General features: G+C 45.5%; 1 long non-coding RNA gene across 1 annotated transcript; it reads left to right on the top strand.

Moving 5' to 3' along the window:
- Positions 1–11961: 11961 nt before the first annotated feature.
- LOC135057850 (uncharacterized) lies at positions 11962–65621 on the top strand. Its single transcript, XR_010244413.1, has 4 exons — positions 11962–12082; positions 21521–21569; positions 21685–21857; positions 65098–65621. It is a non-coding gene; the product is annotated as an uncharacterized LOC135057850 (long non-coding RNA).
- The last annotated feature ends 6468 nt before the right edge of the window (positions 65622–72089 follow it).

Raw genomic sequence — 72089 nt, 5'->3', positions numbered from 1 at the left:
CAATTACAATAAGTGTGCTCATTTATAAAGATTGATTAGCAATCCCACGTTGTTCTTACTAATCGTGTTAATTATTTGAGTAGAAGATTTTGAAAGTGCCGTCATTTTTAATGTGTGCGAAAAACAGTTCAATTGTAAAGGCATCGTAGGAGTGATATTATAACGACCAGATGTGAAGCTAATCATTGCATTTATCTACAGTATCTATCTTCCCATCCCAAATTGAAAACGTTTTTCTAGTATAGCCCTGCTGACATGAATACATGTCAGTAAAGTTGCATATGTTATGTGTCAGATCTCTACAGGGGTGTACTGAAGCAGTTAAGCTGATATAGCCTGCATCACTGTGTGATACAGACCATCAACCCACTGACATATTGCCACAGGGGGTAATTTAGATCTGATCGCTGGGCTGCTAATTTTGCTGTCCAGCGATCAGATAGTCGCCGCCTTGAGGCAGAGTGTAAAGTTGCCGTGCAAGCGTGCGATCGCATGTGTAGCTGAGCTGCGAAAATTCACTTTGTGCAGTCTGTGCGCAGCCCTGGACTTACTCCTCCAGTGCAATGAGAACAGGCTGATCTGGGCCAGAGCTGACGTCAGACACCCTCCATGGAAACGCCTATGAACGCCTGCGTTTTTCCAGACACTCCCTGTAAACACTCAGTTGCCACCCACAAACGGCCTCTTCTTGTCAATCACCTTGCGAACACCCATGCAAACGGATTTTTCACAACCATCCAGTCACTGACCGGCAATGCCGTTATTGTCATCCACTTGCAAAATTATTTGCAGCAAGCCAAAACAGTAGTATCCATTAAACATAAATGATAACTATGCATTCCATAGGTGACTCGAAATAATTTAAAGGAATGCTCCACCACAGAATCATACTTTCCCAATAATTATTCCTCTAGGTCAGTGGTCAGGGAACAGGGGAAAATTACCCCAAATGGGGTAAAAATGAAATTTCTGGGGGTAATGGAAGGTCGCGCTGCCGAGACACAGCAACGTCCAGCACCAGCGGGCTCGCAATGTGACGTGCTGACGTCACACTGCGCTCCCTCCTGCCCGCCCTGCGCTGTGCTCCTGGCCGCCCTGTGCTGTGTTCCTGGCAGCGGTGTGACGTGCTGATGTCACACCGCACTCCCTCATGCCCGCCCTGCACGGTCCTGTCCTCCCGCTCGCGGCCCGCCAACCCACACACAAAACTTGAAGTATTCTGTGGCTGACCGCTGACGGAGTTCCCCAGGATCAGACAGTGGCCCACATAACAGTAGGGCAGTACAGATGGTGTAGTGGTTAGCATTACTGCCTCACAGCACTGAGGTTATGGGTTCGATTCCCACCATGGCCCTAACTGTGTGGAATTTGTGTATTCTGCCCGTACTTGCGTGGGTTTCCTCCGGGTACTCTGGTTTCCTCCCAAAATCCAAAAATATACTGGTAGGTTAATTGGCTTCCAACAAAAATTAACCCTAGTGTGAATGTGTGTGTGTGTACATGTGATAGGGAATATAGATTGTAAGCTCCACTGGGGTACGGACTGATGTGAATGGCCAAATATTCTCTGTAAAGCGCTGCGGAATATGTGTGCGCTATATAATTTACTGGTAATAATAATAACAGTGGGAAATTCCCACTGATATTACTGAGGTGAGGATGTGACCATCTGTCTCCTAAAAGTCATACCCCCCTTCCCCTCTCATCCATCTTTCTTACATTTATTCTGGTGTTTTGAGGAGAAAGTGTTAATTAACCCATTCATTGCCAAACAATAATTGGCGGGATTTCATATATAATATATATATATATATATATATACACACAGTATATCAGAAATGCCATATAAACAGTGATAACCAGTATATATGCACAATGATATATGATTTCCTTCCTTTTAAATCAAGGGGGTAATGTCAGCGTATCTAAATATATTTTGAGGTAAAAGCCTAAAGGTGAAAAAGTTCACTGACCCCTGCTCTAGGTAGTAGAATTACAAAAGCTGCATGTAGGGTATTTGTTGATGAAATGGATTGGACACAGGGCCGGTGCTAGGGTGTTTGGTGCCCCCCTACAAACAATAAATTTGTGCCTTCCCTCTGCTGTGCATAAGAGGTGTGGTATCACAAGGAAGGGGTGTGGCCACACAAAAGTACCCCCAATTCAAATGACACCACAGTAGCACAATCTTATTCACATTACACCACACGTAGTGCCCGATTCACATTACACCACATAGTAGTGACCCATTTTCATGTTACAACACACATAATACCCACAGTAGTAGTGCCCCTTACACATAATTCCCATAGTAGTAGCAACCCTTACAAATACAATGCCCACGGTAGTGCCGCTTACAATAGTAGTGCCCCTTATGCACATAATGTCCACAGACAAAAGTAGTCCCCCTTACACACATAATGCCCACAGACAATAGTAGTGCCCCTTACACACATAATGCCCATAGATATTAGTAGTGCCCCTTACACACATAATGCCCATATGCCACAGACAGGGTGCCAACAGTTCTGGCAGGCCTGTTACAAGGAGGGGGCATTGCCAAATGGAGGAGGCCAGGCCAGACCCCCTCCATTAAAAAAATAGTAATTATATGCTCTGTCATCCGTGAAGCAGGCACCGGCACTCCACACAGGGGCACTGGTGTCCAGGGCGGCAGGTGCCGATGTCCAGGGTGGCAGGATATGATCGATCGCTCCCCACCCACAAAGGGAGATAGAGGAGAGGCTGCTGCTGCGGCTGCTTCTCTCCCCAGCTCAGCACACAGTACTGAGCAGCGTGTGCTGGGCTGGGGAGAGAGGCTGCACCAGTGGCAGTCAGTTCTCTCTCTCCTGTCTGACTTTCTTTGATTAGAAAAGCAAAGGGGGGCAGCGGGACCTGGGCCCCCTCCGTGCCCCTCCAACAGTTTCAGGCCAGGGTAATGAGTACCCGCTTCTCCCCCCTCTCGGCACCACTGGCCACAGATAATAGTAGTGCACCTTACACACATAATGCCCACAGATAATAGTAGTGCCCCTTACACACATAATGCCCACTTGCCACAGATAATATTGGTGGAGATAATATTGGTGGTCATTACACACATAATGCCCACAGATATTAGTAGTGCCCCTTACACACATAATGGCCACATGCCACAGATAATATTGGTGGAGATATTATTGGTGGTCATTACACACATAATGCCCACAGATATTAGTAGTGCCCCTTACACACATAATGCCCACATGCCACAGATAATATTGGTGGAGATAATATTGGTGGTCATTACACACATAATGCCCACAGATATTAGTAGTGCCCCTTACAAACATAATGGCCACATGCCACAGATAATAGTAGAGGCCCTTACTCAAATAATGCCCATAGTATGAGAAATAAGGAGACAGGTACAGTGTGGGGGTGTGGTTCGTTTTATCGACAGTGTCTAGGTCGACAATGTTTAGGTCGACCACTATAGGTCGACAGTCACTAGGTCGACATGGATGGAAGGTCGACAGGGTTTATAGGTCGACATGTGCTAGGTCGACATGAGGATTTTTATTTGTGTCGTTTTCTTCGTAGAGTGACCGGGATCCCAAATTAGTGCACCGCGTCCCCTCGCATGGTGCCTTCGCTCCGCTACCGCTTCGCTCGGCACACTTTACCGTTCCAATCGTAGTCCACGTGGATCGTTAAGTATGAAAAAATCCAAAAAAAAAAAAATGTGAAAAACTCATGTCGACCTTTAGACCTGTCGACCTAGCACATGTCGACCTAGAAACCCTGTCGACCTTCCATCCATGTCGACCTAGTGACTGTCGACCTATAGTGGTCGACCTAAACATTGTCGACCTAGACACTGTCGATCTTCAGACCGGATCCCACAGTGTGGAGCTGACAGTGGAGGAAGGAGTGGAAGAAACAGTGAATAGAGGGATCGAGTGGGAGGCAGTGAGATGGAACAGAGGATCATGAAGGGGTTAAGGGAAGAGCTGTTAAGGACAGAACGGTGCAGAGATCAGAGAAGGGTAGATACAGTAAAGAGAAGAAGCTTCCTTAATTTATCCTATCCTGGGGAGCGGGGGGGCCTGTCAGTTTGACAGGCTCAGCAGCAGCATATACTGTAACAGCAGAGCAGGGAGAGTGCCTCTGTAGTTTGGTGCCTCCCTACATGGCAGACCTCGCTGAGTGCGTTGCAGCGGCTCTGATTGGACATGCTGTCACCCTACTGTGGAGTAGATATAGGAACAGGTTTGACATTAATAGACTTTATAGAGATCCCATGTACAGATGATAATTGATTATACAGTTACAGGGTGGACATGGACCCCAGTGGCTTCAAGCCAGACTGGACAGAAAATACATGTTATGAAGCTATTCAGGTAACAGGACTTAAGTAAATTGGATTTCATGGCAGTGCTTGTAACTAATGCTTGGTGCACACTAGGATGACGGATCGGCCATCCATTTAATTGCCAACCTATCTGACAGTTACACACTAACCAATCATCGGCCCCATGTGTTTTTGCCTGATGTTACAACTGGGCAGGCATTTACATAGGCCCTTGTAGTTGTATGGTCAGTCACCAGCGGCCTCTGCAGCAAGTGTACGGGTGGTTGGCCTGTACACACAGCACGATGTGCTGATATACAGATGTGGCAGCCATCATCCTGCAGCTTGTTCACAGCAAATGTGGCTCATTTGCTGCAAATAGTGTGTGCAGGCATGTGTGTACGCACCTCCTTCCGTAGGAATGCATGGTGCGTATGCACGCTACAACTAGCCATAGCGGGATGCGAACAGTCGCTGCAGCGATGCATACACTTGAGACAGGCAGAAAACTGTAGATCAGCATGGACACATCTTTATCTGCAGATATAATGGCCATCGGCTGTGCTGCAGGGCTGATGCGATATGTCTGTGAACGACGTCATTCATAGACAAATCACTGGTACACACCCGCCGAAGCGCCCACGATATATCGGCCATTCAGTTGTGTGCCCAGCATAAGTTGTGCATATAGAAAGATGCAATGAACTGGATAAGGACTTTAGTAGTTGGCTTACAAATTAATAACAGGGTTCAAAACCAGTGCTGTTTCTTGCGGCGGGCGAGCCGCTGCGGCACTTCTTGAGCTTTTTGAATCCCCCCTCCTCCCTCCTCCCGAGTGCCCAGCTCGGGGGGCAGAGTTTAGCGGAATGACGCGGATGTGTCGTGACATCATGATGCAATCGCGTCATTCCGCGAAACTCCGCCCCCCGAGCTGGGCACTCGGGAGGAGGGAGAAGGGGGAGCCAAGCCAGCCGGCTGGCGCCGCAAAGACGAGGGAGAGGTGGCTGAAGAGCGGGAAGAACCGCTTCAAACGTAAGTCAGCCACTCCCTCTCTCCCCCCCCCCCCCCCCGCCACCTGCCGGAATGTGTACAATGGGGACTCTTGCCTGCCATCATGTGTAAAATGGGGACACTTGCCTGCCATCATGTGTAAAATGGGGACACTTGCCTGCCGTATTGTGTAAAATGGGGACTCTCTCCTGCCGTAATGTGTAAAATGGGGACACTGCCTGCCGTATTGTGAAAAATGGGGACTCTTGCCTGCCGTAATGTGTAAAACGGGGACACTTGCCTGCGTAATGTGTAAAATGGGGACACTTGCCTGCCGTATTGTGTAAAATGGGGACTCTTTCCTGCCGTATTGTGGAAAATGGGGACTCTTTCCTGCCGTATTGTGGAAAATGGGGACTCTTGCCTGCCGCAATGTGGAAAATGGGGACTCTTGCCTGCCGTAATGTGGAAAATGGGGCCACGTACCTGCCGTATTGTGTAAAATGGGGACACTTGCCTGCCATCATGTGTAAAATGGGGACACTTGCCTGCCGTATTGTGTAAAATGGGGACTCTCTCCTGCCGTAATGTGTAAAATGGGGACACTGCCTGCCGTATTGTGAAAAATGGGGACTCTTGCCTGCCGTAATGTGTAAAACGGGGACACTTGCCTGCGTAATGTGTAAAATGGGGACACTTGCCTGCCGTATTGTGTAAAATGGGGACTCTTTCCTGCCGTATTGTGGAAAATGGGGACTCTTTCCTGCCGTATTGTGGAAAATGGGGACTCTTGCCTGCCGCAATGTGGAAAATGGGGACTCTTGCCTGCCGTAATGTGGAAAATGGGGCCACGTACCTGCCGTATTGTGTAAAATGGGGACACTTGCCTGCCGTATTGTGGAAAATGGGTACTCTTTTCTGCCGTATTGTGGAAAATGGGGACTCTTGCCTGCCGTATTGTGGAAAATGGGGACTCTTGCCTGACGTAATGTGGAAAATGGGGACACTTGACTGATGTATTGTGGAAAATGGGAACACTTGCCTGCCGTATTGTGTAAAATGGGGACTCTTTCCTGCCGTAATGTGGAAAATGGGGACACTGCTTGCCGTATTGTGTAAAATGGGGACACTTGCCTGCCGTAATGTGTAAAATGGGGACTCTTGCCTGCCGTAATGTGTAAAACGGGGACACTTGCCTGCGTAATGTGTAAAATGGGGACACTTGCCTGCCATATTGTGTAAAATGGGGACACTTGCCTGCCGTATTGTGTAAAATGGGGACTCTTTCCTGCCGTAATGTGTAAAATGGGGACACTGCCTGCCGTATTGTGGAAAATGGGGACTCTTGCCTGCCGCAATGTGGAAAATGGGGACACTTGCCTGCCGCAATGTGGAAAATGGGGACTCTTGCCTGCCGTAATGTGGAAAATGGGGACTCTTGCCTGCCGTAATGTGTAAAATGGGGACACGTACCTGCCGTATTGTGGAAAATGGGGACTCTTGTCTGCCGTATTGTGGAAAATGGGGACTCTTGCCTGCCTTAATGTGGAAAATGGGGACTCTTGCCTGACGTAATGTGTAAAATGGGGACACTTGACTGACGTAATGTGGAAAAAGGGGACTCTTACCTGACGTAATGTGTAAAATGGGGACACTTGCCTGACATAATGTGTAAAATGGGGACACTTGACTGATGTAATATGGAAAATGGGGACTCTTGCCTGCCGTAATGTGGAAAATTGGGACTCTTGCCTGCCGTAATGTGGAAAATGGGGACTCTTGCCTGCCGTAATGTGTCAAATGGGGATTTAATGTATCAAGGGCATTGCGGTGTATGGCATAATATATATTTTTTATTTTTTTCCTGTGCTCGCCGTGATCTGTCGGTACAAGGTCAAAAACTGGGGTGTAAGGTAGTCTTTTTTTTAGATGAGTTCATGCCCATTTTACAGAGACCACGCCCATTTTATCGAGACCATGACCCATTTGCCGGGCGCGCACATACCTTTTCCTTTTTAGATCTATGGGGAGGGGGCGCATTTTTTTGTTATGTCAATGGGGGGGGGGGGGGGGGCACATTTTTAAATCTCGCACTGTGAGCCAAATTGGCTAGAAACAGCCCTGTTCAAAACAATATGAGGGATACAGTACCAGAAAAATCAGGCAAGAATACAGCAGCTGAAACACCCAGCAATGCAAAACACCAATTTTAGGTGGATGGCAATCAGGAATGATCAGAGACAACTGCAGAGGGGTGTGGTGTGACTGATCAACACTTATTATGATGACAGTCATGGTCGAACTGTCCACATACAGCATGTTGACAGTGACCATGTTGACATTCATGATCATCATGTCTACCTGGACGCTATGTGTTGACATGATGAGCTGTTGACAAACTGTCACTAGTGGTCAGTGGTCTTTTACCCTCTCCCAGCAGCAGCTGCAGCTCCAGCATCTTCTGCGTCCCTGTGGTGCTGTGACAGTGACTTCCAGCAAGGGCCTATAATGCTCCTGTGTTCTGTTGAGTATTTCTCCCTCTATTCCTAACCCTAATCCGTAAACCCCCACCCACCGCAGCCAAACAACAACCTACCCCCAAAGGCTAAAAACCACCCCCATGGCGCCCAACTCTAACATGGGTACAATTCAGATGTTGACATTATGACTATGTCAACATTCTGTGGATTTTGACATGGCGCATGTGGACAATTTAAGCCATGTTGACATTCTGAATGTTGACATGGTTACCGCTGACCGTGTGACCGGATACCCTGCAGAGTGGTGAGCCCAGACTGAGCATGCCCAGACACTTAGAAGAAAAAAGCTAGCAGATAAAGAAATACACACTGACCATGCCGTATTGTGGAAAATGGGGACTCTTGCCTGCCGCAATGTGGAAAATGGGGACACTTGCCTGCCGCAATGTGGAAAATGGGGACTCTTGCCTGCCGTAATGTGGAAAATGGGGACTCTTGCCTGCCGTAATGTGGAAAATGGGGACACGTACCTGCCGTATTGTGGAAAATGGGGACTCTTGTCTGCCGTATTGTGGAAAATGGGGACTCTTGCCTGCCGTAATGTGGAAAATGGGGACACTTGACTGACGTATTGTGTAAAATGGGGACACTTGCCTGCCGTATTGTGTAAAATGGGGACTCTTTCCTGCCGTAATGTGTAAAATGGGGACACTGCCTGCCGTATTGTGTAAAATGGGGACACTTGCCTGCCGTAATGTGTAAAATGGGGACTCTTGCCTGCCGTAATGTGTAAAACGGGGACACTTGCCTGCGTAATGTGTAAAATGGGGACACTTGCCTGCCGTAATGTGTAAAATGGGGACACTTGCCTGCCGTATTGTGTAAAATGGGGACTCTTTCCTGCCGTATTGTGGAAAATGGGGACTCTTTCCTGCCGTATTGTGGAAAATGGGGACTCTTGCCTGCCGCAATGTGGAAAATGGGGACACTTGCCTGCAGCAATGTGGAAAATGGGGACTCTTGCCTGCCGTAATGTGGAAAATGGGGACTCTTGTCTGCCGTATTGTGGAAAATGGGGACTCTTGCCTGCCGTAATGTGGAAAATGGGGACTCTTGCCTGATGTAATGTGTAAAATGGGGACACTTGACTGACGTAATGTGGAAAAAGGGGACTCTTGCCTGACGTAATGTGTAAAATGGGGACACTTGCCTGACGTAATGTGTAAAATGGGGACACTTGACTGACGTAATATGGAAAATGGGGACTCTTGTCTGCCGTATTGTGGAAAATGGGGACTCTTGCCTGCCGTAATGTGGAAAATGGGGACTCTTGCCTGACGTAATGTGTAAAATGGGGACACTTGACTGACGTAATGTGGAAAAAGGGGACTCTTGCCTGACGTAATGTGTAAAATGGGGACACTTGCCTGACATAATGTGTAAAATGGGGACACTTGACTGACGTAATATGGAAAATGGGGACTCTTGCCTGCCGTAATGTGGAAAATTGGGACTCTTGCCTGCCGTAATGTGGAAAATGGGGACTCTTGCCTGCCGTAATGTGTCAAATGGGGATTTAATGTATCAAGGGCATTGCGGTGTATGGCATAATATATATTTTTTATTTTTTTCCTGTGCTCGCCGTGATCTGTCGGTACAAGGTCAAAAACTGGGGTGTAAGGTAGTCTTTTCAGATGAGTTCATGCCCATTTTACAGAGACCATGCCCATTTTATCGAGACCACGCCCCCTTTGCCGGGCGCGCACATACCTTTTCCTTTTTAGATCTATGGGGAGGGGGCGCATTTTTTTGTTATGTCGATGGGGGGGGGGGGGGGGGCGCATTTTTAAATCTTGCACTGGGAGCCAAATTGGCTAGAAACAGCCCTGTTCAAAACAATATGAGGGATACAGTACCAGAAAAAATCAGGCAAGAATACAGCAGCTGAAACACCCAGCAATGCAAAACACCAATTTTAGGTGGATGGCAATCAGGAATGATCAGAGACAACTGCAGAGGGGTGTGGTGTGACTGATCAACACTTATTATGTTGACAGTCATGGTCGAACTGTCCACATACAGCATGTTGACAGCGACCATGTTGACATTCAGGATCATCATGTCTACCTGGACGCTATGTTGACATGATGAGCTGTTGACAAACTGTCACTAGTGGTCAGTGGTCTTTTACCCTCTCCCAGCAGCAGCTGCAGCTCCAGCATCTTCTGCGTCCCTGTGGTGCTGTGACAGTGACTTCCAGCAAGGGCCTATAATGCTCCTGTGTTCTGTTGAGTATTTCTCCCTCTATTCCTAACCCTAATCCGTAAACCCCCACCCACCGCAGCCAAACAACAACCTACCCCCAAAGGCTAAAAACCACCCCCATGGCGCCCAACTCTAACATGGGTACAATTCAGATGTTGACATTATGACTATGTCAACATTCTGTGGATGTTGACATGGCGCATGTGGACAATTTAAGCCATGTTGACATTCTGAATGTTGACATGGTTACCGCTGACCGTGTGACCGGATACCCTGCAGAGTGGTGAGCCCAGACTGAGCATGCCCAGACACTTAGAAGAAAAAAGCTAGCAGATAAAGAAATACACACTGACCATGCCGTATTGTGGAAAATGGGGACTCTTGCCTGCCGCAATGTGGAAAATGGGGACACTTGCCTGCCGCAATGTGGAAAATGGGGACTCTTGCCTGCCGTAATGTGGAAAATGGGGACTCTTGCGTGCCGTAATGTGGAAAATGGGGACACATACCTGCCGTATTGTGGAAAATGGGGACTCTTGTCTGCCGTATTGTGGAAAATGGGGACTCTTGCCTGCCGTAATGTGGAAAATGGGGACACTTGACTGACGTATTGTGTAAAATGGGGACACTTGCCTGCCGTATTGTGTAAAATGGGGACTCTTTCCTGTCGTAATGTGTAAAATGGGGACACTGCCTGCCGTATTGTGTAAAATGGGGACACTTGCCTGCCGTAATGTGTAAAATGGGGACTCTTGCCTGCCGTAATGTGTAAAACGGGGACACTTGCCTGCGTAATGTGTAAAATGGGGACACTTGCCTGCCGTATTGTGTAAAATGGGGACTCTTTCCTGCCGTATTGTGGAAAATGGGGACTCTTTCCTGCCGCATTGTGGAAAATGGGGACTCTTGCCTGCCGCAATGTGGAAAATGGGGACACTTGCCTGCCGCAATGTGGAAAATGGGGACTCTTGCCTGCCGTAATGTGGAAAATGGGGACTCTTGTCTGCCGTATTGTGGAAAATGGGGACTCTTGCCTGCCGTAATGTGGAAAATGGGGACTCTTGCCTCACGTAATGTGTAAAATGGGGACACTTGACTGACGTAATGTGGAAAAAGGGGACTCTTGCCTGACGTAATGTGTAAAATGGGGACACTTGCCTGACATAATGTGTAAAATGGGGACACTTGACTGACGTAATATGGAAAATGGGGACTCTTGCCTGCCGTAATGTGGAAAATTGGGACTCTTGCCTGCCGTAATGTGGAAAATGGGGACTCTTGCCTGCCGTAATGTGTCAAATGGGGATTTAATGTATCAAGGGCATTGCGGTGTATGGCATAATATATATTTTTTATTTTTTTCCTGTGCTCGCCGTGATCTGTCGATACAAGGTCAAAAACTGGGGTGTAAGGTAGTCTTTTCAGATGAGTTCATGCCCATTTTACAGAGACCATGCCCATTTTATCGAGACCACGCCCCCTTTGCCGGGCGCGCACATACCTTTTCCTTTTTAGATCTATGGGGAGGGGGCGCATTTTTTTGTTATGTCGATGGGGGGGGGGGCGCGCATTTTTAAATCTTGCAGTGGGAGCCAAATTGGCTAGAAACAGCCCTGTTCAAAACAATATGAGGGATACAGTACCAGAAAAAATCAGGCAAGAATACAGCAGCTGAAACACCCAGCAATGCAAAACACCAATTTTAGGTGGATGGCAATCAGGAATGATCAGAGACAACTGCAGAGGGGTGTGGTGTGACTGATCAACACTTATTATGTTGACAGTCATGGTCGAACTGTCCACATACAGCATGTTGACAGCGACCATGTTGACATTCAGGATCATCATGTCTACCTGGACGCTATGTTGACATGATGAGCTGTTGACAAACTGTCACTAGTGGTCAGTGGTCTTTTACCCTCTCCCAGCAGCAGCTGCAGCTCCAGCATCTTCTGCGTCCCTGTGGTGCTGTGACAGTGACTTCCAGCAAGGGCCTATAATGCTCCTGTGTTCTGTTGAGTATTTCTCCCTCTATTCCTAACCCTAATCCGTAAACCCCCACCCACCGCAGCCAAACAACAACCTACCCCCAAAGGCTAAAAACCACCCCCATGGCGCCCAACTCTAACATGGGTACAATTCAGATGTTGACATTATGACTATGTCAACATTCTGTGGATGTTGACATGGCGCATGTGGACAATTTAAGCCATGTTGACATTCTGAATGTTGACATGGTTACCGCTGACCGTGTGACCGGATACCCTGCAGAGTGGTGAGCCCAGACTGAGCATGCCCAGACACTTAGAAGAAAAAAGCTAGCAGATAAAGAAATACACACTGACCATGCATATGGGAAACAGAAAACTGAAAGTTCATTTTTGTGAATTGTAGGATCACAAACTAATTAAATATCTCCATAAAGTGAAATCTAGATTCACATATTCAAATTAGAATGACCTCTGGAGAAGGAAGAGCTGATCTGATTTGCTATCTCCTCTAGAAATGTTGTGATCTGGGTCTAAGATGAAGGTCAGCCAACTGTGTTACACGTTATGATGGGGTCATAAATGTAAAATATCCCTTAGGCCAGGTACACAATTGGTCGATATCAGCGATTTGCTGTATTGGCTAGAGATGAGCGGGTTCGGTTTCTTTGAATCCGAACCCGCACGAACTTCACTTTTTTTTCCACGGGTCCGAGCGACTCGGATCTTCCCGCCTTGCTCGGTTAACCCGAGCGCGCCCGAACGTCATCATGACGCTGTCGGATTCTCGCGAGGCTCGGATTCTATCGCGAGACTCGGATTCTATATAAGGAGCCGCGCGTCGCCGCCATTTTCACTCGTGCATTGAGATTGATAGGGAGAGGACGTGTCTGGCGTCCTCTCCATTAGAATAGAGATAGATAGATTAGATAGAGAGAGATTGTGCAGAGTCGCAGACAGAGTTAGTTTACCACAGTCAGTGACCAGTGCAGTTGCTAGTTAACTTTTATTTAATATAATATATCCGTTCACTTCTCTCTGCTATATCCGTTCTCTGCCTGAAAAAAAAAACGATACACAGCACAGTCAGTCACACAGTGTGACTCAGTCTGTGTGCACTCAGCTCAGCCCAGTGTGCTGCACAGTCATCAATGTATAAATTAAAAGCTTATAATTAATTGTGGGGGAGACTGGGGAGCACTGCAGGTTGTTAGCAGGAGCCAGGAGTACAATTATATTAATTAACAGTGCACACTTTTGCTGCAGGAGTGGTGACCAGTGCCTGACCACCAGTATAGTATTGTTGTATACTACTAATATCTCTTTAAATATCAACCAGTCTATATTAGCAGCAGACACAGTACAGTGCGGTAGTTCACGGCTGTGGCTACCTCTGTGTCGGCACACGGCAGGCAGTCCGTCCGACCAGAATTGTATTATTTATTATTATATACCTACCACCTAACCGTGGTTTTTTTTTCATTCTTTATACCGTCATAGTGTCATCCTAATTGTTACGAGTATACTACTATCTCTTTATCAACCAGTGTACAGTGCGGTAGTTCACGGCTGTGGCTACCTCTGTGTCGGCACACGGCAGGCAGTCCGTCCGACCAGAATTGTATTATTTATTATTATATACCTACCACCTAACCGTGGTTTTTTTTTCATTCTTTATACCGTCATAGTGTCATCCTAATTGTTACGAGTATACTACTATCTCTTTATCAACCAGTGTACAGTGCGGTAGTTCACGGCTGTGGCTACCTCTGTGTCGGCACACGGCAGGCAGTCCGTCCGACCAGAATTGTATTATTTATTATTATATACCTACCACCTAACCGTGGTTTTTTTTTCATTCTTTATACCGTCATAGTGTCATCCTAATTGTTACGAGTATACTACTATCTCTTTATCAACCAGTGTACAGTGCGGTAGTTCACGGCTGTGGCTACCTCTGTGTCGGCACACGGCAGGCAGTCCGTCCGACCAGAATTGTATTATTTATTATTATATACCTACCACCTAACCGTGGTTTTTTTTTCATTCTTTATACCGTCATAGTGTCATCCTAATTGTTACGAGTATACTACTATCTCTTTATCAACCAGTGTACAGTGCGGTAGTTCACGGCTGTGGCTACCTCTGTGTCGGCACACGGCAGGCAGTCCGTCCGACCAGAATTGTATTATTTATTATTATATACCTACCACCTAACCGTGGTTTTTTTTTCATTCTTTATACCGTCATAGTGTCATCCTAATTGTTACGAGTATACTACTATCTCTTTATCAACCAGTGTACAGTGCGGTAGTTCACGGCTGTGGCTACCTCTGTGTCGGCAGTCGGCAGGCAGTCCGTCCATCCATAATTGTATTATTATTATAATATATACCACCTAACCGTGGTTTTTTTTTCATTCTTTATACCGTCATAGTGTCATACTAGTTGTTACGAGTATACTACTATCTCTTTATCAACCAGTGTACAGTGCGGTAGTTCACGGCTGTGGCTACCTCTGTGTCGGCAGTCGGCAGGCAGTCCGTCCATCCATAATTGTATTATTATTATAATATATACCACCTAACTGTGGTTTTTTTTGCATTCTTTATACCGTCGTCATAGTGTCATACTAGTTGTTACGAGTATACTACTATCTCTTTATCAACCAGTGTACAGTGCGGTAGTTCACGGCTGTGGCTACCTCTGTGTCGGCAGTCGGCAGGCAGTCCGTCCATCCATAATTGTATTATTATTATAATATATACCACCTAACCGTGGTTTTTTTTTCATTCTTTATACCGTCGTCATAGTGTCATACTAGTTGTTACGAGTATACTACTATCTCTTTATCAACCAGTGTACAGTGCGGTAGTTCACGGCTGTGGCTACCTCTGTGTCGGCAGTCGGCAGGCAGTCCGTCCATCCATAATTGTATTATTATTATAATATATACCACCTAACCGTGGTTTTTTTTTCATTCTTTATACCGTCGTCATAGTGTCATACTAGTTGTTACGAGTATACTACTATCTCTTTATCAACCAGTGTACAGTGCGGTAGTTCACGGCTGTGGCTACCTCTGTGTCGGCAGTCGGCAGGCAGTCCGTCCATCCATAATTGTATTATTATTATAATATATACCACCTAACCGTGGTTTTTTTTTTCATTCTTTATACCGTCGTCATAGTGTCATACTAGTTGTTACGAGTATACTACTATCTCTTTATCAACCAGTGTACAGTGCGGTAGTTCACGGCTGTGGCTACCTCTGTGTCGGCAGTCGGCAGGCAGTCCGTCCATCCATAATTGTATTATTATTATAATATATACCACCTAACCGTGGTTTTTTTTTCATTCTTTATACCGTCGTCATAGTGTCATACTAGTTGTTACGAGTATACTACTATCTCTTTATCAACCAGTGTACAGTGCGGTAGTTCACGGCTGTGGCTACCTCTGTGTCGGCAGTCGGCAGGCAGTCCGTCCATCCATAATTGTATTATTATTATAATATATACCACCTAACCGTGGTTTTTTTTTCATTCTTTATACCGTCGTCATAGTGTCATACTAGTTGTTACGAGTATACTACTATCTCTTTATCAACCAGTGTACAGTGCGGTAGTTCACGGCTGTGGCTACCTCTGTGTCGGCAGTCGGCAGGCAGTCCGTCCATCCATAATTGTATTATTATTATAATATATACCACCTAACCGTGGTTTTTTTATACCACCTAACTGTGGCAGTCCGTCCATAATTGTATACTAGTATCCAATCCATCCATCTCCATTGTTTACCTGAGGTGCCTTTTAGTTCTGCCTATAAAATATGGAGAACAAAAAAGTTGAGGTTCCAAAATTAGGGAAAGATCAAGATCCACTTCCACCTCGTGCTGAAGCTGCTGCCACTAGTCATGGCCGAGACGATGAAATGCCAGCAACGTCGTCTGCCAAGGCCGATGCCCAATGTCATAGTACAGAGCATGTCAAATCCAAAACACCAAATATCAGAAAAAAAAGGACTCCAAAACCTAAAATAAAATTGTCGGAGGAGAAGCGTAAACTTGCCAATATGCCATTTACCACACGGAGTGGCAAGGAACGGCTGAGGCCCTGGCCTATGTTCATGGCTAGTGGTTCAGCTTCACATGAGGATGGAAGCACTCAGCCTCTCGCTAGAAAACTGAAAAGACTCAAGCTGGCAAAAGCACCGCAAAGAACTGTGCGTTCTTTGAAATCCCAAATCCACAAGGAGAGTCCAATTGTGTCGTTTGCGATGCCTGACCTTCCCAACACTGGACGTGAAGAGCATGCGCCTTCCACTATTTGCATGCCCCCTGCAAGTGCTGGAAGGAGCACCCGCAGTCCAGTTCCTGATAGTCAGATTGAAGATGTCAGTGTTGAAGTACACCAGGATGAGGAGGATATGGGTGTTGCTGGCGCTGGGGAGGAAATTGACCAGGAGGATTCTGATGGTGAGGTGGTTTGTTTAAGTCAGGCACCCGGGGAGACACCTGTTGTCCGTGGGAGGAATATGGCCGTTGACATGCCAGGTGAAAATACCAAAAAAATCAGCTCTTCGGTGTGGAGGTATTTCACCAGAAATGCGGACAACAGGTGTCAAGCCGTGTGTTCCCTTTGTCAAGCTGTAATAAGTAGGGGTAAGGACGTTAACCACCTCGGAACATCCTCCCTTATACGTCACCTGCAGCGCATTCATAATAAGTCAGTGACAAGTTCAAAAACTTTGGGTGACAGCGGAAGCAGTCCACTGACCAGTAAATCCCTTCCTCTTGTAACCAAGCTCACGCAAACCACCCCACCAACTCCCTCAGTGTCAATTTCCTCCTTCCCCAGGAATGCCAATAGTCCTGCAGGCCATGTCACTGGCAAGTCTGACGAGTCCTCTCCTGCCTGGGATTCCTCCGATGCATCCTTGCGTGTAACGCCTACTGCTGCTGGCGCTGCTGTTGTTGCCGCTGGGAGTCGATGGTCATCCCAGAGGGGAAGTCGTAAGCCCACTTGTACTACTTCCAGTAAGCAATTGACTGTTCAACAGTCCTTTGCGAGGAAGATGAAATATCACAGCAGTCATCCTACTGCAAAGCGGATAACTGAGTCCTTGACAACTATGTTGGTGTTAGACGTGCGTCCGGTATCCGCCGTTAGTTCACAGGGAACTAGACAATTTATTGAGGCAGTGTGCCCCCGTTACCAAATACCATCTAGGTTCCACTTCTCTAGGCAGGCGATACCGAGAATGTACACGGACGTCAGAAAAAGACTCACCAGTCTCCTAAAAAATGCAGTTGTACCCAATGTCCACTTAACCACGGACATGTGGACAAGTGGAGCAGGGCAGGGTCAGGACTATATGACTGTGACAGCCCACTGGGTAGATGTATGGACTCCCGCCGCAAGAACAGCAGCGGCGGCACCAGTAGCAGCATCTCGCAAACGCCAACTCTTTCCTAGGCAGGCTACGCTTTGTATCACCGCTTTCCAGAATACGCACACAGCTGAAAACCTCTTACGGCAACTGAGGAAGATCATCGCGGAATGGCTTACCCCAATTGGACTCTCCTGTGGATTTGTGGCATCGGACAACGCCAGCAATATTGTGTGTGCATTAAATATGGGCAAATTCCAGCACGTCCCATGTTTTGCACATACCTTGAATTTGGTGGTGCAGAATTTTTTAAAAAACGACAGGGGCGTGCAAGAGATGCTGTCGGTGGCCAGAAAAATTGCGGGACACTTTCGGCGTACAGGCACCACGTACAGAAGACTGGAGCACCACCAAAAACTACTGAACCTGCCCTGCCATCATCTGAAGCAAGAAGTGGTAACGAGGTGGAATTCAACCCTCTATATGCTTCAGAGGTTGGAGGAGCAGCAAAAGGCCATTCAAGCCTATACAATTGAGCACGATATAGGAGATGGAATGCACCTGTCTCAAGTGCAGTGGAGAATGATTTCAACGTTGTGCAAGGTTCTGATGCCCTTTGAACTTGCCACACGTGAAGTCAGTTCAGACACTGCCAGCCTGAGTCAGGTCATTCCCCTCATCAGGCTTTTGCAGAAGAAGCTGGAGGCATTGAAGAAGGAGCTAACACGGAGCGATTCCGCTAGGCATGTGGGACTTGTGGATGCAGCCCTTAATTCGCTTAACAAGGATTCACGGGTGGTCAATCTGTTGAAATCAGAGCACTACATTTTGGCCACCGTGCTCGATCCTAGATTTAAAGCCTACCTTGGATCTCTCTTTCCGGCAGACACAGGTCTGCTGGGGTTGAAAGACCTGCTGGTGACAAAATTGTCAAGTCAAGCGGAACGCGACCTGTCAACATCTCCTCCTTCACATTCTCCCGCAACTGGGGGTGCGAGGAAAAGGCTCAGAATTCCGAGCCCACCCGCTGGCGGTGATGCAGGGCAGTCTGGAGCGACTGCTGATGCTGACATCTGGTCCGGACTGAAGGACCTGCCAACGATTACGGACATGTCGTCTACTGTCACTGCATATGATTCTCTCAACATTGATAGAATGGTGGAGGATTATATGAGTGACCGCATCCAAGTAGGCACGTCACACAGTCCGTACTTATACTGGCAGGAAAAAGAGGCAATTTGGAGGCCCTTGCACAAACTGGCTTTATTCTACCTAAGTTGCCCTCCCACAAGTGTGTACTCCGAAAGAGTGTTTAGTGCCGCCGCTCACCTTGTCAGCAATCGGCGTACGAGGTTACATCCAGAAAATGTGGAGAAGATGATGTTCATTAAAATGAATTATAATCAATTCCTCCGCGGAGACATTGACCAGCAGCAATTGCCTCCACAAAGTACACAGGGAGCTGAGATGGTGGATTCCAGTGGGGACGAATTGATAATCTGTGAGGAGGGGGATGTACACGGTGATATATCGGAGGGTGAAGATGAGGTGGACATCTTGCCTCTGTAGAGCCAGTTTGTGCAAGGAGAGATTAATTGCTTCTTTTTTGGGGGGGGTCCAAACCAACCCGTCATATCAGTCACAGTCGTGTGGCAGACCCTGTCACTGAAATGATGGGTTGGTTAAAGTGTGCATGTCCTGTTTTGTTTATACAACATAAGGGTGGGTGGGAGGGCCCAAGGATAATTCCATCTTGCACCTCTTTTTTCTTTTCTTTTTCTTTGCATCATGTGCTGATTGGGGAGGGTTTTTTGGAAGGGACATCCTGCGTGACACTGCAGTGCCACTCCTAGATGGGCCCGGTGTTTGTGTCGGCCACTAGGGTCGCTAATCTTACTCACACAGCTACCTCATTGCGCCTCTTTTTTTCTTTGCGTCATGTGCTGTTTGGGGAGGGTTTTTTGGAAGGGACATCCTGCGTGACACTGCAGTGCCACTCCTAGATGGGCCCGGTGTTTGTGTCGGCCACTAGGGTCGCTAATCTTACTCACACAGTCAGCTACCTCATTGCGCCTCTTTTTTTCTTTGCGTCATGTGCTGTTTGGGGAGGGTTTTTTGGAAGGGCCATCCTGCGTGACACTGCAGTGCCACTCCTAGATGGGCCCGGTGTTTGTGTCGGCCACTAGGGTCGCTAATCTTACTCACACAGCTACCTCATTGCGCCTCTTTTTTTCTTTGCGTCATGTGCTGTTTGGGGAGGGTTTTTTGGAAGGGCCATCCTGCGTGACACTGCAGTGCCACTCCTAGATGGGCCCGGTGTTTGTGTCGGCCACTAGGGTCGCTAATCTTACTCACACAGCTACCTCATTGCGCCTCTTTTTTTCTTTGCGTCATGTGCTGTTTGGGGAGGGTTTTTTGGAAGGGACATCCTGCGTGACACTGCAGTGCCACTCCTAGATGGGCCCGGTGTTTGTGTCGGCCACTAGGGTCGCTTATCTTACTCACACAGCGACCTCGGTGCAAATTTTAGGACTAAAAATAATATTGTGAGGTGTGAGGTATTCAGAATAGACTGAAAATGAGTGTAAATTATGGTTTTTGAGGTTAATAATACTTTGGGATCAAAATGACCCCCAAATTCTATGATTTAAGCTGTTTTTTAGTGTTTTTGGAAAAAAACACCCGAATCCAAAACACACCCGAATCCGACAAAAATAATTCGGTGAGGTTTTGCCAAAACGCGTTCGAACCCAAAACACGGCCGCGGTACCGAACCCAAAACCAAAACACAAAACCCGAAAAATTTCAGGCGCTCATCTCTAGTATTGGCACGACAAATCGTACATGTTGGCTAGTGTGTAATCACTATTGTGCGCTGTACAAGGAAAACACAAAAATAGAAACTGACATAATTATGGTAATATGACTGTAAGCTGACTTCAAGTCGAATTTTAGATGGGACCCAGAGGAGGAGAGGGGGGGCGAGCCGCGGGGGTGACAGCCGGCGGCAGCCAGTGGAGATCAGCGCTACGGAGTAGCGCTGCAGCAGGATGTCACTCACCCGCCCGACCTCACGCAGCTTCCACCCAGCTTCAGCAGCGTATAGCCCGCCGGCTGTCCCCGCTTCTCCCTGCGGCTCCCCCCCCCCCCCCCCTCGCCTCCTCCGGGTCCATCTCATTCCAACATCATTTTGACGTCGGATTGAGATAGTCGAAAAGGGGGCCAAACATGTCGGATTTGGCCCCGTTTTCGACATCAACACGTGGATCGGCAGCTATTCCGCCGATCCATGTGCTTTTTGACAAGTCGAATGCCTCGACTTGTCGAAAAGCTCTGAATAGGTCGAATCAGGATTCGTCCTTAAAAAGTCGAAAACTGCCGTCTTTTCGACAGACGGCAGTTTTCGACTGCAATTGAATATACCCCTTCATCTTCTTAGACCAGTGATTTGTGGAATTATGTCGCAATGGTAATGACACATTAATATATTACAGCGCACCGAAGTATAGTGCATATTAGTGTATAGGGGTGTGCTGCTCTGTTGTGATCTGATAAAGAAGAACTTTTAAGTAAGCACTCTGCCAATTAATCTATCTGTGTGTATGTTAGTCTACCTGGAGTCTGTCTAACTGTAGAAATACCATGAAATGTTGCAAATGTAATGGGAATGTAAGAATAGAATAAATAATTTATCCACAATATGAAGGGTTAATCTATGTGTTGCTCCTATATAACAAGACACTCACATGACAATAGCCAGATAAGGGGGGTTCTTAGGAGACTGCTGGATAATATAGATAAAAAACCCAGCGCCATTTACTCGTGTCCTAATGATCTGCAGTAAAGAGGTCTCTGGAGGTCACTGGACATTATCAGAACCACACCGTACTTACTAATATTGTCATGATGATCTGCAATCAGCAGGTCACAGGACATTATTAGAAACCCGGCACTATCTGATCTTGTCCTGATAGTGGTTTATAATTTGACCTAAATAAAATTCTGAAAAAAGATATGTTATGTATTAATATTTCACTCACTTGATGGGTTTTTTTTTGTGGTTTTTTTTGAAGGATTCCTTCTAGTTGTGGAAAGATTTGAAGCCATTGTCCTAAATTCAAGGTGATTCCAACTATTCACTCTCAAGGTTTCCATATGGATGACAGGTGGTGCTCTACAGATATGATGGATATTGCATTTTCCTAAGATTGATTCCTCCCTTGTGTTGTTTGTATAGTTGTGAGATGTAGCAGTAGATGTGTCCCAAGGAACATCAGCAAAACCAATCAGCACGTCACCAGTGGTCACTGGTTCTTCAAACCCTTGTTCACACAATTTATACCAAAAGAAAGGGGATTCAATATGACAAGTCACAATGAGACTCGTGCATTATTTGACAAAAGCAAGCAGGTGCGTATGCTGAGCCACAACAATTTTAAAACAGTAGCATATGAATAAGGTTGACATGATTACAAAACAGTAAAACAGTGCTTGCATTACGAAAGCAGTAAAACAAGCCTAGAGCTGTAGTTTGACATTGTTAGTAAAGCTGAAGTCATATTGCCATAATTTATATACATTTTACTGTAATTAAACATCTGGACAGGGTTATTAATAGATGAGAAATAAACATTAATCAATACAGACACAAATACAAAAATACTAATTAAATTCAATGTAATATAAATATCCTTTGTATTCCGCAGTTTGAATCTGTATAATGATCATCTTAGTCAGTGGTTCCCAAACTCGCTCCTCAAGGCACCCTAACAGACCAGGTTTTAAGACGTGACTTAATTAGTACCTTAGTTTGATTTAAGCACATGTGCTCATGCATGGATATCCTTAAAGCATGGACTGTTAAGGTGCCCTGAGGACAGAGGTTGATGTGTCAAGCATTGAAAAGAGTGGTGAAGTGGATAAGTGGAGCAGTTGCCCATAACAACCAGTGAGCTTCTACCTATCATTTCCTGAAATGTACTTGATAAATGTCACATCACGGCTGATTGGTTGACATGGGCAACTTCTCCACTGGTCCACTTCTCCACTCTTTTCACTTCTTGATACATCAACCCCGGAGTTTTGGAAACCACAATCTAAGGTCTGTCCCGACTCTGATATGCACTGTGGGATCATCACATGACCCACCTCAACAGCTCTCACTACAGCAATGGAACAGATGAACCAGAGAGGACAGAGGACAACTCTGCGCTGGGAATTTAAGCTAGATATACAGTACGTGTCTAAAATATTTTGTCATTATGTATTTTTATTTTTGTCTGGAAAAGTAAGCAATGAGAGCTCATTTTATGCCTGCTGCCAGTCTGCCACATTCTTTTGCATGGGTTTTCTGATTTTTGTTTCCATGACTGCATAAACGTAAATCTTAATTAGCTATCACAGTGCTGGGTTACTGGCTAGGCAAATTAGGCAAGGTTGCTGTCAGGTATGCTAACATTGACATATTAACATTGCATACATCATTTGGTGGTTTGGTCTGGTCTTTTCTTATTGGACTTTCTCCAGAGCTACTCAGGGCCTAATTCAGATCTGAAAGCTGGGCTGCGTTTTTTGCTGCCCAGCAGGGCCATTTCTTGGGGCAGGCGAGCAGTGCAACCGCACTGGGCGCCCGCCGCGGCACTAACTGTGGCTCCCTGCTTCCCCTTCCTATTTCTACCTGAGTAACCTGCTCGGGGGGCGGAGTTTCACGGAATGACGCGGTTGCATCATTACGTCACGTCGCAACCCCGTCACTCCGCGAAACTCCCCCCCCCCGAGCGGAGTACAGAGGGGGATCCAAGTTAGGAAGAGGGAAAGGCCGGCGCGAGGAGCGACTGGTGAAGCGGGCCGAAGAGCGGTAATCGCCTCTGTAAGTATTCTCTCTCTCTCAATGTGTAAAATGGGGACACCTGCCGTAATGTGTGAAATGGGGACTCTTGCCTGCCGTAGTGTGGGATTTAATGTATCAAGGGCATTGCGGTGTGTGGCATAATATGGTGCAGGGGGTATTACTGTGTGGGGCTTAATATGGTAGAATTTTTTTTTCCTGTGGTGGTCGTGATCTGTTGGAGCAGGGTCAAAAACTGGATTGTGAGGTAGTCTTTTCAGACGAGGCCACATCCATTTGGATGAGGCCACGCCCCCTTGCCGGGTGCACGCGCAAGTTTTTTTTTTATCTAGGTGTGGGGGGAGGGGGGGGAAACATTTTTTTATGTCATGGGGGGGGCGCATTTTAAATCTCGCACTGGGAGCCAAATTGGCTAGAAACAGCCCTGCTGCCCAGCGATCAGATTGTCGCGGCCTCCAGTGTAAATTTGCTGTTCAAGCATGCGATCGCATGTGTAGCTGAGCTGCGAAAATTCACTTTGTGCAGTCTGTGCGCAGCCCTTGACTTACTCCTTCAGTGCGATGAGAACAGGCTGATCTGGGCCGGAGCTGACGTCAGACACCCTCCCTGGAAACGCCTATGAACGCCTGCGTTTTTCCAGACACTCCCTGTAAACGCTCAGTTACCACCCACAAACGACCTCTTCCTGTCAATCACCTTGCGAACGCCCGTGCGATCGGATTTTTCCCAACCATCCAGTCACTGACCGGCGATGACCGTTGTTGTTGTTGTCTGAGGCATGTGCGCATTGCGCTGCATACGCAGTTAGGACCTGATCACCCGCTGTGCGAAAACGCACAGCAACGATCAGATCTAAATGACCCCCACAGTGTCATCCAATTGCAAAATTATTTGCAGCAAGCCAAAACAGTAATATCCATTAAACATAAATGATAACTATGCATCCCTACAGGGGAGGGTTAAATTGCTGTGCAAGTGTGCGAACGCATATGTAGCGGAGCTGCACAAACTTATTTTGTGCAGTCTCTGCGCAACCCAGAACCAGTGGCGGATCCTAAGTGGTTGCCTAGGGCCCGCCGGGTCAGGGGGCCCAAAGCGGGCCCCCCGCTTGTGTCACTGAGACATGCTGCCGCTCAGTCCGGCGGCAGCGTGTCTCAGCTGTCAGGAGAGGAGAGCGCCCGCCAGCACGGCTGTGTCTGGCGCGGCAGCGCATAGCGGACTTCAAACCAGCTGCCGGTTCGTGAGCCAATCAGAGCTCGCGGACCGGCAGCCAATCAGAAGCCACCGGTCCGCGAGCTCTGATTGGCACACGAACCGGCGGCTGGTTTGAACGAAGTCCGCTATACGCCGCCGCGCCAGCAACGATCAGATCTAAATGACCCCCACAGTGTCATCCAATTGCAAAATTATTTGCAGCAAGCCAAAACAGTAATATCCATTAAACATAAATGATAACTATGCATCCCTACAGGGGGAGGGTTAAATTGCTGTGCAAGTGTGCGAACGCATATGTAGCGGAGCTGCACAAACTTATTTTGTGCAGTCTCTGCGCAACCCAGAACCAGTGGCGGATTTGCCGCTAGGCAGCCTAAGTGGTTGCCTAGGGCCCGCCGGGTCAGGGGGCCCGAAGCGGGCCCCCCCGCTTGTGTCACTGAGACACGCTGCCGCTCAGTCCGGCGGCAGCGTGTCTCAGCTGTCAGGAGAGGAGAGCGCCCGCCAGCACGGCTGTGTCTGGCGCGGCGGCGTATAGCGGACTTCAAACCAGCCACCGGTTCGTGAGCCAATCAGAGCTCGCGGACCGGCAGCCAATCAGAAGCCACCGGTCCGCGAGCTCTTATTGGCTCACGAACCGGCGGCTGGTTTGAACGAAGTCTGCTATACGCCGCCGCGCCAGACACAGCCGCGCTGGCGGGCGCTCTCCTCTCCTGACTCACCCGTCCCTCACAGCCGGAGCCCGGAGGAGGAGCAGCTGCAGCACTGGCTGCTGTGGGGGCAATTGTATACCTGGCACTGTGGGGGCAATTGGCTGGCACTGTGGGGCATTTGTATACCTGGCACTGTGGGGGCAATTGTTTACCTGGCACTGTGGGGGCATTTGTATACCTGGCACTGTGTGGGCATTTGTATACCTGTCAGGTATACAATTGCCCCCACAGTGTCAGATCCACAATTGCCCCCACAGTGTCAGGTACTGTGGGGGCAATTGTGGATCTGACACTGTGGTGGCAATTGTGGATCTGGCACTATGGGGGCATTTGTATACCTGGCACTGTGGGGGCATTTGTGGATCTGGCACTGTGGGGGCATTTGTATACCACTACCCCCACAAAAAAATCTACTTCAAAGGCCTCTCACACTGAGACTTTTCACACCTACACAGTAGGAATTGGCTTCTAACACCTTTCCAAAAGGCTGCCTATCCTAGGATAATTGACTAAATCAGCAGTTATTTTATTTATTACTTGCTTCAAATATACACAATAGGTTATAGCAATAACTTTGTTCATAATCCCATTATAATTTTGGATCACATACCGAATTGGGGGAAAACAAAACACACACACAAAAAAAAAAACCCCACTGCTTTCTCTCCCTCTCTCATCATCATATGCAGCTCAAATTTATAGGAATCTGTCATTGATGACCAAATGTATACGTATTGCTCCAGCTTCATTCTTTCACTCCGTCCACCACGTTCTGCAGTTCCTATCACACCATCACAGGCTTCTATTCTCCAATCCATTGGCATTTTAAAAAGAAAACACAGGCGCATTCGTGGGAAGCGAGCAGGCCGGAAATGTATTTCCCCAGGTAACCATCTAAGTCCTTTGCCCACCTGCTCACCCCCATACTCAAAGAACAATCAAATAGAAGTGATACCCAAAAGACGGCCCTGTGTTTGGAAGGACAGAACTGTCAACTCTCACTTTGTGACCCCCATACCCAAAGCTCCTGCACTTAACATAAAGAAAACTGAAGGCCCTCTGGTATGCCCAATCAGGTCAGTCCTTTGTAATGCCAGATCTATAAGAAACAAGACTGCAACAATTGCTGACCTTATTGAATCTGCAGATCTAGCCTGTATTACAGAGACCTGGCTAGATGAAAATGCAGCACCTATATTGGAGGCTGCAGTACCAACAAACTACTCTGTCATCCACAACCCAAGACTGGACGGCAGGGGTGGCGGGGTGGCTATCTGCTTCAAAAAAGAACTTAAACTTAGGGTCCACCCTATTGAAACTACTCGCTCATTTGTGTATTGCTGCCCGGAGTTCGACAGGATTAGGTTTCAGAGTACTTCTCATTTACCGGCCACCTGGAGAATTGGAAGATATTTCTACAAGAAATTGCAGACACTGTTGCTGGCCTGGTTCTGGAACATCAAAGATGGCTCATCCTTGGGGATTTCAATGCATGGGTGGATGATGAGCTCTCACGCCTTGGCCAAGACCTCCTGTGCACAATGAATGGTCTGGGCTTCACACAGGTCATTCCCTCTGCCACACATAAAAGTGGTCACACTCTCGACCTTGTCTTTCAGATTGGATTAGAAGTCACTGACCTAAAAATAAACCCAGTCGTCATCTGGTCAGACCACTACTCCCTCTGGTTCTCAGTTGCAACCCAGACCCCTCAAATAAGATCTCTGCCCGTGGAGTTGACCAGGTATCGTCCAAGGAGGGGTATGACTCCCCAGGCTCTTGCAGCAAATCTGGATCTCTCTGCTATACTGGGTGCCTGTGAAGATCCCTGTTCCCTAGTCCGCTATTATAATAGGGATGTTATGGCTGCAATTGATATTATCACCCCTGTGCGTTTAAGACCTCGTAAACCACAACGTCAAGCTCCATGGTTCGACAACAGTGTTAGTGAGCTCAAGAAAAGGGGGCGTAGACTGGAAAGACGATGGAGGAAGACTAACCTAGTGGATGACAAAATAAAACTAATAAAGCATAACGAAGAATATCAATCGACAATCACTCGTAAGAAAGCACAGTTCCTGTCAAATGAGATCACAGCAGCAAACAATAGGCCAGCTCAACTTTTCCGCACAGTGGAGATGCTTTGCAAGCCAGCATGCCTGCAGACTGATGAGACCCTCTCCCAGGCAAGATGCAACGAGTTTGCAAACTTCTTTGCAGATAAAATATCCACCATCCGGGCTGGAATCTCCACAGTGCCATCAAAGGAGTGCCAAACTACAAAGCCTGCCAATATAAGCTACCTGCCTTCATGGACCAGCTTTGATCCAGTGGATGTAAAGGGCACTGCTGAAATTGCTCGGATTTTGCGTCCCACCACCTGTGATCTGGACCCAGCCTCAACCAAGCTTCTAATAGGTTGTAGGGATATAATTGGTCCTGTCTTTACAAAAATTGTTCAATGCTCTTTGCAGACAGGCATTTTTCCTGAACCCATAAAGGAAGCAATTGTTAGACCGCTTCTTAAAAAATCTAATTTAGATCCCGACTGCATGACCAACTACAGACCGGTATCAAACCTTCCTTTCCTAGGAAAGATTATTGAGAAAGTCGTTGCAAATCAACTGGAAACAGCCTAACCACCCATGATATTTATGATCCATTTCAATCAGGATTCAGGAGAAGACATAGCACTGAAACAGACCTGGTGTGTGTGTTAAATGATCTTCTGATGGCAAAAGACAGAGGTGACTGTTCAATATTAATCCTTCTGGATCTCTCGGCAGCATTTGATACCGTGGACCATGGGCTACTGATTGAGCGACTGATACATTTCTGTGGTCTGGATGGCACAGTCCTAAGCTGGTTCAAATCATTTCTCACAGGCAGGTCACAGAGAGTATCATCTGGATTATACTCATCACCACCAGTGCCATTGCCATGTGGTGTCCCACAAGGTTCTATACTATCCCCCATGCTTTTTGCAGTATACATGCTCCCATTGGGCGAAATAATCAGGCGCCATGGCCTGGTCTACCACTGCTATGCAGATGATACACAACTGTACTTGTCCTTTGCACTGTGTTAAAGCAGATTATTTATCTTATATAATACCCTTTATGAGGTCTAAGAACACTGTACTCTAACTACGTATGAAGTACCGTAAGGGTACGCACGTTGCGTAACAATCGCTTAGCCGTGGTCGAGACGCTCAAGCATTACGTTCGCTCACGGCCAAGAGATCACTGGCAGGCACGCTATTGGCTGCCGAATACCGTAATGATTCGCTATAGCGATGCGACCGCTCGAGACCACGAGGAGATCACCAGCGGCGCATACGCTCACAATGTAAAACCTTTATATCTAAACCATAAACAGTGTATTATGCAGTAAACCCTTTGTGTAGTGATATGGTGTAAATGCAATACAGTATAACCTTACTAGCTTAAAAGCAGTTTGAGCGTCACCGACGCTCTGAGAATACTTAACTCTATAAGAAATACACAGATACCTGGGCTTAGGGTCCAACGCCTAATATATATATATTTTGAATGATATACTTGCAAAAGAATTAATACAAATACAAATCATACACTACAATATAACATAGACTAACTTACCAGGTAACTACACAGTAAATACAATACAATTAAGTTTAAGAGAAAAATGAGAGAAAGAGAAGAGAGAGAAAGATATGGCCCATAATAACAAGAGAGAAACAGTATGATTACGGAGAAAAACTTACGCACAAAGGAAACGATCGCATGCGCCTCTGGACATCCAGCTCCCGATTTTCAGCAATGATAACCGTTGAAGAGTGAGAGCTGGATGTGATCGGCCTTTCTATTTATGCCCCACACACAATGCAATTCAATGGTCCCTACAATCTCATTGTTCATTGGACACAGGAATTCCTCCTCGCATTATAACAAAAGGTCATAGGTTGATTCATACAGGTGGGCTGTGACTATTTCCAACAGCTCAGGTGGGAGGGAAACTGGGTTTCCCGCCGCATGGGTAATAAAGTGCAAATAAAGTAAATGTTCATAAACTTCTTATGTCCATAACTATTCGCACGAGCGATTGATCTGCTTCAAACCAACACCGGAATATTTCTAATTAAATATTTTTCCGATGGATACTAAACACCACTGTATTACTCCTGTCTGACCCTTCATATCAAACAAAGAGGGATTTCTCTGTTCATGAACATTCTATATTAACCAAACTTTCAGAATCTATCAAAGGGACCATGATCTAAAAAATACATTATATAGTGAAAATATGTAATGATTGAGTCGCACGCTACGATCACATAAACTCTACGGTAAATACGCATACCGTGCGCCTGCGGGTGCCCGCGACTGTGAGTATGCGCACGTACGGGAGAGCGTACGCATGCGCAGCACGGACCTGTGTGAGGTGCAAATATGGTAGTGTGCATAGAGATATTTTTCTGACTTTGACAGTCCACCCTTTGGCAGTCAACAATAACTGCCACTTCCTGAAAACATTTCAAAAAGAGAAAAATATATGTTAGGGGTTAATACATTTACATGGTTGGGTAAGGGAGGAGAGGAGAAGGTAGGAAAGGGGTATGACCTAGTGAGATAGCAGAAGCATGTGTGTATGAATCCGTGCTTGGGGGTCATGTATCATCGTGCCGTACGTGTTTTAAATCAAGCTTCGAGGTATTGCGAAGTATACATTTGAATTCCTTCTTATCCCGTGGTACGGGTCTGTGGATGGGCTGTCAAACTTTACCGAGCTCTTTTCGGCTTTGGTTGTAACAAAATGGGGGAGCACATTGTAGTTGATGATACATGAATGGGGGAGATATGTGATTGCTGATATCTGTGCCTGTATTCCCTATCGACTATGTGTGTCATTACCTGAGGGTTGTAGAAATGAAGAAAAGACATAATTACGGTAAATGCGGTGGTATTCTATGTCAGGTAAATGTACATTCGTCGATTGAGGTCTTGTTTGGTGTCTGTTGAATGCAGTCTTCTTTGTGCTTTTGCTCATAAGGTGCGAGCAAAGCTGTCAATGTCCATAGATTTACAAAAGTGTTGGGCTAGCGTAATTTTAAAATTTCTAGGGAAACTGGGGATCCATGGCATAGTTCATCAAAAATCTGTGTATCAGGTTGTCAAAACTTCTTCTTTAATCTCTCTGTTGTCTGTATATCGGCTCATCAAATTCCTCGTCCAAGTGGGTCTTTTTACCTTGGAGGAAACGGAAAAACAGGTGAAAGAAACGGACCGTAGAAATCGCATTTTCATCACATCATTGTTTCTACATTTGGGTCATAAATCAAGTCCATTGGAATTACAGTTTCCTCACTCCTTAAACTCATTACCCTAGTACGATGATTGCACCTCATTAAAGCCTGACCGCATCTAAATATCAAACCAATCGTTATGATAACACCTAAGATACATAGGAGAAACTTCCCAACATCCATTATAACTCCTTGGGCCCATTCTCCTAAACCGGAGAACCAATTTCGCGGGTTCAACCATGACACCCAACCAGTCAGCTCATTACTCACAGCAGCAAGGGTGAGATTGTGTCTTCTGCGAAATTCCCACTTTAGTTGGAGAATATCGTCCATCTTTTGGTCTATGACCTCGACCGGGTCCTCGGTGCTATTCGTAATATATGTGCAACATTTCACGCCGTATTGTGTTGCCAGGGTGACACAATATCCGCCTGTTACTGCTGTGAGGTAATTAAGAACCATTCTATGCTGGACTAGTTCTGTTTTGTAAGCCTGAAGTTCCCTTCCAGTATACCTAAACGTGTCATCATACATTTCAGTGATATTATCTAACAAATTGGCGAGTGCAGAAATGTATTTATAATTCAACACTCCTCTAGCGGTGTGAGTGATATCTAACGCGATTAAGAATTGAATCCCGGTGGATTCACTGATCATGTCAGAGGCCGGGTGCTCTGTTCTTTCTATCAGGTGCCGTTTAACGATGTGCTCGTAATGAGTATGAGTGTAAGGAGTTTGGGCAACACAGTGTATGTCTTTCATTTTGTCATGTGATACAGTCATTACTTCAGGCAGTACTTTTCCAATATAACACAATCCTTCAGAGTTTGGGGCAAGCCACTTATACGCCTTTCTCCCGCATATGAAATATGCATCATCGGGGAGAACATATGGGACGGAGTAGGACATAACCATATTACACACCTTCCATGTGAAATCTCCTAACCCTAATTCTTCCATCTGCTTAGTACACGTATCAGGTTGTACGATATGTGCACAGTATCCTGGTGATACCTCTCCAACTCTCGTAATCCTATTTCCTAAGGTATACCTATACCGGAAAGATTTTCCTCTACTGGCTATGTGGCGTATAAGCTCTGTATCTGTAGGCATTCTATCTGCTCTGTGTGAAAAGGTCATGGTTTGATTACTCCATGACACTTCCCAATTTCCCGGCTTTCGGGGATTGGAGATGTTAAAACATAATAGGGACCTATCCACATGGTATTGGTGGAGCTTCAAACTAGGAGGGCTGGAGATATTAAACCTCCTGTCCACCGGTCTCCCACCACTTAACTCAAGTACCTCCCCTAACGTTAAAGGAAATGGTACTAGCCCTGATTTGCTATGACCTTGAGGTACTTGAGAGCATACCCAACAATCTGTTTTATTTAACACACTACCCACTAAAGAGTGATAGTCACTCAAGGGATGCCGGTCCATATGGATATTAAAACTGGATTGGCATTTCTTTATGCACCCATCCTCAATGACATTGTTACAAAGCCGACAGATACAGTTTTCTTCAGCTAACAATCCTTCACAATTCCTTCTATGGTCAATGCTATCGGATCGTTTTCTGATACTCGCCTTTACTTGTTGGTTAAGTTGTTCTTGGAAAACTACGCCTCCATTTCTGTCATCAGAACCCATTCCAGAACCTCTCTCGAACTCCATGGTACTCTCGCCGGAACAGACTGCTCTGGTCAACATCATGGTCAACAGGAAAATCCGGATCACAGTCTCTTGGGGCAAGTCCATCTTGTAGGAGGAAACGGAGAAGAATGAGAAGGGGGAAAAAAATAATTTGAGGGAGAGGGGATGGGAAGTTGGAGAAAAACAATAAAAGGGAACAGGGGATCGACAACTGCTTTTGATCTTGTGGTTCTCGATGCTCAGGTGCCGCCTTAGTCCTCCTGGAACAGACACTCTAGTGATACAACCTCTACCGTCTGTTCCTTATCACAGAACTTCTCTGGATCAACGACCTTCTTACAGTGGGACGAATGAACCCAAGTCTCTCTCTCAGCAACCTTCAATGCTGTAGTGCTAGTCAATAAGACCTGGTATGGTCCTTCCCATCTGTCAATAAGGCAACCTGAGCGTAGAAAATTCCGTATCATTACATAATCCCCAGGTTCAATGTCATGACAATTACTATCTGGTAAGTCAGGAATCACTAACTTCAGATTATCATTTTGATTCCTTAACTGTTTACTCATGTTAATCAAGTATTTTACAGTCACTTCATTGTTACACTTCAAATCATCCTGAGGGTTAATCATAACATGCGGTTGTCGACCAAACAAGATTTCAAAGGGAGACAGATTAAGAGGGGACCTGGGAGTGGTTCTGATGCTGTACAGTACAATGGGTAAAGCTTCTGGCCATGTCAATCCTGTCTCTGCCATCACTTTACTCAGTTTATTTTTAATAGTGCTGTTCACTCTTTCCACTTTCGCACTCGCCTGTGGACGGTATGGAGTGTGCAGCTTGCTATCAATTCCCATCAATTTACACATTCCTTGGAAGACATCACCTGTAAAATGGGTACCCCTATCACTTTCGATAATTCTAGGGATACCATATCTACATACAAATTCCTGCACAATTTTCTTAGCAGTAAACATAGCGGTATTTGTGGCCGCCGGAAATGCTTCGACCCAATTTGAGAAAACATCTATACAAACAAGTACATATTTCAAATTTCGACAAGGGGGTAATTGAATAAAGTCAATCTGTATTACCTGGAAAGGGCCGCCGGCAGGTGGGATATGGGATGGTTCTGTTGGTATTGTTTTTCCGATGTTCTTTCTCAGACAGGTAAGGCATGACATTGCTCTTTTACTCGCATGAGATGAAAATCCTGGGGCACACCAATATGCTCTTACCAACTGGCACATCCCTTCCCTGCCCAGATGAGTCAGCCCGTGAGCTGCCTCAGCTAAACATGGAAGGTATGCTCTGGGGGCCACCGGTTTACCTTGTCCATCAGTCCAGAGTCCTGAGGACTCCTGGCCATATCCCTTTGCCCTCCAGACTGCCTTTTCCTGTGTGGAACACAAATTTTGCATCTCACACAACTTCTGTGTGTTGATGGTATTAAATACCATCAGTTGTGTGGTGTCTGTCTGTCTGGGGGTAGCAGCTGCTAACTTAGCTGCTTCGTCTGCTCGGCTGTTACCAAGTGATACTGGGTCTTGGCTATATGTGTGTGCTTTACATTTGATAACAGCCACTCTGTCGGGTTCCTGTATCGCTGTTAGAAGCCTTTTTATATGAGCTGCATGCGCTACCGGTGTACCAGCTGCCGTCATGAAATTTCTGAGGCGCCATAGGGCTCCGAAATCATGGACTACCCCGAATGCGTATCTAGAATCGGTGTAGATATTGGCTGATTTGCCCTTAGCCAATTCACATGCTCTGGTTAGGGCGACCAGTTCAGCAACCTGGGCTGAGTGAGGTGGGCCTAGCGGTTCCGCTTCTATGGTGCCTTGGTCATCTACGACTGCGTATCCAGTACACAAGTCTCCCGAGTCTGACTGTCTATGACAACTACCGTCCGTGTAGAACGTAAGTTCTGCATCTTCCAGTGGGTTGTCACTGATGTCAGGCCTTGCGGTAAAATTTTGGGTCAAATATTCCATACAATCATGAGTGTCTTCCTTTGTATTAAATTCTCCTTCCCCACCACTCTCATCCTCCACCCTTTGTGCCTGTCCAGGCACACCTGGGAGATATGTTGCAGGATTTAATGCACTGCATCTCCTTATGGTGATGTTTACGGGGGCCATTAGTGCCAATTCCCATCTTGTAAACCGCGCTGATGAGACCTGTCTGGTTTGGGCAGAATTTAACAAGGCTGACACTGCATGTGGTGTATGAATTGTGAGGTTGTGACCTAGCACGACGTCTTCGCTTTTCGTTACTAGCAATGCTATCGCAGCAACGTTTCGCAAGCATGTGGGGAGGGATCGCGCTACCGTATCTAGCTGAGCGCTGTAATATGCTACTGGCCTGCTGGCATCACCGTGCTTTTGGGTTAGTACGCCTGCCGCGCAACCAGCACTTTCTGTTCCATATAGTTCAAAGGGTTTCCCATAGTCTGGCATACCCAATGCTGGTGCCTGCGTTAGGCACTGTTTAAGTCTCTCAAATGCTGTCTCAGACTCGTCTGTATGCGAAATCCGATCAGGTTTGTTTGAGGAGACCATTTCCTGCAAGGGTAACGCTAGGATGGAAAACCCTGGGATCCAGTTACGGCAATACCCACACATTCCTAAAAATGTTCTGATCTGTTGCTGGGTTTGTGGCAGAGTCATGTCTCTAATTGCTTGAATTCTATCAGCGGTCAGGTGTCTCAGTCCTTGTGTTAGACAGTGTCCCAAATATTTTACCTTAGTTTGGCATAATTGCAACTTGTCTTTGGAAACCTTGTGTCCAGTGTCTGAAAGATGAAACAGGAGCTGTTTCGTATCCTTCAGGGATGCTTCCAATGAATCAGAACACAGTAGTAGATCATCCACGTACTGTATTAATACTGATCCACTCTCTGGTTGGAAAGACTGTAAACAATCATGCAAAGCCTGGGAAAATATACTTGGACTATCTATGAATCCTTGTGGTAATCGAGTCCATGTGTATTGGACTCCTCTGTATGTGAATGCAAACAAATATTGGCTGTCAGGGTGCAGAGGTACCGAAAAGAAAGCGGAGCAGAGGTCAATAACAGTGAAAAATTTCGCAGTGGGAGGGATTTGCATTAGGATGACAGCTGGATTTGGCACTACGGGGAACTGACTCTCAACTATTTTGTTAATCCCCCTTAGATCCTGCACTAGCCTGTAACCCCTCCCCCCACTCTTTTTAACAGGGAAGATGGGACTATTGGCAGTGCTGGACGTTCTTACCAGAATGCCCTGTTGTAGCAAGCGCTCTATTACGGGATAAACTCCTAACTCCACCTCTGAGGGATTTTTGGAGCTATCCTACCATCTTTTACTTGTACAACTACCGGAGCTACGTTTGCCATTAATCCAGTGTCCTGTCCATCTTTTGTCCAAAGTGACTCTGGTATCTGAGATGTCATTTCTTCTACTTGGGAGGGAGTCCTATTTGTCATAATGGTGTGTGACATTAATTTTGACGGGGAGTCTAACATGTCTCGTACTTCCTGAGCGTGATTCTCAGGTATGTCCAAGAATACACCTTCAGGAGTACAATAAATGACGCACCCCATTTTACACAATAAGTCTCTACCCAGGAGATTGGTCGGTGCCGATGCAGCCAGCAAAAAGGAATGCTTGGTATGTAACGGCCCTACTGTAATCTCGGCTGGTTTGCTAACAGGGTAGTGCTGGACTACTCCCGTTACCCCTATGGCTGGAATTGTCTTACCAGTGGTTCTCATGCCCACTGTCGAATTTATCACTGATTTGGCCGCCCCTGTGTCTACAAGAAAGTTTAATGATTTACCAGCTACATTGATTGCAATTTCTGGTTCACTTCCAAGGCTTGCAATCAATTTTACTGGCTGCAGATTACAGGTATGGCCACACCCCTATTGGGTATGGTGACCTCCCTGAATCCCGCTGGCAGCAACTACTTGTGAGGGAGTTAGCTGGGAACTACCAGAGGTTTGCCAATCTCTGTTTGGGGGGTATCTTTTTGTTTCCCCTGCATGTGGCTCATAACTCCGTTTCTGCGGACCCTGCTCCCAATGTCGTGTGTCGTGTCGTTGTCTAGGGGGTTGATAAGATTTTTGTACATTTCTCGATCTACAGTCTCGTGCAAAGTGTCCCTGTTTGTGACAAAAATAACATGTTACCACATTTGACTTACCCACAGGGTTTGGTGATGTTAACACAGGCTGTTTTGTGGTCAGGGCCTGTATACTTACTGCCTTTAACTTATCACTTTGTTGTTCCCTGTGTCTGGTGATGTTCCTATCGTGATCAATAGCAGCCTCTCTCAAAGTAGCCACAGACAGACCTCGCCAACATGGTTGTGTGGTCTGTACCCTAGTCTTTAATGATTCTTTTAAACCATCCATCAGTACCGATACTGCTACTTCTCGATGGTTTATGTTTGTTTTAATGTCCTCTATGCCTGTGTATTTTGCCATTTCTGATAATGCTCTGTGAAAATACTCTGCAGCTGTTTCTGACTCCTTCTGTTTAATGGAGAATATTTTGTTCCATTTAACTACGGCTGGGAAATACTCCTTTAACTGTAAGCTTATTCTTTTTACATTGTCTTTGTTGTACACATCTGTAAGAGGTACATCCTGATCTAATCCACAGTCAGCTAAAAATTGAGTTGCGTCAACATTGGAGGGTAAACATGCTCTCAGCAATATCTGCCAGTCTTTGTTGTTGGGCTCTACAGTGTTACCTAGGTCTCTGATGTATTTTTGGCTGGCAACTAAGTCTTTTCTAGGGTCAGGGAATTCAGACACTATGGTCCTTAATTCCATTCTGGAAAATGGGCTATACATGGCAATGTTCCTCACAGGGGTGACTCCTGATGTGTCAGTTTTCCCATTTGGAACAGCTATTACCCTAACAGGATTAACTCTAACAATATCACTCTGTGTGGGTTCTACAGCCTGTGGTGAAATGGCTTCAGCATAGTGTATGGTGCCGTACTTACCTGTAGATACGACCTCACCTATCCCTCCGCTAGGGGCCCTTGTTACTAATCTCGTGGGTGGAGCTGTGCCTACTGTGGTCTCTGCTATGGTGGCTGCTAGAGAGAGCGCTGAAATTGTTGCCGATTCGTCTTCTTGATCACACTCCTGAGGAAAGTTCAAAACAGGGTACAACTTGCACGGGTTAATACTTGCATTGGTTAATTGGTTAACATTATCTTTAACATTTACACAGTTGCTAAGTGTTTGTGTGTTACACCTTAGTGCGTCATTCTCCGCAACCAATTTCTCTCCCGATATATATGGTGGCGGTGGGGCCGTGGCTATCAGTTTTCTGATTGAGCCAGATCCCGCCGCCTGAGCCAATACTCTCTGTATGTCACCCTCCTGTTGCCACAACTGCAAATAATCATAATGCTTGATTCGTCTCTTTGCTGATTTAATGAGACATATCCTTCTCCTTAAATTCGTTAACACTTCTGTGCTGAAGCTACCTACTCTTGGGAATTTCTCCCCGTCATGTACCGTCATTCTCTCCCATTCATCACATAAAACCTCTGTGTGTGAACCGTATTTTTCACACATCACGTACCTTGCCGACCCAACTGGTCGGTTCACTGAATCAACCCGAACCGAGGTTGATCGCCCCCTACCTGAACAAGTGGCCCCCATAGTTCGAAGGTGTTGCTTTATTCAGCCAACCCTTACGCAAACCAAAATGTTCAAAATAGGCTGACGGTGGCGGTTTACCGAGTACCCCACTCACTCGCCCACACCGACCAATACGACCTGATCACACCGATATGGTGCTGGCGTACTCGACCCAGGGCCCCTGCGACCTGAACCTCTATTTACTGGAACCTGTGAGGGTGATCCGAAGAACACTTACTCTTTCCAGTAACTATTGGTTGTTGGATAGTTCCTGAGTGAGCAGCGAACCTCCCTTAAAATAAAAAAATTACACAAATCACGTTAGAATGTACAAATAGCGTTTATGACCTTCGTACACAAATAGTACCGGTCAGGTTTACTAATGTACACAATTACGTGCGGTACAATCGTTCAGCACATAAGCAACTAATCTTATGTACGGAGCGACCAGTGGAATCGAAAATTGTGGCTGCGAATTCCTTCAGCCAGAGCTTGTATGGCCTATATGGGTGTTGCACCAACCCTTTCTTGGTGTTGTGCCTGTGGACTGTATAGCGGACTTCCTTGTCTGCTGTACCTGAACCTGTTGGTCTGCTATGACCTCCTGGTCTGTTACAGTATGACCTCCTGGTCTGCTACAGTATGACCTCCTGGTCTGCTACACTCTAATGCTCAAATTGTATGTTTTAACCAGGGATGACTCCCTAGCCACCATGTACGTCACTTACACGCATGTACCTCACGAGAACTCGACTTTTCTTGTGGTTCAACCTGTAAAATTGTATACAACACACTCACTCACCACATGTACACTTTTGTTTCTATTTCTATTTCTGCGCAGAAATTTCTCTTTAGACCAGATGTGTTACAAATTAGGAGAAGGATCTATTAATTTAAATTTCGAATTTAAAATAAATTTGTGCGATTTATCGCCTTGCGTTATTTACCGCGTTGCGCTATTTATCGCGTTGAGAAGCGAAAAAAAAACTTGTGATTTGAGTTACGTGGGCGTACCCGGACGCTCCGCTGCGTGATATACGCTGCGTGCGTCGGCCTTTGGTTTGCGTACGCAAGTCTCAGTCCTTTGTTAGAGACACGTGTACGCAAAATAAAGATCCACCGTAACACAATTTATACGTTTATCAATGTAGATGATCCTTGATCATCTACCGCGCACCACACTGACTTCGCCTTGTCTCTCAGGCAGAGCTGTGTGTTTGTCTATACTTTAACTATATTACCTTTACTTTTACACTTTGAAATAGCGGCAAATCTCTCTTAGCACGTTTATCAACTATATAATAGCAAACAGGAGAGTGATATACGAAAATACACGAATGAAAAGAAATGCAGATATGCGTGCGTGTGTACGCAAGACAGAAAAATAAACAGTTTTAAAAGAGACTAGCGTGTTGTTCTTACCTCCGGTTCCCGGATTCCTTCAGCACCCTTTACTAAGAGAAGCAGACGCTTATCCAAACAGCACTACGAGGAATATGATCTCCCGCCCTTTGCTGCTGGATAATGTCTGCTGTAATTACCTAGTGCAGATATGTGAAGGACAGGACGAGCCCGCAATTGTTAAAGCAGATTATTTATCTTATATAATACCCTTTATGAGGTCTAAGAACACTGTACTCTAACTACGTATGAAGTACCGTAAGGGTACGCACGTTGCATAACAATCGCTTAGCCGTGGTCGAGACGCTCAAGCGTTACGTTCGCTCACGGCCAAGAGATCACTGGCAGGCACGCTATTGGCTGCCGAATACCGTAATGATTCGCTATAGCGATGCGACCGCTCGAGACCACGAGGAGATCACCAGCGGCGCATACGCTCACAATGTAAAACCTTTATATCTAAACCATAAACAGTGTATTATGCAGTAAACCCTTTGTGTAGTGATATGGTGTAAATGCAATACAGTATAACCTTACTAGCTTAAAAGCAGTTTGAGCGTCACCGACGCTCTGAGAATACTTAACTCTATAAGAAATACACAGATACCTGGGCTTAGGGTCCAACGCCTGATATATATATATTTTGAATGATATACTTGCAAAAGAATTAATACAAATACAAATCATACACTACAATATAACATAGACTAACTAACCAGGTAACTACACAGTAAATACAATACAATTAAGTTTAAGAGAAAAATGAGAGAAAGAGAAGAGAGAGAAAGATATGGCCCATAATAACAAGAGAGAAACAGTATGATTACGGAGAAAAACTTACGCACAAAGGAAACGATCGCATGCGCCTCTGGACATCCAGCTCCCGATTTTCAGCAATGATAACCGTTGAAGAGTGAGAGCTGGATGTGATCGGCCTTTCTATTTATGCCCCACACACAATGCAATTCAATGGTCCCTACAATCTCATTGTTCATTGGACACAGGAATTCCTCCTCGCATTATAACAAAAGGTCATAGGTTGATTCATACAGGTGGGCTGTGACTATTTCCAACAGCTCAGGTGGGAGGGAAACTGGGTTTCCCGCCGCATGGGTAATAAAGTGCAAATAAAGTAAATGTTCATAAACTTCTTATGTCCATAACTATTCGCACGAGCGATTGATCTGCTTCAAACCAACACCGGAATATTTCTAATTAAATATTCTTCCGATGGATACTAAACACCACTGTATTACTCCTGTCTGACCCTTCGTATCAAACAAAGAGGGATTTCTCTGTTCATGAACATTCTATATTAACCAAACTTTCAGAATCTATCAAAGGGACCATGATCTAAAAAATACATTATATAGTGAAAATATGTAATGATTGCGTCGCACGCTACGATCACATAAACTCTACCGTAAATACGCATACCGTGCGCCTGCGGGTGCCCGCGACTGTGAGTATGCGCACGTACGGGAGAGCGTACGCATGCGCAGCACGGACCTGTGTGAGGTGCAAATATGGTAGTGTGCATAGAGATATTTTTCTGACTTTGACAACTGATAACCCAATAGCAACCCTAAATGGCTGTCTAGCTGAACTACAGGAGTGGATGAGCGCCAGTTGGCTGCGACTGAACCCGGATAAAACAGAGGTCCTTATGATACGACCGCAACATCAAAGGACAAGACTGCAGCATAGCCAACCAACTGGACTTACACTCGGGGATTCAGAATTACAGACCAGTGATCGTGTGCGGAATCTTGGCGTTGTCCTGGATGGTGGCTTGACACTTAAACATCAGATATCAGCCACAATCAAATCCTCATTCTTTCACCTGAGGAACATAGCCAGAATCAAGCACTTAATTCCCTCAGATGATATGCCAAAAGTCATACATGCATTTGTATCATCTCGTTTAGACTACTGTAATGCCCTCTACCTTGGTCTACCAGCAAAAGAATTGCAGCGCTTACAGCTTGTGCAAAACACAGCTTCCAGGCTATTAACCAACCAGCCCCGTTCTAGCCACATAACACCCATACTCTACTCCCTTCACTGGCTGCCTGTACGATGGCGAATCATCTTCAAGATTGGCTTACTGAGTTTCAAAGCATTACATGACCAAGGCCCAAGGTACCTGAAACAGCTTCTGACCCCATACTGTCCCACTCGATTACTGCGATCTGTAGATGAAGGACTTTTAGACCTAGAATCTACCATAATTCATCTGGGGGTCGAGCTTTTAGTCATGCGGCTCCGACTCTATGGAACTCACTTCCCCGCACAGTGCGAGAGGCCCCAACTATAGAATCCTTCAAAAGTAGACTCAAGACTTTTCTGTTTACTCAAGTATTTCCATAATGTCCATTTTAGTATCTTCATGCATGCTTCTGTATTTTATGAAAATGTACTTCATTATTTTCTGTACTATATTATGCTATGTATCTGTTAAGCGCCTTGAGTCCTATTGAAGAAAGAGCGCTATATAAATACAATTATTATTATTATTATTATACCTGGCACTGTGGGGGCATTTGTGGATCTGGCACTGTGGGGGCATTTGTATACCTGGCACTGTGGGGGCATTTGTATACCTGGCACTGTGGGGGCATTTGTGGATCTGGCACTGTGGGGGCATTTGTATACCTGGCACTGTGGGGTCAATTGTGGATCTGGCACTGTGGGGGCAATTGTGGATCTGGCACTGCACTATTGGGGGCATATGTCTGTGTTTCACGTCCCATTTTAATTGGCCACACCCATTTTTTTGGCGCGCCGTGGGGCACAGTACCTCTATGGGGCACTCTCTATCTGATTGGTCGCCGCTTAGCCCCGCCGGGAGTGCACACAGACGCTCTCATTCCAGTGAATGGGGCACGTGCGTGTCATGGACACGTGCGCACCCCAGACGCGGTGATAGGCCCAGGCACAGACGGAACTCCATCTGTAATGTAAGGGGGCATAAGTCAGAACAAAAATATAGTGCTATGGATTGTTTGAGGTAGGGAGGCCCCAAATCGGTATTTCGCTTAGGGCCCCATGAGGTCTAAATCCGCCTCTGCCCAGAACTTACTCTTCCCGTGCAATTGATTCCTGCTGATCGTGGGCTGGAGCTGACGTCAGACACCCTCCCTGAAAACGCCTGAGCCCGCCTGCGAAAACGAACAGCAGCGATCAGATCTGAATTAGGCCCTAAGTACACAGGGGTTCAATGCAAAGGTGTGAGGACTTTGCAGTAGTGTGACTTAGCTAGTCAATTCACACATGGCTGAAAGCCCAGACCTGTGATTTCAGTTCCACTTTGTAAATAGAAAATAACAAAATGATTAAAAAATATGAATATATTATATCATTTGAAACACTTCAATATTGGAAAATGCTTATTCAAATACAAAATCTGACTTCATTGATTTACTTATGTTGTCATATTGAACATATGGCGATAACACTAAGAGGAGGTAATTCAATTACCTGTGATCCATTTTAGTGGTAAAAACATTGCTGTAAAATCCAATTTTAACCCTTTTTTCCGGAGTAATTAAATTCCTCCTTTTTGCACACCTGTATTTGCGTGAAAACACACAGGATCTTGGATAAGTTCCCAAATCCATGTGCTTTCGCGATTGCAGCCATGAAAACATGGCACTTATCAGGGATTTAGTGTGTCCTTTTATAATTAAGATTGATTTTTGTTTTATTTAAGGTTTAGATATTTCAGGATAATGTCTAGTCTTTTTAGAGAAATATAATTATTTTGATATTTTTTTACAGTCCCTGTACAGTATGTGTACAAAGTAAATTTTAATGGAGCAAACGTCGAAGTAAACATAAGGCCCTACCTTCTCAAAATTAGGCCCTCCTTTGTGGGGGCTAAGTAGGGTTACCACCTCATCCGTTTAATTCTGGACACATATGAATTACACAGGTACTGTGGCTGTCTGACTTCAAGACTCCATTTCACCTGGTTTTAATCAGCCTCAGAACCTGTGTAATTCATATGTGTCCAGAATTAAACGCATGAGGTGGTAACCCTGCGGCTAGGTGACCTATTCATGAAGCAGTGAAAGAGTGGAGAAGTGAGCCTGTGGAGAAGTTGCCCATGGCAACCAATCAGCTACTCTGTACAATTGTATAGTATGCACATTATAAATGTTACTTCAATGCTGATTGGTTGCCATGGGCAACTTCTCCACTGGCTCACTTGTCCACACTTTTCACTGCTTCATTAGTAGACACCCTAATGTCTTTTTTGAATATTCTAATTGATAAAAATATTTTCAATAAGTGACACAGTTGTAGTACAAACCAGCACAGTGAGTTAAATAAAAAAAAAGGTAAACAGAGAGGCCCACATTACAACAAGAGAGTAAAAATCAGAGTCAACTCAGACACCGTCAACCAGATGTACTAAGCTTGAAAAGTGATATATATCACTGTGATAAAGCACCAGCCAATCGGCTCCTAACTGTCATTTTTCAAACACAGCCTGTGACATGGCAGTTAGGAGCCGATTGGCTGGTGCTTTATCACAGTGATATTTATCACTTTTCAAGCTTAGTACATCTGGCCCCGTGGGAGAATGGAGAGAAAGGTCCTTAGTGATCTAGGGATCGGTATGGGATGCCGAATGTCAGTATACCGACATCGGCATCCCATGCGCCAGATAGCCAGCAGGGGGGCCAGCGCAACTAAGCCCCTTGCAGGCTTGCCACAGGTTCTATTCTCCCTCTATGGGTGTTGTGGACACCCACGGAGGGGGAATCACCTACTTCGCCGGTATTCCAGCGGCAGTATACTACCCCTGTTGCCAGCCGGGATCCTGACATGCGGTATTTAACCACAGTCCATGATCTAACCAGGGGATCCAGATGGCAGAGAACTTATATGTTGTGTTAGAGATAATACAAGAGATAAACATTCTATAGACAAACCATATTGTATCCACTATAGACTAGAGTGAAGGGAGGGAAGATCGGATTTCTTCCAGGAGGAGGAAATTTTACAGTGGGTGGCATTAATGATTTTGACAAAACAAAGTATGTTTGGGGGTGATATTATTTATTAACAGTTTCTTATATAGTGAAACATATTCCGTTGCGCTTTACAATTGGAAAAACATAGGTAGGGAGGCCCTGCTCGCAAGTTTACAAACCTATAGGGAAATAGGCATTGATACACAAGAATAGGTGCAACCCAGGGCAGCCATCGGGGGGGGGGGGGCTGTGGGGTCTGGTGTCCCAGGCCCTTACAGAGGAGGGGGGCCACGCATGGCTTCTGCCAATACGTGGAGAGCTGCACTAGGCTATAAAACAGCAGTAGACTGATGTGCAGGGAGCACTTCTTAAAACAAGACTTCGCTGGGCATCAGCTCTCTGTGAACTGTTCCTGTGGTCTGCAAAGCTAAATCTATACGTAACATCACAATGTATGGCATCACAAAGGGGCGGAGCGGTGCCGCAATTTTTTTTCCTTCGGGGGGGGGGGGGGGTGAGGGGCCCTGTCTAATTTGTCAGTACTGGGCCCCACAATTTCTGATGGCTGCCCTGGTGCAACCTATTGCATGTTGGTCCACCAGATTGCTAGGTTCTTAATGGGCTGCATGATATCGAAGGGTCTTTTGAGAAGTCATGTGTGTGATAAGGTGATGTATTTCCTCCACAAAGGGGCTATTTTCAGGCAGTTCCCCCATAAAAGTGGAGCAGGGTGTCCTCTTGTCCACAATTTTGCCAACGTAGAGATGAAGCCAGCGGATACATTATATGAATCTGACTTGTGACTACAGTAGGTACTACCTTGGAATCGAAGGTCTGTCCCATGTTTATCTTTCAGACTAGCTCGTGGTAATCTTGTTCAGGAACATGAGCTGCCAGCAAGAGGCAGTATATGGAGGATAGTAGGCCATGGAGGGAAATTGGAGCCAGCAGAAAATTCTAGAGTAGTGCATTGTGGTGGCGCCAATACAAGGTATAAAACAGATGATAGATTGGAAAAGACCCGTTGTGGAGTGTTCATATATGATATGATTTGCCCAGAGAGTTTAGATAAAAACAAGAAATTATCTTTTAAACTCCTGTATATTGGTAAGTGCAACAGAGTTTAACAGACAGTGGATATAGAATAAACCTGTGTTGCTTAGGAGTTCAGTACATTTACAGTAAATGTATAGTGTAGGAACAATTTCAACCTTTGAATAGCCATCCTTTAACTCAGTGGCGGAACTAGCGAGCGGTGGGCCCAGGTGCAACAAAATGCTTTGCCCCCCCCCCCCCCCTTCCAATCCCATCCAAGTCCACTCCCTCGCCCCTGGAGAGGATCTGGTGAGGTGGACCTGCTCAGGGCCAGAGAAATGGATACCTAGCAACAGTGCCGTAACTAGACATTTTAGCACTGTGTGCAAGAAACGGCATCGGAGCCCCACCCCTGCATGCAAAACAGGGGCAGTGCGCGCTGTAGGTGCGCGCAAAAATACATAGGGGCGTGGCTTCATGGGGAAGGGGTGTGGCCACAAAATAATACCAATTCATAAAACGGTGCATAGTAGTCTCCCTTATTCAAATTACGCCGCACAGTAGCACTACTACACCAGGTAGAGACCCTTTTACACCTTACGGCGGACAGATTCCCCTTTTTACACATTACGGCAGACAGCGTCCCCCTTTTTACACATAACGGCAGACAGCATGCCCTTTCTACACATAACGGCAGACAGCGTGCCCTTGTTACACATAGTGGCAGACAGCGTACACTTTTTACACATAACGGCAGACAGCATCCCCTTTTTACACATAACGGCAGACAGCGTGCCCTTGTTACACATTACGGCAGACAGCGTGCACTTTTTACACATTACGGCAGACAGCGTCCCCTTTTTACACATTACGGCAGACAGCGTGCCTTTTTACACACAACGGCAGAAAGTGTGCCCTTGTTACACATAGCGACAGACAGCGTACACTTCTTACGCATAACGGCAGACAGCGTCCCCTTTTTACACATCACGGCAGGCAGATTCCCCCTTTTTACACATTCCGTCAGGCAGATTCCCCCTTTTTTATACATTATGGCAGACAGTCCCCCTTTTTGCACATAAAGAAAGGGAAAGAAAGAAAGAAAGAAAGAAAGAAAGAAAGAAAGAAAGAAAGAAAGAAAGAAAGAAAGAGAAAGAAAGAATTATACTTACCCTCTCCGCTGGCTCAGGCTCCTCGGTGCAACTTCTGGCAGAGATCCCGGGCAGGAGAGAAGGAGGAGGAGGGAGGTGGAGGAGGGAGCAGCAGCAGCGCTGTGTTATTGGTGGAGGCGCTGCTGCTGTCCCTCTGCTTCACTATAGGCTGTTCTCCGCCGCTGTGAATGCTGGGATGCACTTCACAGCGACGGATGACAGCCTATAGTGAAGCAGAGGGACAGCAGCAGCAGCGCCTCCACCAGTAACAAAGCGCTGCTGCGGTTCCCTCCTCCACCTCCCTCCTCCTCCTTCTCCCCCGTACCGCTGCGCTCCTCTCCTCTCTCTCCGGGCGGCTGTGTGCTGCGGGCAGCGGTTGCCCGCAGCACACAGCGGCATGTAATGAGTCTGGTTGCACTGGCGGTAGTTCCGCCTCTGTTTTATCTTATGTCTATGGCAGACATGTTAGTTGGGGTGTAATCTATATATATAAATGCGAAAGCCCTCACTGGCTGACTAACTCATCACTAATTCTGTTACTTCCCGATACAGTATGTTAGGAAGCTGAAATTTAACATAGGTATTTTTCAGGAGTGAAATAAGAAAACCACGTCATTAGAATTTTAATAAACTCCCCCCCCTCCCCCGAAGAGGATAAAAAGGTAGTTAACATAGGGGGTCATTCCGAGTTGATCGCTCGCTAGCTATTTTTTGCAGCGCTACGACACTCGCCGCCTATGGGGGAGTGTATTTTCACGTTGCAAGTGTGCGAATGCTTGTGCAGCCGAGCGGTACAAAAAAGTTTTGTGCAGTTTCTGAGTAGGTCTGAAGTTACTCAGCCGCTGCGATCACTTCAGCCTGTCCGGTCCCGGAATTGACGTCAGACACCCTCCCTGCAAACGCTTGGACACGCCTGCATTTTCCCAACCACTCCCTGAAAACAGTCAGTTGACACCCATAAACGCCTTCTTCCTGTCAATCTCCTTGTAATCAGCTGTGCGAATGGATTCTTCGTTAAATCCATCGCCCAGCACGATCCGCTTTTGTACCCTTACGACGCGCCTGCGCATTGCGGTGCATATGCATGCGCAGTTTTGCCGAGTTTTGACCTGATCGCAGCAGTGCAAAAAATAGCTAGCGTGCGATCAGGTCGGAATGACCCCCATAATGACATCATTACCGATGCATGGCTTGCTTTGCGTGAATGATAATGCCCAAACAGACAATCAGATGAAAAATTTGGATTGCACTTCCAGTGTGTAGAATTTAATAAACTACAAAAATGGTCCTGTCACTTTTTACCATATCTCTCACTCAGTCACTGACTGACTGACTGACTGATCTCTAATTCTCATACTTCCCAATATGTTAGGAAGCTGAAATCTAACATACTGTATGTATTCTTCAGGTGGGAAATAGGAAAACTGCCTAATTAGAATGATAGGTTTAGTATCCCTTATCCAAAATTCAAAATCCACTGTATAATAAACCTACCCTAAGGGGATGAACAGGGGGTTGACATAATGACATCATTACCAATGCGTGGCTTGTGTTGCGTGAACGATAATACCCAAATGGAAAATCGGATCAAAATTTGGATTGCACCTCCAGTGTGTAGAATTTAATAAACTTAAAAAATGGTCTGGTCAATTTTTACCGTCTCTGCTATGGGTGCTCCTCGGGTAATGCCAAGAACTATGGATTAATATTTACTTACATTAAGACGTCTCAGATTTACATTTCTATAGATCTGCCAGATTTTTAACACTCATTTATATTTACAACCGATTAAATCAGAAACTCCCATGCAAAGAATGAGTACAACAGTTAGTACTACAGTATATTATTTGTGGGATTAAATTATTTTTTTCCCAAGGCATTACAAGTGACTTTTAGTCTAACAAGGGACCTTTGGGTTACCTTTCAGAAGGTTTTAAGATTACATTATAGGTGCGCAGAGTCATCATTAAGTATTCTTACAGCCCACAGTGTAGTGTTGCCAGTGGGTGTCTAGTCAAGCTTTTGCGAAGACATCCAGTAATGGACTAAACTTTTATGTAGATTGTTTGGATATATTTAGCGCTCACCATCTAATATCTGAATAATGAAGAAGAGGACAAAATGGTAAAATGACCGCTTCTGAAATACAGTGAATTGCATCATCGTGGCCCAACGACATTCTGTTGATTTCCATATTATGTTACAGAGTAACTAAAATCATAATTCCACTAAACTAAAATTCAGTAAAGATGCATTAATGATTGTGAAGTGTTTTTCAGGAGCTACTTAGAGGGTTGATGAATATAAATATAATTGATGAGGGGGTTAATTAAAAATTGAAAGGTAAACCTATATGGATAACATTGTGTGGAATTCACAAACATGCTAAATAACTTGATGCTCTGTGTTGTATAGAGATCACTGAGATACTCTGTGTACTGTATGGGTGTCAAAGGCATGTGCTATTTTCTATTTGGCTGCCACTGGCATGCCCGGTGACTGTATTACTCTGTACTGTATGACATATAGGGTGCTCTGTATGCTATATAGCAGTCACTGGGATGTTCTGTGAACTGTATGATGGTTACTAGGATGGACTGTGTACTTTACGGTGGTCACCGGGATGACCCTTAAACTTTGTAGCAGTCACTGGGATGCTTTGTGTACTGTATGTTGATCTTTGGGATGCTCTGTGTATTGTATGCTTAGAATGGTGTATAGCTGTCACTTGGATGCTCAATGTACTTGTACTGTATGGTGGTCACTGGAATGCTCTGTATACTGTATGGTGGTCTCTAGGATGTTCTGTGTACTGTTCTATGTGCTGTATGGCTGTCACTGCTATGCTCAGTGTACTGTATTGCTGTCACTTAGATGCTGAAAGTCATTTATGGCAGTCACTTTGATGCTCACTGTACTCCTATGGCGGACACTGCGATCCTCTATGTCCTGTATGACTCACTGGGATGTTTTGTACTATATGACAATCTGCATTTGTGTGTCATATCGCAAGCGGGATGCGGTCAATTTACATACAATCAAAATCCCGACAAGGTCAAAATCCCGACATTTAAAATACCATCAAGGTCATAAGACCGACATGTAAAAAGCCGACATGAGTTTTTCATAATTTTTTAATTGAAACTGACTTGTTCATACTTTACCATCCCAGTAGATCTGGAGGGGGGAATACAATAGTGTGCCGAGCGCGGCGAGGCACTGTGCCCGAAGCATGGAGAGCTCAGCGAGCCATGTGAGGGGATGTGGTAGAATTATACAGTGTCCATGTTGACCTATGTTGACATACAAACCCCCCAAAAATGAAAAACTCTTGTCGACTTTTTGACCTGTTGACATTGTAATGGCGGTATTTTGACCTTGTCAACATTTTAAATGTCGGTATTTTGACCTACTATAGTCGGGATTTTGACCTTGTAGTGATTTTGATCGTCGGTCAGTTGTTGTTGGGATTTTGACCTTCAGGATTTTGATTGTAGGTATTTCATACTGATCCCTCTCAAGTGCCCCATGCCCCCTGCTGGAGCAAATTGCTTTTTGCTCACATGCTGCCTGTGCTTATGGCTAGCAATTTAAAGTGCTGAATTAACACAAATATGAAAACTTTTGTTGTAGATTTTTCTAGACTAATTGAATAACATAAACATTTGATTACATAAGCTTTTAAACAAAATGTAAAAAAATAAAATAAAGTATACGAAATTATTGTGATGTATTGCCTAATAAATGAGCAATTATCTGCTATCATTGTTGTGCCTGGCACAGTACTAACTAGTAAACTTTTCTTATATACTGTAACATTGCTAGTTCTTGTGGCAGTGAACGGCCTGATGTGTTACCTCGCTACTATCCCATCTGCTTAGTTTATTCAACTCAAGGCCAGAGTAGTGGACGGCTAAGTGATAAACTAGCTCGTCAGATACTGAATTAGATGTTAAATCTTGTGCCAGCACTCGGGGGTAGTGCGTGTTGGAGGAGGGGGGTGGCACAGAGGGATGAGGGAGGAGGAGGAGGTGCAAATAGAAGATCTTTTTCTTCTGGATTTATAATGTGTCATTTCCTCCCCAGATAAACCCAAAGGGGAAGATTTGTTATAGTCCTTGCTTGAAACTGCTGTTTCAGACTTGCAGAGGCTGCCAAAAGTCTGATGGATATGGTCACTTTCTATTAACCATTTAAATACTCCCAGCAATGGGCACTACTGGCTAAGACCAAAAGTGAATAAAAGATACTGATATATATTACCAGCAACATTTACATTTTGAAAGGACAAGTTTAAATCCAGTTTACACTGAATAGCAGGTATGAAAATAGCTGACTGGGTATGTTATAGGCAGATTCAAACAGATGGGAATTACATAATTCTTGTGCCAGTATTGCTAAAGCCAGTGCAGTACAGTGATAAGCAAACTCTTTATTGGGATGGTGTTTTTCAATGTACCATTTTTTTTATAACAAATTGTTATAAGCAGCATACCTAGTAAGCCCTTTTTACTTAAAATCCTCCAAAAAACTGTCATTTTTATTAGAGATGAGCGCCTGAAATTTTTCGGGTTTTGTGTTTTGGTTTTGGGTTCGGTTCCGCGGCCGTGTTTTGGGTTCGAACGCGTTTTGGCAAAACCTCACCGAATTTTTTTTGTCGGATTCGGGTGTGTTTTGGATTCGGGTGTTTTTTTCAAAAAACACTAAAAAACAGCTTAAATCATAGAATTTGGGGGTCATTTTGATCCCAAAGTATTATTAACCTCAAAAACCATAATTTACACTCATTTTCAGTCTATTCTGAATACCTCACACCTCACAATATTATTTTTAGTCCTAAAATTTGCACCGAGGTCGCTGTGTGAGTAAGATAAGCGACCCTAGTGGCCGACACAAACACCGGGCCCATCTAGGAGTGGCACTGCAGTGTCACGCAGGATGTCCCTTCCAAAAAACCCTCCCCAAACAGCACATGACGCAAAGAAAAAAAGAGGCGCAATGAGGTAGCTGTGTGAGTAAGATTAGCGACCCTAGTGGCCGACACAAACACCGGGCCCATCTAGGAGTGGCACTGCAGTGTCACGCAGGATGTCCCTTCCAAAAAACCCTCCCCAAACAGCACATGACGCAAAGAAAAAAAGAGGCGCAATGAGGTAGCTGACTGTGTGAGTAAGATTAGCGACCCTAGTGGCCGACACAAACACCGGGCCCATCTAGGAGTGGCACTGCAGTGTCACGCAGGATGTCCCTTCCAAAAAACCCTCCCCAATCAGCACATGATGCAAAGAAAAAGAAAAGAAAAAAGAGGTGCAAGATGGAATTGTCCTTGGGCCCTCCCACCCACCCTTATGTTGTATAAACAAAACAGGACATGCACACTTTAACCAACCCATCATTTCAGTGACAGGGTCTGCCACACGACTGTGACTGATATGACGGGTTGGTTTGGACCCCCCCCAAAAAAGAAGCAATTAATCTCTCCTTGCACAAACTGGCTCTACAGAGGCAAGATGTCCACCTCATCTTCACCCTCCGATATATCACCGTGTACATCCCCCTCCTCACAGATTATCAATTCGTCCCCACTGGAATCCACCATCTCAGCTCCCTGTGTACTTTGTGGAGGCAATTGCTGCTGGTCAATGTCTCCGCGGAGGAATTGATTATAATTCATTTTAATGAACATCATCTTCTCCACATTTTCTGGATGTAACCTCGTACGCCGATTGCTGACAAGGTGAGCGGCGGCACTAAACACTCTTTCGGAGTACACACTTGTGGGAGGGCAACTTAGGTAGAATAAAGCCAGTTTGTGCAAGGGCCTCCAAATTGCCTCTTTTTCCTGCCAGTATAAGTACGGACTGTGTGACGTGCCTACTTGGATGCGGTCACTCATATAATCCTCCACCATTCTATCAATGTTGAGAGAATCATATGCAGTGACAGTAGACGACATGTCCGTAATCGTTGTCAGGTCCTTCAGTCCGGACCAGATGTCAGCATCAGCAGTCGCTCCAGACTGCCCTGCATCACCGCCAGCGGGTGGGCTCGGAATTCTGAGCCTTTTCCTCGCACCCCCAGTTGCGGGAGAATGTGAAGGAGGAGATGTTGACAGGTCGCGTTCCGCTTGACTTGACAATTTTGTCACCAGCAGGTCTTTCAACCCCAGCAGACCTGTGTCTGCCGGAAAGAGAGATCCAAGGTAGGCTTTAAATCTAGGATCGAGCACGGTGGCCAAAATGTAGTGCTCTGATTTCAACAGATTGACCACCCGTGAATCCTTGTTAAGCGAATTAAGGGCTGCATCCACAAGTCCCACATGCCTAGCGGAATCGCTCCCTTTTAGCTCCTTCTTCAATGCCTCCAGCTTCTTCTGCAAAAGCCTGATGAGGGGAATGACCTGACTCAGGCTGGCAGTGTCTGAACTGACTTCACGTGTGGCAAGTTCAAAGGGCATCAGAACCTTGCACAACGTTGAAATCATTCTCCACTGCACTTGAGACAGGTGCATTCCACCTACTATATCGTGCTCAATTGTATAGGCTTGAATGGCCTTTTGCTGCTCCTCCAACCTCTGAAGCATATAGAGGGTTGAATTCCACCTCGTTACCACTTCTTGCTTCAGATGATGGCAGGGCAGGTTCAGTAGTTTTTGGTGGTGCTCCAGTCTTCTGTATGTGGTGCCTGTACGCCGAAAGTGTCCCGCAATTTTTCTGGCCACCGACAGCATCTCTTGCACGCCCCTGTCGTTTTTTAAAAAATTCTGCACCACCAAATTCAAGGTATGTGCAAAACATGGGACGTGCTGGAATTTGCCCATATTTAATGCACACACAATATTGCTGGCGTTGTCCGATGCCACAAATCCACAGGAGAGTCCAATTGGGGTAAGACATTCCGCGATGATCTTCCTCAGTTGCCGTAAGAGGTTTTCAGCTGTGTGCGTATTCTGGAAACCGGTGATACAAAGCGTAGCCTGCCTAGGAAAGAGTTGGCGTTTGCGAGATGCTGCTACTGGTGCCGCCGCTGCTGTTCTTGCGGCGGGAGTCCATACATCTACCCAGTGGGCTGTCACAGTCATATAGTCCTGACCCTGCCCTGCTCCACTTGTCCACATGTCCGTGGTTAAGTGGACATTGGGTACAACTGCATTTTTTAGGACACTGGTGAGTCTTTTTCTGACGTCCGTGTACATTCTCGGTATCGCCTGCCTAGAGAAGTGGAACCTAGATGGTATTTGGTAACGGGGGCACACTGCCTCAATAAATTGTCTAGTTCCCTGTGAACTAACGGCGGATACCGGACGCACGTCTAACACCAACATAGTTGTCAAGGACTCAGTTATCCGCTTTGCAGTAGGATGACTGCTGTGATATTTCATCTTCCTCGCAAAGGACTGTTGAACAGTCAATTGCTTACTGGAAGTAGTACAAGTGGGCTTACGACTTCCCCTCTGGGATGACCATCGACTCCCAGCGGCAACAACAGCAGCGCCAGCAGCAGTAGGCGTTACACGCAAGGATGCATCGGAGGAATCCCAGGCAGTAGAGGACTCGTCAGAATTGCCAGTGACATGGCCTGCAGGACTATTGGCATTCCTGGGGAAGGAGGAAATTGACACTGAGGGAGTTGGTGGGGTGGTTTGCGTGAGCTTGGTTACAAGAGGAAGGGATTTACTGGTCAGTGGACTGCTTCCGCTGTCACCCAAAGTTTTTGAACTTGTCACTGACTTATTATGAATGCGCTGCAGGTGACGTATAAGGGAGGATGTTCTGAGGTGGTTAACGTCCTTACCCCTACTTATTACAGCTTGACAAAGGGAACACACGGCTTGACACCTGTTGTCCGCATTTCTGGTGAAATACCTCCACACCGAAGAGCTGATTTTTTTGGTATTTTCACCTGGCATGTCAACGGCCATATTCCTCCCACGGACAACAGGTGTCTCCCCGGGTGCCTGACTTAAACAAACCACCTCACCATCAGAATCCTCCTGGTCAATTTCCTCCCCAGCGCCAGCAACACCCATATCCTCCTCATCCTGGTGTACTTCAACACTGACATCTTCAATCTGACTATCAGGAACTGGACTGCGGGTGCTCCTTCCAGCACTTGCAGGGGGCGTGCAAATGGTGGAAGGCGCATGCTCTTCACGTCCAGTGTTGGGAAGGTCAGGCATCGCAACCGACACAATTGGACTCTCCTTGTGGATTTGGGATTTCGAAGAATGCACAGTTCTTTGCTGTGCTGCTTTTGCCAGCTTGAGTCTTTTCATTTTTCTAGCGAGAGGCTGAGTGCTTCCATCCTCATGTGAAGCTGAACCACTAGCCATGAACATAGGCCAGGGCCTCAGCCGTTCCTTGCCACTCCGTGTGGTAAATGGCATATTGGCAAGTTTACGCTTCTCCTCCGACAATTTTATTTTAGGTTTTGGAGTCCTTTTTTTACTGATATTTGGTGTTTTGGATTTGACATGCTCTGTACTATGACATTGGGCATCGGCCTTGGCAGACGACGTTGCTGGCATTTCATCGTCTCGGCCATGACTAGTGGCAGCAGCTTCAGCACGAGGTGGAAGTGGATCTTGATCTTTCCCTAATTTTGGAACCTCAACATTTTTGTTCTCCATATTTTAATAGGCACAACTAAAAGGCACCTCAGGTAAACAATGGAGATGGATGGATTGGATACTAGTATACAATTATGGACGGGCTGCCGAGTGCCGACACAGAGGTAGCCACAGCCGTGAACTACCGCACTGTACTGTGTCTGCTGCTAATATATAGACTGGTTGATAAAGAGATAGTATACTCGTAACTAGTATGTATGTATAAAGAAAGAAAAAAAAAACCACGGTTAGGTGGTATATACAATTATGGACGGGCTGCCGAGTGCCGACACAGAGGTAGCCACAGCCGTGAACTACCGCACTGTACTGTGTCTGCTGCTAATATATAGACTGGTTGATAAAGAGATAGTATACTCGTAACTAGTATGTATGTATAAAGAAAGAAAAAAAAACCACGGTTAGGTGGTATATACAATTATGGACGGGCTGCCGAGTGCCGACACAGAGGTAGCCACAGCCGTGAACTACCGCACTGTACTGTGTCTGCTGCTAATATAGACTGGTTGATAAAGAGATAGTATACTCGTAACTAGTATGTATGTATAAAGAAAGAAAAAAAAACCACGGTTAGGTGGTATATACAATTATGGACGGGCTGCCGAGTGCCGACACAGAGGTAGCCACAGCCGTGAACTACCGCACTGTACTGTGTCTGCTGCTAATATATAGACTGGTTGATAAAGAGATAGTATACTCGTAACTAGTATGTATGTATAAAGAAAGAAAAAAAAACCACGGTTAGGTGGTATATACAATTATGGACGGGCTGCCGAGTGCCGACACAGAGGTAGCCACAGCCGTGAACTACCGCACTGTACTGTGTCTGCTGCTAATATATAGACTGGTTGATAAAGAGATAGTATACTCGTAACTAGTATGTATGTATAAAGAAAGAAAAAAAAACCACGGTTAGGTGGTATATACAATTATGGACGGGCTGCCGAGTGCCGACACAGAGGTAGCCACAGCCGTGAACTACCGCACTGTACTGTGTCTGCTGCTAATATATAGACTGGTTGATAAAGAGATAGTATACTCGTAACTAGTATGTATGTATAAAGAAAGAAAAAAAAACCACGGTTAGGTGGTATATACAATTATGGACGGGCTGCTGAGTGCCGACACAGAGGTAGCCACAGCCGTGAACTACCGCACTGTACTGTGTCTGCTGCTAATATATAGACTGGTTGATAAAGAGATAGTATACTCGTAACTAGTATGTATGTATAAAGAAAGAAAAAAAAAACACGGTTAGGTGGTATATACAATTATGGACGGGCTGCCGAGTGCCGACACAGAGGTAGCCACAGCCGTGAACTACCGCACTGTACTGTGTCTGCTGCTAATATATAGACTGGTTGATAAAGAGATAGTATACTCGTAACTAGTATGTATGTATAAAGAAAGAAAAAAAAACCACGGTTAGGTGGTATATACAATTATGGACGGGCTGCCGAGTGCCGACACAGAGGTAGCCACAGCCGTGAACTACCGCACTGTACTGTGTCTGCTGCTAATATAGACTGGTTGATAAAGAGATAGTATACTCGTAACTAGTATGTATGTATAAAGAAAGAAAAAAAAACCACGGTTAGGTGGTATATACAATTATGGACGGGCTGCCGAGTGCCGACACAGAGGTAGCCACAGCCGTGAACTACCGCACTGTACTGTGTCTGCTGCTAATATAGACTGGTTGATAAAGAGATAGTATACTACTAATATTATATATACTGGTGGTCAGGTCACTGGTCACTAGTCACACTGGCAGTGGCACTCCTGCAGCAAAAGTGTGCACTGTTTAATTTTAATATAATATTATGTACTCCTGGCTCCTGCTATAACCTATAACTGGCACTGCAGTAGTGCTCCCCAGTCTCCCCCACAATTATAAGCTGTGTGAGCTGAGCAGTCAGACAGATATATAATATATATAGATGATGCAGCACACTGGCCTGAGCCTGAGCAGTGCACACAGATATGGTATGTGACTGACTGAGTCACTGTGTGTATCGCTTTTTTCAGGCAGAGAACGGATATATTAAATAAACTGCACTGTGTGTCTGGTGGTCACTCACTATATAATATATTATGTACTCCTGGCTCCTGCTATAACCTATAACTGGCACTGCAGTAGTGCTCCCCAGTCTCCCCCACAATTATAAGCTGTGTGAGCTGAGCAGTCAGACAGATATATATAATATTATATATAGATAATAGATGATGCAGCACACTGGCCTGAGCCTGAGCAGTGCACACAGATATGGTATGTGACTGAGTCACTGTGTGCTGTGTATCGCTTTTTTCAGGCAGAGAACGGATTATAAATAAAACTGGTGGTCACTATCAGCAAAACTCTGCACTGTACTGAGTACTCCTAATGCTCCCCAAAATTAGTAAATCAAGTGTCTCTCTAATCTATTCTAAACGGAGAGGACGCCAGCCACGTCCTCTCCCTATCAATCTCAATGCACGTGTGAAAATGGCGGCGACGCGCGGCTCCTTATATAGAATCCGAGTCTCGCGATAGAATCCGAGCCTCGCGAGAATCCGACAGCGTCATGATGACGTTCGGGCGCGCTCGGGTTAACCGAGCAAGGCGGGAAGATCCGAGTAGCTCGGACCCGTGAAAAAAAACATGAAGTTCTGGCGGGTTCGGATTCAGAGAAACCGAACCCGCTCATCTCTAATTTTTATACATATTCTGCATTAAGAACCCAATTCTCGGGTGCTGCAGTGACCGTCATGTGTGTGTCTTTTGCCGGTATTTTTTCTGGGACTGTATGCAAATACAGCTTCCATGGTGTACATCCGTGCATCCGCATGTGCAAGGACTGAGAAGCCCACTTGAGCCTCTCTAGACGCTGTAATCACAACCATTGGCAGAACCAGCAAACCGTTCAACCGCGTGTGCTGGGCTGCGGAGAAAAGCTGCAGCAGTTTCTGCCAAGTCAGGGGGTGGGGGGCCACACCTGGAGACCCCTGGGCCCCTCCTTTAGACCTGGGCCCGGGTAATTAGGACTCCCCTTCTTGGCACCATTGCAAACACACTGTTGGACAAATGAGCTGTGGGAGTTTTTAAAGACTGTGCAGTACGATGACAAAAAATCACTCAACTCCATGAACATCGGCATTATGTGGCACTTAGTATCAGGCCCTAAGTGTCCTAGGTATGTATGTAGAGAATATACAATTGCACATACAATCCCTAGAGAAGTCTGTGCAGACTGCATTCTGGGCAAAAGTATGAAGTACAGATGCCTCTCCGTTTATAAAATGATTGTACATGCTCTGGCAGAGAGCCATACATGGACAGTAGTTGTTCCGGGTATAAACCCTGAGCTGTATTAACCAGTGGCCGGGCCCCTAGGCTTTCAGGTATTTCGGGTCCTCTCAGGCACTTCAGTCTTCCACCCCATTACAGTTGACATTTGGGAAGCAGAGCTTATTCCATCATTTACACATTCACTATTAAAACGGACGATACCCAGTTGAAATAAAGTCTGCTGACCTCTTTTCCCACAGCACAATCGTGCTTCCTATTCTTTTCTCCCCCCTTGCCCGTTGTCTCAAAACAAACCTCAGCTAACTATTAGTGTGCCTTGCTACGGCACGGAGTGCAAAGTGCTTTTAGACAATGGAGCGTTAGGGTGCTGATAACAGTGTCTCAGCAAAGAAAAATGATGGGCCCCTAGTCCCTGTGGGGCCCCTAGGCTTTAGCCTAGTCAGCCTTATGGATAATATGAGATGTCTAAACCCAGAAGTAATTATGTGATTAGTTTACTGTTAACACTTCACATTTTGGAGCCCATGTCCCTGCAAGAGATTCTTAATACATTGCCCTGATAATTAATTTCTTAATGCTTAGTGATATGCGGCAATAACAAATTAAATATATATCAGGGATTTCTACATTGTAAAATATGCACCTAATCTCTGTGTAACCCGGATCCTATTGATACATTTGTGAGTGACTAAGGGATGTGAAACATGATACCAAATATATTTTGTGGAAAATAATAACTGTGACAAGTTATTGTTTAAACTTTCTTGACAACCTGTTATAAAAAAGGGGTGGTCTTCAGTATGCCGACTGACGGGATCCCGGCGCCGGAATCCCGACAGCCGGCATATCGACACTTATTCTCCCTCGTGGGGGTCCACGACCCCCCTGGAGGGAGAATAAAATAGCCCGTAGCGTGGCGAGCGCAGTGAGCCCGCAAGGGGCTCATTTGCACTTGCTACACTGTCGGTAAGCTGGCGGCCGGGCTCCCGGAGCCGGTATGCTGGTCGCCGGGAGCCCGACCGCCGGCATACCATACTGAACCCATAAAAAAGGGTGCATGCGAATAGCTGTATGTATGTACTTTGGGCCTAATTCAGATTTATACCTAAACCTGATGGTGCGCATGTGCAGAACGGTTCTTGTGATATCGCTCTCAGTCCCCTGTCAGCCGCAGGATGATTGACGTTCTGCGGTGTTTGGGGGGAATCACGCGCCACCGTTCTTTAAAACAAGGGTGTGATGGGTCCATGGTCTGCGTCATCGGACGCAGACTTACATGACCCGGGTATCCAGATTTGATGGCCAACCTGATTTAGCTTCAGCTCACACAAGCTGACCAGTGCCTACAAACAGCGCAAATCACGAGCGATGGTCGGGATGGTGATTAGAGGCTGCGTCCTCAGACACAGCATTCGGATCTCATAAGTACACGCAGGAGGCGTCTATCTCCTACTAGAGATGAGCGGGTTCGGCTCTCCGAGATCCGAACCCCCCCGAACTTCACCTATTTTACACGGGTCCGAGGCAGCCTCAGATTTTCCCGCCTTGCTCGGTTAACCCGAACGCGCCCGAACGTCATCATCCCGCTGTCGGATTCTCACGAGATTCGTATTCTATATAAAGAGCCGCGCGTCGCCACCATTTTCACTTGTGCATCGGAGATTGAACAGAGAGGACGTGGCTGCGTTCTCTCCCTGAAAAGCTCCGTATCTGTGCTCAGTGTGCTGCAAATATCTGTGCTCAGTGTGCTGCAAATATCTGTGCTCAGTGTGCTGAAAATATCTACGTTCTCTGCCTGAAAACGCTCCATATCTGTGCTCAGTGTGCTGCAAATATCTGTGCTCAGTGTGCTGCATTGTGGGGACCACCAGTATATAATTTTAGTAGTACAGTACAGTAGGCCATTGCTGTATCTTGCAACTCTGTGTCAAGTATACTATCCATATCTGTGCTGCATTATTGTGAGCAGTATATAGTAGGACAGTGCAGCATTTTGGTGACCAGCAGTATACATATAGTACAGTACAGTAGGCCATTGCTGTATCTTGCAGCTCTGTGTCAAGTATACTATCCATATCTGTGCTGCATTAGTGTGAGCAGTATATAGTAGGACAGTGCAGCATTTTAGTGACCAGCAGTATACATATAGTACAGTACAGTAGGCCATTGCTGTATCTTGCAGCTCTGTGTCAAGTACACTATCCATATCTGTGCTACATTATTTGTGAGCAGTATATAGTAGGACAGTGCAGCATTTTGGTGACCAGCTGTATACATATAGTACAGTACAGTAGGCCATTGCTGTATCTTGCAGCTCTGTGTCAAGTATACTATCCATATCTGTGCTGCATTATTGTGAGCAGTATATAGTAGGACAGTGCAGCATTTTGGTGACCAGCAGTATACATATAGTACAGTACAGTAGGCCATTGCTGTATCTTGCAGCTCTGTTTCAAGTATACTATCCATTTCTGTGCTGCATTATTGTGAGCAGTATATAGTAGGACAGTGCAGCATTTTGGTGACTAGCAGTATACATCAGGGACGTGCAGTGAGCTAAATAGCTCAGGAGGCACTGGCTAGCACCAGAGCCAGATATACATGCAATATATGAGCCAAAGCGTACATCTGGGCATTATGCACAGGTGCAGCAGTATAAACTCCTGGAAATTTGGTGAGTTTTGGTCAGAGATGAGCAGAAAAGTTAGGCAGTTGAGGCACTGCCTCACCTGCCATAGAGATTTTACTCCAGAGTTTTGGCTATAAAAATTATTAGAATAATGCAAAGAAGATATTTCAAACATATTCTTTGTATTTTCCTTCTATTTTATACAGTCAAACCTCTTGCACAAAAGTTAGTATGACAGGAAAGGCTCTGCCTCACCTGCCTCACCCCACCGCACGTCACTGGTATACATATAGTACAGTACAGTAGGCCATTGCTGTATCTTGCAGCTCTGTGTCAGACTCAGTTCTAGTATCCTGATCAGTGCTCAATATCTGCTGCATTGTTGTGACCAGTATATAGTAGTACAGTGCAGCATTGTGGTGACCACCGGTATATAGTAGTACAGTACAGTAGGCCATTGCTGTATCTTGCAGCTCTGTGTCACTTCTAGAATCCTGATCAGTGCTTAATATCTGTGCTCAGTGTCAGTGCTGCATTGTGGTGACCAGTATACTACAGTACAATAGTCCAGTGCTGTTCTCGCTGCTCAGTGTCAGTTCTTCGTAGTATCATCAGTGATCAGTATAATCAGTTCTCAGTATAATCAGTGCGCTGTTAGACGTGTGCCCATTTTCCGCCATTAGTACAGTGGGATTTAGACAATTGATGAAGTTATTGTGTCCCCGGTACAAAATCCCATCTAGATTCCACTTCACTAGGCAGGCGATAGCGAGATTTTACCAATAAATATCAGTGATTTATAATTATTAATTACAGTGATCTTGCCAAATAATTCCATTGATTTTGTCATTTTCTTCCAGTGATTTGGACCAATAATACCATTGAATAGAACGAATAATTCCAGTGATTTTGTCATTTTCTTCCAGTGATTTGGACCAATAATACCATTGATTAGAACGAATAATTCCTGTGATATTGAGGTGTTTGTGTCGCTTAGCTTAAGCGTCCAGCAACCACAGTGCACCTCTTTTTCTCTTTTCTTTGCATCATGTGCTGTTTGGGGACTATTTTTGAAATCAGCCATCCTGTCTGACACTGCAGTGCCACTCCTAGATGGGCCAGGTGTTTGTGCCGCCCTCTTGGGTCGCTTAGCTTAGTCATCCAGCGACCTCGGTGCAAATTTTAGGACTAAAAATAGTATTGTGAGGTGTTCAGAATAGACTGGAAATGAGTGGAAATTGTGGTTATTGAGGTTAATAATACTATAGGATCAAAATTACCCCCAAATTCTATGATTTATGCTGTTTTTGAGGGGTTTTTTTAAAAAAATTTCAGGGAGGTTTTGCCAAAACGCGTCCGAATCCAAAACACGGCCGCGGAACCGAATCCAAAACCAAAACACAAAAACCCGAAAAATTTCCGGTGCACATCTCTATCTCCTACAGACACCTCCTGCTGCATTTGAATTTTAATTACACGGAATTGCACAGCAGCTTCCTTACAAACATGAATTAGGCCCTGTTATGCGTTATTGATGTCATTAGTTTCCTAGAGAACTGAAAATCGGATCATAACCCACAGTGTCTATTCTTCTTTGAGACACTGTGGGAAAATAATATATGTTAGATTACTGTAAGTCTTGTCCCTTACTATCCTGTATATATATTGTATGCACAAATGCTAATTTGCAAGGAAAAACTAATTATTGCATGCACAAAAAGTGTGCTAGACCATTTGGTGAAATGATTTAATCTACTTTGTTAATGTGAAATGTAAATATTAGTCATTATTACAAAATTACTTAATTCATCTGAGACTCTACTTGTATATGGCCCTCATTCCGAGTTGTTCGCTCGTTATTTTTCTTCGCATCGGTGCGATTAGTCGCAAACTGCGCATGCGCAACGTTCGCAGTGCGCCTGCGCCAAGTAAACTTGCTAAAAAGTTTGGTATTTTACTCACGGCTTAACGAAGAAATCTCTTCGTTCTGGTGATCGGAGTGTGATTGACAGGAAGTGGGTGTTTCTGGGCGGGAACTAGCCGTTTTATGGGTGTGTGCGAAAAAACGCAGCCGTTTCTGGGAAAAACGCGGGAGTGTCTGAAGAAATGGGGGAGTGTCTGGGCGAACGCTGGGTGTGTTTGTGACGTCAAACCAGGAACGAAACTGACTGAACTGATCGCAGTGTAGGAGTAAGTCCCGAGCTACTCAGAAACTGCTAAGAAGTGTCTATTCGCAATTCTGCTAATCTTTCGTTCGCAATTCTGCTATGCTAAAATACACTCCCAGTAGGCGGTGGCTTAGCGTGTGCAATGCTGCTAAAAGCAGCTTGCGAGCGAACAACTCGGAATGAGGGCCTATGTTTTATTCCCCCTCTGATGATATGAGTAATATCTACCTGGGAAATAGTATAAACTATATTACAGCTAATCTGCATCTTTTCTGATTCGGGATGTGAGAATATTTGGTGTGGGAATCAGCAGTTTTCTGGTTGTACTCATTGTGCACTGTACACTCTCTCAGATACACGTCTTCCTCCTCTTGGGGGATGTAGAAGTCATGTTGGGAAGCATTTATTTACTGGGAAGGATTTATTTGTTTAAGAAATGCTGCTGGGGTTTAAGATTTACTCTGGCTCTTGTCCCATCAACCTCGATCCCAGATGTATCCATGGAGAACACCTAGGCCTGCTGCCAGGTACCAACAGTGGAGGAAGACCCACTGGCCCAGAACCGTAGTTGGACGACTCTGTCAGATATGACGCTTGATCTTGTGTTTCCTTATATTCTGTATCTTAAGCAAAGACATCTGAGAACCCTGCATGAGCTTCCTCTACATCTATCCTGTGTTTGACCTAAGTACATTTACTGCAGTGAGGAGAGATTGTGCACGTGTCCAGTGTGCAGTGACATTGCCCAAGACAAAGTATAACTGAGAGGGGGAAGTGATACAATTAGAAGACTATTTCTGTGTACTTTATTCTTTCCATTTCAGATGAGAAATGCCGCTCTGCACTATCTTTTACATATCATCTTACAGTTGTGCCTTGCCTATAAGTGTACCCGAGTGTCTGTACATTAGATGGTAGATTAGTTCAAACAAAGAATCAATATCAGTGAATAACATTTTATCTGGATGGAAGCCAAATGAAATGAAGTCCCAAACTTTCTTGTTATGCTACTATTAAGTTTTGATTTAGTAGATTACACATCAAAGGGGGTTTCCCACCTAAATAAAAAAATAACTATGTATTGCCTCTAGGCAGTAGGCTTGACATTGCTAAATTGGCTTCTTGCTTTGTTTGAACTTTTGACGTTCTGCGGCTCTAGGAGGCATAAAACAGCTTAACATCAGTAACACCGCACCAATAAAAACCAATCGAGAACAAAAGATACTGCCTATCCAATGGACACAGTGGCGTATCTAGAGGCCCTTGGGTCCTAAATAATAGTAGAGAGGAGCGCTTTCTCACACACACCAGCATAAAATACATTATTTTATTAAACTATTTTTTTGTATACTATCCTTGGCTTATTAAAGTATTTTATACTTGTTTTTTTTAAAAGCACTACAATACTTCCGTCTGGTATATGTGAATCCTACTGGTAGTTTGGCAAACTTACTAATAGATTGCTAGTGATATAGTGTGGGACGGGTGTGGTATATAAGAGTTACATTGTCTAGGTTGACCCTATATAGTCTACATGTATTAGATCGACACTGACAAAAGGTTGACACAGGAAAAGCTTGACAGGTACAAAAGGTAGACACATAAAAAGGTTGACACAGCATTTTTTTGGGTGTCTTTTTCACTTTCATAGCACAGGTAACCCCAATTAGGGTACAGCGTCCTCTTGCATGGCTCGCTTCACTTGCCATGCTGTGTGCAAGGTGCCTCGATGCGCTCCATCAGGGTTACTATTTCCAATCGTAGTCCACGTGGATGTTAAAGTATGAAAAAGATGTAAAAAAAATACAAGTACCATGTACCATAAAATTCTTTCTTACCTGACATTGGTATGGACTAAAAAAATAAACAGGTAATGTTTAAGGCCTGCTTTAACACAAAAAATGCATTATATACAGTAGATTGCTTAAATAAATGGATTTGTGCCTATCACGAGAAAATGTAATACAATTAGAAGCATGTAAGCCAGTTATCTCATTCCTTTCTTTGTACAGGAAGAGTTGGCCAACGTCCAGCTAAGATCATCTTTGAGGTCACTGAGCAAAAGCAGACAGGAGATACTGGCTATGTTCCAGCTTCCATGGAACGGCAAAAGAACACAAGTGTGGTGTTTTTTTTATATTTCTTCCAGAGGAGATAGGTTAAACAGGAAGAGAAACAAACAAAAAGAATTGGAGGAGTCTTGTAGATGGCTCTATGTTTGACACAGAAACATGACATGTTATTTAGGTTACGCAGATCAGGGTTGCTGGAAGCTCCCTCTTAGTGTGTTTCCCTACTGTCGGTGGACGTGACAAGACACAGAGAGGGTACTGCCGGCTGCTAGAGATTGGTTGGCGCTGGGTGATGGCTTTCTGTAATATAGATGTCTTGCAGATCAAGCACTACCAGAATTAGCAAGGAAACAAATCTGAGAGTCCGCTGGCACCTGAGAGCTTTATTTCCACCCAGACATGCTACATCATTTAACCCATATGAGTTATTTAAACAGAAACTGGTATTTGTTCTGTCAGTAAAGTTGCCATCTTCTTGTAGCACTTTTCTTTTCTTCTTGAAAATCAACTTTAAAGTGATATGTTGTTACTCTGTGGATGAAAGTACTCTCTGTGATGTAGTAGTAATAATAATAATAATAATAATAATAACAACAACAACAACAAATAATAATAATAATAATAACAACAACAAAAAATAATAATAATAATAATAATAATAATAATAATAATAATAATAATATTTATATAGCACTCTCCTAATAGGACTCAGATGCTTTACATTTGTCTTTACAGCTCAAAATACAAAACAAGCTTAACAGTAGATATTAGTGAAATACGTGGGTAAATAGGTAACGCTTTGGTCTATTTTTGAAGGATTCTAGAGTGGAGGCTTCTTGAACTGTGCGGGGAAGAGAGTTCCATAGAGTCTGTGCCACAAAGTTGAAGGCTCAGACCCCCTGATGAATTCAGGGAGATTCTACAGATCATAGTAATCGAGTGGGACAGTAAGGAATCAGAAGCTGCTTCAATTACCATTGGACACTGGTCATGTAGGGCTTTGAAAGTGAGTAAGCCAATCTTGAAAACGATTCACCATCCTACCGGTAGCCATTGATTCTGGCTGTGTTCCTCAGATGAAAGAATGAGGATTTGATTGTGGCTGATACCTGATGTTCAAGTGTCAGGCCACTATCCAGGACAAAACCAAGATTCCGCACATGATCAGTGTTTTGTAGTTTTGAACCCCCAAGCATAAGTCCTGTCAGTTGGCTATGCTGCAGTCTTGTCCTGTGACTTATCATCAGCACTTCTGTTTTATCAGGGTTCATTCGCAGGTAACTTATCCACTCCTGGAGCTCAGCTAGACAGCTGCTTAGGGTTGTTATTGGGTTATCAGTACCTGGAGCAAAGGACAAGTACAGCTGTGTATCATCTACATAGCAGTGGTAGACCAGGCAATGACGTCTGATTATTTCACCCAGTGGTAGTATGTATACTGCAAAAAGCAAGGAAGATAGTATAGAACTTTGTGGGACACCACGAGTTAATGGCACTGGTGACAAAGAATTAATCTAGCACTTTAGAGGTCTGACCTGGTCTAATACTGGTTATGGCTATGATAAAAACTAATTGAGCAAAATCTTTCCTAGTAAATAATGTTATTCTGCAATTCTGTATACACTGTTACATTATTGGTAAATTAATATGATAATAATGAAAAAAACATGATTTATATATTTTCATATAATGTTATGGTAAAATTAATATTGTATCATCTCTGCATTTTGATTTTTTTTTAGTTACTAGGTTTTAGTGAGTTATCATCAGATGTCCACATCCAACACACTAAGGGGGTCATTCAGACCCGAGCGCACGCTGCATTTTTTCGCAGCCGTGCGATCGGGTCTGAACAGCGAATGCGTTATGGCCTCAATGTGAAGGCGCGTCGGCTGCCGGCGACTGCCATCGCCGGGCAGCGACGAAATCAACAAAGATTGACGGGAAGAGGTCGTCTGGGGGTGTCAACTCACTGTTTTCTGAGAGTGTCCAGGAAAATGCAGGCGTGCCTGGCCGTTTCCAGGGAGGGTTCCTGACGTCAGCTGCAGCAAGGATCATCGCAGCGGCTGAGTAAGTCTTGAGCTGTGCAGAGACTGCACAAACGTTTTGCTTGTGCAGCTCTCTGCACAAGCGAATGCACCATTGCAAACCCATTACCCCATCCCCTGTAGGTGGCGACTACCTGGTCGCAGCAGTGCAAAAAATAGCCTGCGTGCGACCAGGTCTGAATTAGGCCCCAGTTGTATTTAGAAATGTTCACAAGTGCACAGCAAATGCCGCCCTGTGATGCCACGTGCCTACTCTTCTGCAAATGCCGTTCTGTGATGCCATGTACCTACTTTTCAGAAAATGCCGTTCTGTGATGCCATGTACCTACTTTTCAGAAAATGCCGTTATGTGATGCCACGTGCCTACTTTTCTGCATATGCAGTTCTGTGATGCCACATGGCTTCTTTTCTGCAAATGCCGTTCTGTGATGCCACATGCCTACTTTTCTGCAAATGCAGTTCTGTGATGCCATGTGCCTACTTTTCTGCAAATGCCATTCTGTGATGCCACGTGCCTACTTTTCTGCAAATGCTATTATGTGATGCCACATGCCTACTTTTCTGCAAATGGCATTCTGTAATGCCATGCGCCTACTTTTCTGCAAATGCCGTTATGTGATGCCACGTGCCTACTTTTCTGCAAATGCCGTTATGTGATGCCACGTGCCTACTTTCCTGCAAATGCCATTATGTGATTCCACATGCCTACTTTTCTGCAAATGGCATTCTGTAATGCCATGCGCCTACTTTTCTGAAAATGCCGTTATGTGATGCCACGTGCCTACTTTTCTGCAAATGCTGTTATGTGATGCCATGTGCCTAAATTTTGCAAATACCATTATGTGATGCCACGTGCCTACTTTTCAGAAAATGCCGTTATGTGATGCCACGTGCCTACTTTTATGCATATGCAGTTCTGTGATGCCACATGGTTTCTTTTCTGCAAATGCCGTTCTGTGATGCCACATGCCTACTTTTCTGCAAATGGCATTCTGTGATGCCACGCGCCTACTTTTCTGCAAATGCCGTTATGTGATGCCACGTGCTTACTTTTCTGCAAATGCCGTTATGTGATGCCATGTGCCTAATTTTTGCAAATACCATTATGTGATGCCACGTGCCTACTTTTCTGCAAATGGCATTATGTGATGCCACGTGCCTACTTTTCTGCAAATGGCATTCTGTAATGCTGTGGAGGGCGACAAATGGGGGCATGTCGGTGATGGGGCATACCTAGAACTTTTGAAGTACAAGTCTGCACCCGCTTCTAGAATTGTGCTAAGGCAGTGCAACACACTCTTGCAGACCTTGCTGACCTAATACTTTAGAAGAAAGCACTAAGCCAGCCTCAAAAACACAATATATGGAACAAACCCAAGTTGCACTTAATGATACACACGTGAAACCAAATGTGAATGTAAAAATATATTTAATAGAATGACAAGTACACTATGCATATACCTCCCAAGAGTAGAAGCAATAAATACAATTAAAAGAATGAAATAGTTGCATCAGAGATATAAACCAGTAGGATACAATAAAATCTATTAGCCCACTAGTATAGTATCCAATGATCTAGTTGAAATCAGGTAATAATATCCAGTGAATTGATTTCATCTCTACAAGAGACTAAGGGGTCTATTTATTAAGCCTTGGATGGAGATAGAGTGGATGAAGATAAAGGGCCTAATTCAGACCTAATCGTAGCTGTGCAAAATTTTGCATGGCTACGATCAGTTACTCAGACATGCGGGGGGATGCCCAGCACAAGGCTAGTCCGCCCCGCATATCAGGCCCTACCCCCCCACACAGGTACAAAAGCATTGCTCGCGGCGATGCTTTTGTACCTGAAGAGTAGCTCCATACCAGTGCAGCTCCTGTGCGCTGGCAGGGAGCTACCCGTCGCTGTCTGGGTCGCAGTGGCTGTGTGTGATGTCACGCAGCTGCCGTGACCTGCCCCCGCACAGTCCAGGCAGGCCTGCGTTGCCCGGAGCTCAACCCTAAAATGGCGGCCAAATGGCAGAGGCAATCGCAGAGCTGAGATCAGGGGCGGATCCAGAAGAAAATGATAGGGGGGGCACCATGGAAGGGGCAAGTACATTTGCGTGCGGCTTCGGTGGATGTGAGGTGCAGTGTGCAGGGGGCAGCGTGTGAGGGTCAGGGTGCAGTGTGTGAGGTGCTGGGTACAGGGGGCAGCGTGTGAGGGGCAAAAAGGGGCGTGGTCTCCAAAAGAATGGGGCGTGGTCACACAATAGTAATAATGCCCACAGTAGTAGCACCCCGTAATACACATAATGCCCACCACAGTAGCGCTTCTTATACAATGCCCACAGTTGTAGCGCTCATTATGCAATGTCCACTGTACTGGTAGTGTCCCTTATATAGACCCCATAGTAGTGGTGCCCCTTATGCAATGCCTGTATTGCCCCCAGTAATAATGTTGCCTGTAGTAATGCCCCCAGTCATTTAGCACCCTAGTAGTTATGCCACCAGTGGTAATGCCCCTGCAGTTATGACCTCAGTAGTTTACCCCCCCTTTAGTTTAGCCTCCCAGTGGTAATGCCCCCAGTAGTTTGCCTGCTTGTAGTTTAGCCACCAGTAGTAATGACCCCCTGTAGTTTGCCCTATTATAGTTTAGCCCCTGTAGTTATGCCCCCCTTGTAGTTTAGCCCCCAGTAGTAATGCCCCCAGTAGTTTGGCCCCTGTAGTTATGCCCCCAGTAGTTTGGCCCCCCTGTAGTTTAGCCCCCAAGTAGTAATGCCCCTGTAGTTACACCGCCAGTAGTAATGCCCCTGTAGTTATGCCGCCAGTAGTAATGCCCTCCTGTAGTTTGCCCCCAGTAGTTAGCCCCTTTGTAGTTTGCCCCCTTGTAGCTTACCCCCAGTTGTTTGCCCCCTTGTAGTTGGCCTCCAGTAATAATGTCCCCCAGTAGTTAGCCCCCAGTAGATACCCCCCAGTAATAATGTCCTCCAGTAGTTTGCCCCCAGTAGTAATGGACCCCAGGAGTTTGCCCCCAATAGATGACCCCCCAGTAGTAATGCCCCCAGTAGATGCTCTCCAGTAATAATGCTCCTAGTTGCAATACACCCAGTAGATGCCACCAGTAATAATGTCCCCCAGTAGTTTGCCCCAGTAGATGCCCCCCAGTAAAAATGTCCCCCAGTAGCTGCCCCCAGTAGTAATGCCCCCAATAGATGACCCCCCAGTAGTAATGCACCCAGTAGATGACCCCAGTAATAATGCCCCCAGTAGTTTGCCCCCAGTAGTAATGCCCCCCCAGTAGTAATGCCCCTTGTTGATGCCCCCCCAGTAGTAATGTCCCCCCCCATAGTTTGCCCCCAGTAGATGCCCCCGCTGCACTAATGAAGAAAAGAAACATCATACTTACCGAGCCCCGTTCCCGCTTCCAGACCACTGCAGTCCTCCTCTCTTGGCGTATGCTCCTCATCACTATGAGAGAGACGTCATGACTGACGTCTCTCCCATAGCGCACACCGCACAGTGACAGCGCCGGAAGATGGAGCTCAGTACTGAGCTCCTGCCTCCGGCTTTTGGTGAGGAGAGATGGGCGCCCGCTGGTAACACAATCTCAGCAGGCGCCCGTCATCTCCCCGTGCGGCGCGGGGGGGGGGGGGGGGATGGGACAGGGGGAGAACTGCCACAAATGACAGGAGGGGCACGGGCCAGAGTGCCCCCCCCCCCATGATCCGCCACTGGCTGAGATGGCAATTGGCTGTCTGGCATGCACAGCAGCGATCAGGTCTGAATTAGGCCCAAAGTACCAGCCAATCAGCTCCTAACTGCCATGTCATAGGCTGTGTTTGTAAAATGGCAGTTAGGAGCTGATTGGCTAGTACCTATTAAATAGACCTACTGTATAAGTTCTCCATTTAGTCCGTGCTAATCAGGTCACTGGATATTTTCAACTAATTTGACAGCCAACCACAAAATACTTTGTATTTTATGTTTCTCTACTACAGGGGAGACTGGACACATTTAGAGACGATTAATCAGGTATGAGATCAGTTTTTTAAGATTATTTATGATTGCAAATGTGTATTAATGGGAGCAAGGCAATGGCCACCATTGGAAAACACATTTTAGCAAGTTTGTGTCTACTGTGCGTCACATTATTCTTACTGTCAGAATTGTAGAATGCCTGAAACTGTGTTTACCAGTAATTTGTTACTCATTACCCATGCTAAAGCAATACATACCGCTGAAAAAGATGAACTTTAGAAGTCGCTCAAGGATACTTGTCCTGTATTCTACTACTCAACACCAGCACCCAAGCCAGGGGGAAATTTACTAAAGGTTGATTTGATCTATATAAAATCGCTGAAAACTGATCAAAATTGATGTTATACTTCCAGGACCAAAACACATATTTATAAAGTTTTTCAAATTAATATGATACAAATAAGTTAGCAAATGTGTGTTTCAGCCCCTGAAACCCAACATTGATTAAGATTGATTTCAATCGAATAAAATCAAACTTTAGCAGCCCCGCCCCGTATGTTCTCCATATTCAAAGTGATCATGACTGACTGTGTGTCCATTCCCAGCAGATTGCAGTTTGGCCCTCATTCCGAGTTGTTCGCTCGTTGCCGAGTTTCGCTATATTGCGATTAGTCGCTTACTGCGCATGCGCAAGGTTCGCAGAGCGCATGCGGTTAGTTATTTTACTAAAAAGTTAGGTATTTTACTCACGGCATAACAAGGATTTTTCATCGTTCTGGTGATCGGAGTGTGATTGACAGGAAGTGGGTGTTTCTGGGCGGAAACTGGCCGTTTTATGGGTGTGTACGGAAAAAAACGCTGCCGTTTCTGGGAAAAACGCGGGAGTGGCTGGAGAAACGGGGGAGTGTCTGGGCAAACGCTGGG

This window comes from Pseudophryne corroboree, chromosome 3 (assembly GCF_028390025.1).
Source record: "Pseudophryne corroboree isolate aPseCor3 chromosome 3, aPseCor3.hap2, whole genome shotgun sequence".
In the NCBI taxonomy this organism is placed as follows: Eukaryota; Metazoa; Chordata; class Amphibia; order Anura; family Myobatrachidae; genus Pseudophryne; species Pseudophryne corroboree.
The sequence above is the reverse complement of the archived record's forward strand: the minus strand, read 5'-3'. Positions and strand labels throughout refer to the sequence as shown.